This window comes from Mesocricetus auratus, unplaced genomic scaffold (assembly GCF_017639785.1).
Source record: "Mesocricetus auratus isolate SY011 unplaced genomic scaffold, BCM_Maur_2.0 Super-Scaffold_100008, whole genome shotgun sequence".
In the NCBI taxonomy this organism is placed as follows: domain Eukaryota; kingdom Metazoa; phylum Chordata; class Mammalia; order Rodentia; family Cricetidae; genus Mesocricetus; species Mesocricetus auratus.
The window spans coordinates 54,693,809-54,748,119 of record NW_024429192.1 but is presented as its reverse complement, the minus strand read 5'-3'; the positions used below and the strand labels follow the sequence as shown (position 1 = coordinate 54,748,119).

At 43.6% G+C, this 54,311-nt stretch overlaps 1 protein-coding gene across 2 annotated transcripts; it reads left to right on the top strand.

Annotated features, from left to right (window-relative positions):
• Positions 1-19,264: 19,264 nt before the first annotated feature.
• On the top strand, positions 19,265-50,660 carry Ildr1 (immunoglobulin like domain containing receptor 1). Of its 2 annotated transcripts, XM_040750841.1 has the most exons (8): positions 19,265-19,504; positions 33,589-33,759; positions 34,960-35,109; positions 39,389-39,508; positions 40,059-40,205; positions 44,986-45,117; positions 45,307-46,097; positions 49,864-50,660. In XM_040750841.1, exons 1-8 carry the CDS (start codon positions 19,450-19,452, stop codon positions 49,903-49,905), a joined length of 1,608 nt encoding a protein of 535 aa, XP_040606775.1. In that variant the 5' UTR covers positions 19,265-19,449; the 3' UTR covers positions 49,906-50,660. The 2 variants fall into 2 exon arrangements, with proteins under 2 accessions (XP_040606775.1, XP_040606776.1); XM_040750842.1 differs by lacking the exon at positions 40,059-40,205.
• The last annotated feature ends 3,651 nt before the right edge of the window (positions 50,661-54,311 follow it).

Below are 54,311 nucleotides of genomic sequence, written 5' to 3'. Positions count from 1 at the left end.
TCAATTTTAATTCACTTTGTATGGTTCTAGCAATGCAGAAGAGACCAGAAGTAATAGAACTGATGTTATAAAGAAATTAGTAGATTTGTTTGGGAGACACTCAGTCACACAAAGTAGAATTTAGTTTAAGGACCACTGCCTCCAAAATACCCCAAAAGTAAGTGGTGGGCTAACCTGTTAGAGGCAAGTAAAGTTTAGGATTTGAGGATGTAAATGCTTGTTCACCATGATTCACCAGCCTTTAGGATCCATTCCCATAACAAAAGGAGACAGTCCTGGCTTACAAGCTGCCCTTATCCCCATCTTTTGGAGAACAAGCAATAGGCAATTCAACTGAACAGCACAGGGTGACAGTATTAAGTTCTGGCCTGCCATAAAACCCCAGTTCTCTTCTTGAGAAAAATATAATTCTGTCAGGTGGGCAAGATGAGCTTGGGTAACAGCTATTTGAAAAACAGGAACACTGATGTACATAAAATGATTCCAGCAATATTTAATGTTTTTGCTGTGTAATCTCCCATCTGCCCAACTGATCAGGCTTACAGTCTCTTTGATTAGATTGTTCAAAGTATAAACAAGGGGCAGTAGAAGAAAGGGATTTATGGATGACAGCATGAGTGGAATGCATAAGCCTAGGGTGCATAAGTTAGTAAAAACCTATTTTAGGCGGTTCCTCTTTGGGCATTAGTCAGACCCAGAATCATGCTGTCATTAATGATCTTTCTCCTTATTCTTTCTTGAATGTGTGGAGTCAATTCTCACTGTTGGAAGGGGCATATTTTGCTATATTAAATAAATAAATAAGACAGTATGTCAAGTGGCCTGGGGTAGGCCTTGAACTTGCTATGCAGCTGAGGATGACCTTGAACTCCAATCTGTCCAGTCTCTGCTTCCCAAGTGCTGGCATTATAGGAACTCATTCCCTCACTCAGCTTCCCTGAAACATACCCTTTAAAAATGACTTAGGGGTGGCCTGGAGAAATGGCTCAGAGGTTAAGCACATTGACTGCTCTTTCAGAGGATGAGAGTTCAATTCCCAGCACCCATATGGCAGCTCACAACTGTCTGTAATTTCAGGATCCAACACACACACACACATACACACACACACACACACACACACACACACACAATGTATAACTGATGTTATCATGATTTAGGAAGAATACTGACAATAGTATTTTGTATTGTTGCTTTCTTATAAGCTTGGTGATATATTTCTATCAACTTCACATTTGCCTGGCATTTTATCTAGGTAAAGAATCCAAAATTAAGAATTTTTCTGTTTTTTTCTGACAGTTGGGGTTGGATGAAAGGCCCCGTTAGTGTTTGCTTCTCTGAAGTCATCAGGAGGGAAATTGGGCCTGGTACTGGAAACGCAGCCAACTGCATGAGGTTAGTGAGGTCATGGATCTTAGAGGAGAGCCTACTGTTGCCACTTTATTAAACCAGCACAACTTCCAACTGTATTTTAAACACTTACTCTCATACACACAGATAAGTTTAGTTCTCACGTCTCATCAGGGAAACTTCTCTGTCACAAAGACCATTACAGAAAACCACAATGGGTCAGAATATAGAGAACAAGTGAGCATGGGGTGTACAGTCTCAGTTGACACACCTACAGCACAGCTCTTACATCTGCGAACATCACAGAGGGGAGGGCAAAAGACTGCAAGATACAGGGGACTGGGGAAATCTGCTGTGAGAGTGTCTCATAGAAATGACAGGGCAGCTCCTTCCATGCTACCTCAACACTATGGCTTCCTGAACTAGATCTGAGGAAGTATGCCAATAGGCAAACTAACATGGAAGGGAGCAATTTCCCAGAGCTCCAACCATAGACAAAGAACTGTAGGCAACTAAGGGAAGCTAAAAGGAGGAGAAATAGTTTTCCCTAAGGAACTGTTGTCCAGTATTAAATGGTCACCTCCTGGGGGGATACCTATATCTATCTATTAATGGCTATTATTGGCAAAAAGACCATGATTTCAAGAAGGAGCAGGGGAAGAGACAAGGGAGGTATTGGTGAGAAGAAAGTGAGGGGGAGAAATGATGTAATTATATTTTAATTTTTAAATTTGGCTTGATGTGGTAGCATATGACTTTAATCCCAGCACTCAGGAGGCAGAGGCAATTGTATCTCTGTGAGTTTAAGGCCGGCCTGATCTACATATTGAGTTCCAGGATAGCAGTGCCATGTAGACAGACTTTGTCTCAGAAAAGCAAATAAATTTTAAAATAAATGATAAGATAGCAAAATCCATTGCAAAATGACTATATACCTTCTAAATTATTACAGGAGAATAAATGAAATAAATATAGATGTATATAAAACTAAATGACATTGGATATAAAATGAAATAACATAAGAAAACAACCCCCCCAATCCATATAAACTTTATTTAGTATAAATACTAAAGGGGTGGAATACTTTTCAATTTCTTAGCATCAATCTACTTTATTTAAAACTGAATGGACATCATCTCCTACTATTATGAACCTCTTGGTATTTTTGAAATAGTGTATTAATAGTTGTGGTACAACAAAAAATGCCCCCATAAACTCATGTATCTGAATATGTGGTCCCCGGATCAGGAAACAGGTCACTGGGGACCAGTTTTGAGAGTCCATATTCTGGCCCCACTTCTAGTTCTGCTTCATGTTTGGGGTTGAGTCCATGATATCTCAGCTGTCTCCTCCTGTCGCTGGATTTGCCTCTATACCTGTCCTTGCTGCCATGCCTTTTAGCCATGATGGGTTCCTATCCATCTGGAACCGTAGAAAAAACATACATCTTTTCTATAAGTTGCCTTGGTCATGGCGTTTTATCACAGCAACAGAAAAGTAACTAATACAATCATATATCAAATAGAAATATTATAATAAAATTATTCCCCAAATGCCTGGTAGTGCATAGCTTTTAATATTTTCTAAATTAATAATTTTGTATTAAGATATTTGTATATGAACTTATAGTATTTACTTGTAATCCATTGCTACATAAGCAGTTTATCTTAAAACTTAATTGCTCAAAACCAGCAGTGCTTAGGGATCCGAAATAAACTCAGCTTTAAAACAGACACAGAAACAGATGTTTCTCCAAGGAGGTATACAAATAGCCAATAAGTATGTGGAAAATATGTTTCAAAAGTACTAGTCATTAGGGGAATGTAAATCATAACCACAGCGAACGTCAGCAAGATGGCAGGATGGGAAACCTCAGTCCCTCCCTCCGCCCACAAAGAGGTCCATTCAAGACCAGCACACATCATCTGGCTGAGATGGCTCTGAAAATAAAAGTGATTCCATAGGGAAGGAGAGAAGCAACTCATGAAAGTTATCTTCTGACTTCACACTGATGCCAAAGCACATGCATTACACACATACACACACACACACACACACACACACACACACACACACACACACCCTACTGTTTCTACTGCTACTACTAAACTAAAATGTAAAAAATAATGATAAACCCTGGTTCACGGTTCTCTGTGTGAGAAGTCTGGAAGTCAGTTGAGAGGCTCCCTCACACTAGGTGCGCTCTCAAACCCAGCTACATCAAAGCCAGAGGGAACATGTGCACCACTCTGGCTCAGGAACCTGTTCTCTTGGTCCAGCACCACACAGGTGGAAAGAACTCCTAATCCTTGATAGTTCCTGGGGCGAGACAGAGATGGACCAGGTATGCAAAGCTCTAATACGGGAGAAGGGCTGCATGAGGAAGTCCTTCTGTCGTGTCAATCTCAAAGAACTGACAGGGCGAGCATAAAAGAGCAGAGCTGTGCCCCACTGCTCCAGAGTGCCCTCAGTGTACCAGACACACGCAGACATTGCGACAGACTTGACCTCAGCCAGAAGATTAGAGCATGTGTCTGATGTTCCTATTCTGTGGGGGAAGGGTATATATAAGGTTTTGGTTTCTCTCCTGTATGCCTTGGTGCACCGAAGGGACCTAGTGTACTGTAGATACCTGAGGGCTGCTGAGAAGAAATAAATCTGTGGGATGCTGCCCCAGCAGACTTGGAGTGCAGCAGGGGACAGTACAGTTTGGAGGCCCCCTCCCTCCTTTGAGGAAATAAGAGAGAAGTGTGATTCAGTATTCTGACTTTTTACAAGTCTGGCCGAGGAACTCTGCATGAATCGCTTTTCTAATTGTTTTAACCAAAGTGCCATAGGGAAAATCTTCAAGGAAAAATAATTTATTCTTGCTTCAGTCTATTATTCCTTAGCCTTGTGCCCTTGAGCAGAACAGCATCTGGGAGATGCTGGGAGAGCAAGTGGGCAAAGTTGTTCATTTTACAAGGGACAGAAAATGGAGAAAAGGATGATAGAGGATGAGGCCAGGGCAAGATACACACCTAAAACATGTGACCAGTGGCTTACATTCTCCAACTAGGTCACACTTCCTCATTTATACCCCCTCCCAACAATAGCAGCATATTATGAATCCATCAAAACATTAACCCTATTAGGTCATGACTCTCATTTCCTTCCTAGAAATGCCCTTCCAGACATAATCTCAATCAAGTGGATGGTTAATATTAACCATCTGAAATGTGTTTCTGTTTATCTAAGATCAGGCAGTGACTGGGCATAGGAAACTCTAGATGGCCAAAGCCTGCTAGTAGCCAAAATGCTGCACTGTGTGTCATTACTCTACAGTCAATAGACCAAGGGACAGCGTTCTTCAGACCTTTCATCTCTGGAGTGGGCACCTGAAAGGAATAATTTAAAGAGGAACAGATTTATTTGGGTTCACCCTTCCAGAGATATGAGGACATATTGGCTGGACCATATTTGTGTTGTGAAGGACATCACAGCAGCTAGGAAGCACAAGACAGACAGAGGGAAGGGAGGGGACAAGATGCCTTCTTACTAAGAAGGCTTTCTTCCTTCAACTATACTCTAACTCTTACTTTTTCCAACTCCCTGTCATTATATTATGAGTCCAGCAAGTGTTCCTGGCCCTCAGGATCCAATTAGTCACAGTCCAAAGCCTCACCAGCTGGCAACAAGCTCCCAGTACGAGGGTCTGTAGGTGATGTTTAATATTCCATCTCTGACCCAAGAGGCTCATGTTCATCTCATAATACAAACCAAATATTATCCCTTCATATCTCCATAAGCACACAATTAAACATCTTTTCTCAAAATTCCAAGTTCAAAGTCTCCCAAGAGATTCAAAATAACTTCTGGCTGGGATCCTCTGTAAAATACAAAGATTACATACTTCCAACGTGTAGGGAAAGCATGGTCATTTGTAAGGGAAGGATGAGGCGAGAGAAGGGAATGATGAGGTAGGAGTGTGAGCAAGGAGTTGAAGCAGACATCTTGAGGGAAATCCCCTACACAACACATGAGCTGTTTCTTTTACTTCTCAGTTTCTTACTTTTTACTCTTTACTTTCTCTTTTAGTTCCCCCTCCCCCAAAAGCTTGGAGCTGAAACAAAATGACAGGATATTTCAAAAGCGAGTTAGACTTTTCCCTAAAAATGTCCGCCTCCCCTAACAACCAAACAAATTATCAGTCCCCCAACATTTTATTTCTCACCTTGGGGGTGGTTCTGGGATAGAGATCATTTTTCTGAAATTATTTATACCTCTCTGGGGTTGGGGGTAAGTGTGCTGCATCTTCCTCACACAGAAGGAGGGAACTGCTGTGGGGCTAAGGTAAAGGTTGAAGATGGTCTGGAGCAGCACAGCGGGAGTTCCCTTGGCCATTGTTTTTGCTGTAACAACTGTCCTGCTTCTTTGGCCACAGTTTTCTGTGTTAGTTACATTTCTGTATGACACAACAATTTAAGGAGGGGGCTGATTTAAGGTCATGGTTTCTGAGGGCCCAATCCATGTTCTCTTGGTGCCATTGAGCATTGTGGTAGTGAGAACATGTTTTGGGGAGTTTCTTCAAATCATGGCAGCAGGAAACAGGCCCAGCAAGGGAGAGGAACCTGAGAAAAGATACAGTCCTTCAGCATATCTCCCCATGAGCTGCTTTTCCAGCCAGACCCCACCTTCTGACCATCCAGAACTTAAACCGGTGGGCAATACTGTAATACCTTTGTACATCTTTTCCACGCATGTTGACATTAAAGTTCAGACTTTTTTCCCAGTCCCTTTTAGTCAGACACAGTCTTTTTTCTCTAGAAGTGTAACTTTTTATTTCTAGTTTCCGAGATTGCAGTTCAACATGAGGCTTAGCTACTATAACCCTGACTTCACCAACCTGTCTGAGATGAGAACCGGAACAGATAACTAAGTTCTCAGGAAGTCCTTTCAATATCCTCAGTTTACTTCTGGCTTTCTCTTCCACTGATTTAAAATACTTCCAAGTAGTGGAATAAAACCTCTAGTTCAGATGGCAGTAGAGGGGTTTCTGTGAATTCACGCTCACATTGGAGTCTAGATTTGCTGTTGCTGTGGTTAACCCCAGTAAATGATAAGCATCGGATCTTCTGGGGTAGAGGTTACTTCCCAAGCTGTTCTCTGAACGTCTGGCTTTTGGCTGCCCTGCATGTTTTTTGGTTTTGGTTTTGGTTTTTCTTTTTTCTGAGTCCTCACTTTGTAGTGCTCCTTGGAAAGACTCCAAATCCCATGATTCTTCTGGCTGCATCCCCTTTTTTGCTTGGCATATTGGGGTGGTTACATGGCTCAGATGATTTCAAAGAATGAACTTGAAGGTTGGAGGCGCTTCTGCTTGATTTAGGATGTTGTTGAGGTTGCCAGCTATACTTTTATTTTTCAGTGTGATCTGTTAGATTCTTTAGCTCTGAGATTTCAATCTGTTTTTTTTAATGATCTCACCTCTATGCTTAATTTTTCATTCAGATCATGAATTGTTTTCCTGGTGTTGTTGAATTGTCTATTCCTTTGGGTCCTGAAATGTTTCCTCAGACTTCTTGCTTTGATTTTTAGGTATCTATCTTATCAAAGTCCTTTTACTTTTGTCCTTTCCTGGAGTTACTGTGTTCCTTTTGAGGCCTCCTGCTAATTGCTTTTTGATGGCTCTAGGGTCAAATGTATTGCATCTGGACATCCGATCTGTTATCTATATGGGTTTTGTAGGGTGCCCTTCACAGTAAAAGGCTTTCTCCTGAAGATGCATATTAGGGTATCATTTTGTTGGTTACCTTGACATCGGCTTTAACTGGACAAGGTAGTCTCATCTCTCAATAGCTTCTTGCACTGTGGATGCTGGCTTTGGGTGCAGTGCTTGTAGTAATAGGGCAGAGGAGGCCTTGAGTCTCCACAGGTCACACTGGGGCAGGATTACTCCAATAGAGCAGTACATCGTACCAGCAATAGGACATCCACTGACCAGTCACTCCAGGGGGTCCAGACAGGTGAAATGAAGCACTCATAACAGTGAGAACAAATGCTCATTGGCCATGTAGTGTTAGAGGCCACAAAGGGGGAAATTTTTCTGTCCAAAGGCCACTTGAGTGCCTTTGCAAGGCTTTATGGGTGATGATTGCCTGGATACAGGCTTCCCAGCTCCTTCCCTTAGTTGAGATTGGTGAGCAGGGCCACATCACTGCTCCTCAGAGGTTGAGATCCTCAGGATGAGAGGGCTTCCTGGCTGCTCCTCAGAGGCAAGGGTTGGCAGGTTCAGCTTGGTAGTAGAAAGGGCTGATGGAGCCTCTGGGATAGCTCACCCCACCCCCACCCCACCCAATGTGGAAGACCACCATATAGCTCATTCTCCATCCCCAAGCAGCTCACTCTACTTGGCAAGGGGCCTAATGGAGTCAGTGGGCCTCTCCTAAAGCAGTTCCTTTGGATGTTCTATAAGCGAACCCCTTCTGATTAAGACTTGGTCTCTGACTTGGCAGGTGGAACTGTGACTGTCGTACACTTCAGTCCCTTCTCTGTGAGGCCATGGTGCAGCTCCACACTCTGCAGCATCTCTGTCTCATTGTCATGTACTCAGGCACTGGGCTTCAGCCCCTGCAGCAGGGCCAAGTCCCTGCAGCATGACGGGTCATCTTTGTTTTGGTCATTCCTAATAGAGACTGTTATGGTTAGCCTTAATTGCCATGGTTAATCACCTAGCAGGCACACCCCCAGACACACCTGTGGGGGGTTATTTAGGTTAGGTTAGTTTTGGGGTTTGACTGGAAGGGATTATCTTGATCCGTTTAAGTGAGGTGTGTATAACACCTTTCTTTGGGCTGGGGTCCTGGACTAAACAGTAAAGAGAAAAGCAAGCTGGATACTACCATCCATGTCCCTCTGCTTCCTGTCTGCAGATGAATGTGAGCAGCTGCCCAAGCTCCCATCATCATGCCCTCCTCACCTTGATGGACTGTATCTCTTCAAACTGTGAGCTCAGATAGCTTTCCTCCAGTTGCTATTGTGAGGTATTTTGTACCAGAAACAGAAAATGAAGCTAACATAGACAGGACTGCAGCTACCATTTGGAGTCATCTATTCTGCTGCAGCTGTGCCCTGTTGGAGTAGTCACTGTGGCAAGAGGAGGCTCTCTGATATTCTAATTGAGTTTCCATTTTAATCAAACACTGCTTCTTAGAAGCCTCCACTGCTGTTCCCACCCCTACTCCACATTTACTGCTAATTCTAGACTCTGTTCTTGATTTTCTCCCAGGGACAAACACCTTTTCCGTCTTCCTCCTCCAGGTAGCAGTGAGTCTCTGAACTGCCAAAGGATACAATGTTTGTTTCCATTTGCCTTTGCAGTATAAGGACTCTTTCCTAGAAGAATAGATAAGACAGGAGAGACAGAACAGGCGAATTCTTGGCAGAGGACGTGGTTACTATTCTTATTCAGCCAAGGAAATTTTAGTGCCTAATGAGGAAAAACTCCCTCACGATTTCCTAGGATTTTCCTTGTGAGGTCCTACAAGGATTCTTAGTAAAACTCTGCAAGGGGTAAACACCCGCCACACTAAACCTTTAGCAATTTACTATAAAATTTTAGGTGAGGAGCTGGAGAGGTGGCTCAGTGGTTAAGGGCACTCACTGGCTGTTCTTACAGAGGACCCAGGTTCAATACCCAGCACCCATATGTAGGTTCACAAGCATCTGTAACTCAGTTCTAGGGAATGGGATGCTCACTTCTGGTGAAATACCCCCACACATAAAAAACATAAATAAGTAAATCACTAAAAATAAATACATTTCCAGGCAATGATTGTTGGCTTAGATGGCATCTGAAGGAGCCCACTCTGTTTCCGGGATATGAACAAGTGCCTTCCCAGATTTTCTGAATTTTTTTACTCCATGACCTCAGTTCTTGTAAAGGTTCAAAAAGTTTCATTAGCTTACATTTCGTCTGACACTTTTTCTTTTTCATAAGAGCATGAGCAACTCTTTCTAGCTCTCTACACCTTTAAGATAAAGCCAGAATTAATATTCATACTTTTCCATATATATGTTGTCTAAAATCTGACCAGGCATGGTGTATTCCCTTAAATTCCAACAGAGGCAAGTGCATCTCTGTAAGTTCAAAGGCCAACCTGGTCTACATAGTGGTAGGCTAGCCAGTGAGACCATACCAAAAAAATGATGAAAGTATGTTCTGACATGAGTTCTCTGGATACACAAAGCAAGATGTTTGCACACACATGGGAAAAATGTTAAATGTCATTAAAATAAATAAAATGTGTCAGCTAATCAACCAGTATTAGTTAGTGAACAAAAAGGCAAGTCACAAGCCAGAAGATCTTTAAACAAGGTTTATTTTTATGTGTATGGGTGTCCTGAAAACCTTTATAGGAAAATAGGAAACTAAATAGAAAAGACTGAAGCAAAAGATATCAAACTGTGCAAAAATCTCAAAAAAAAAACGATACCTAAAAGTTCAAAAGTCCAGTTACTACAAAAAAACTATTCAATTTCCCTAGTCATCAGGGAAATACAAATTAAACCACAGTGCAAGTAACTCACCCACTCAATAGAGCTAAAATTGAAAACCCTCTTGATTCTAAATGCTACCCAAGTATTTGGAACAAATAAAAATCTCAGACACACTGGTATGTCCACTGAGACCAAACATGTGCATAGTAAACATATGGGTAACGAACTATTCCACAACTTAGTGATTGGAAACAATACACACACATATATTCTTGTCATTTCTTTGTGTCAGGACTGTGAAACACTCCCAGATGCATGATTTGGGGCTGAGGGTCTCTAGTGAACTTCAATTGATATCAGCTCTTCTGCAGACTTGACTGTAGTTGGAGACTTTGCTTTCACGACGACTCAGTCACATGACTATCCACAGAAGACCTTAGCTTCTTGTCACATAATTCTCTCTACAGAACAGCTCAAATGCTCTCCTGAAATTACAGCTGTGTTCTCACAGATACAATGCCTATTTGAGCTACTCTTGGACACAACACACCCGACTTCTCCTATTCTGTTCACTAGAAGTGAGTCACTGCTCACATGTGAGGGTCATGGATTTATCCTCTTTCTTCAGAAGGGGGAAGACTGAAGAATTTATGGAGTGATTTTAAAATTGGGACACAAACCCAATAACCCAATTTTTAACCTTTAGCTTCAGAAGCAAAAATAGCTAGAAAGATGTACAAAATGTTATGCCATCACTCACAATAGCCAAAAAGTAGAAACACCAATGTCTGTCAATAATAGCATGGCTAAATTTTTTAGCGTATTCTAATATAATGTATCGCTATTCAGAAATGAAAATAAACTATAAGTACATCTTAAATGTAGATGGATCTCACAAATACATTATTAAGAAAAAGAGTCACACCCAGAATATGAATTAGATTATTTTTATATAAACATCTTATATAGACATTTATTTAAAAGGAGGCAAAACTAATCTGTAATGTAAAAAATCAAGATGACATTTGCCTTCAGGATAGGAAGGAGGAACTGGTTTTTACATCATGGCAGTCCATTGAGCCATGCATCTCTGATTTATGTATATCACAGATTTATTATATATTCCAATTTACAAAAAAATCTTTAAAAGATACCAAAAAATAGTCATTAGGTAAGAAAATACACATGCTGAATTTGGCTTCTGAATAACCAGTTTGTAATATCTGCTTTTGACCAGGGGTCATGTATGCTTGTGTTGTTACAAAAACCTGTTGTGGGTTTGGTGATATGGTTTGGTAGATAAAGGTGCTTGCCATTGAACCTGAGCCTGATGGTATGATGCCAATGCTGTGACCCACATGGCACAAGAGAACAGATTCCCTTAAGTTGTCCTCTGCATGTGTACCCCCACATCAGTAAATAAATAAATGTTGAAAATATTTTTAAATCTATTATAGAGCAGGTAGTTTATAAACACCAAAAATTTATTCCCTCAAATTTTGAGGGCTAGGAAATCTGAGGTCCAGGACCTGCAGATCTGGCATCTTGTAAAGGTTTGAGTGCTGGTATGTGGGTACCCATCTTTCTGATGACTCTTCACATGACAGAAAATTTAAAGGAGCTCTCCGAGGTGTCTCTTAAAAAGGTACTAATCTCATTGGTGAGGGTATCATGTAATGATCTAATCAGATCCCCACAAACTCATCTTCACGACCTCATTTCCAAGGACTGCCTTGTTAGGGAATGTGTTCCAATATAAAAAAATTTGTGGAAACATAAACACCCTTGTAATGGCAGTAAGTAAATAGCCATTAGTAGGCATAGAAGCATACGGCTTACAGCAATCTCTGGTGGAATTAATCTGTTCCCCTAGAATTTAGAACTATAGTATGCTGGTTCCAGAAAAGACCATTGAATCATTAGGTCCAGTGATTTTTTCATAACAATCTTTCTGAAAGAATTTAGAAGTGCCTGGAACATAGTGAAAACCCCTGATGTGCCTAACCACCAATGTTACAAACAGAGGAACAGGGGTTTGAGAGACTGTTAGTTGTGTTGGATTGGACAAATATTTGATGAAAACATCTTGAGGTTCACTTCCATTTGAATGTATGAGGAGTGTGTCACGTCCTGATAGAGCAGCAATAAAGGGGAGAAAGTTACATATCATAAGTCTTGATCTTACGAGTAGAAATTCTCCCATTCTGTCAGCATAGAAGTTGGCAATGTGGCTACTAGTGAGAACTGATCCAAAACATGTTGGGAAGTGCTCCATCTTGGGACTGTCCTGGGGAATGCCCCATTTGTATGCAGTTATGTGGTACATTCTGTCATTCAGTTCACCCTTCACTTAGTTTCTCAACTCTGACTGCACATTGGAACACTTGCCTCGGCCTTCCTGTAGACTGAATGAACCATATGTTCTGAAGCTGGCTGGAGGATCCCATTCTGACTCTCTCTACACCTTACATAAAATGTGCATACAGTGGTTGCTTCCTATCAAAATGGCTGAAGAGCAAACTGGGCCCTTTCAAAGAAGCACTGGGGTGGTGGTGGTGGTGGTGGTGGTGATGATGGATCTCCCCTCACCCCTCTTGATCCTTTGTTACAGGGTTGAGTTCACAGACACTGGAAAGGCAACCATTAGAATGCTCATAGTTGGCTGCAGTGAGTAGTGGCAAGATTGAATAGGAGGAATTCACATCTACTAACCACATCTTCCATTTTTGTTCAGAAGAGGATAGACAGACACCAGCAGGGGATCAGAGAACCACTTGAGTGGTTCTCTATTCTCTCTCTCTCTCTCTCTCTCTCTCTCTCTCTCTCTCTCTCTCTCTCTCTCTCTCTCACACACATACACACACTCACAGAGAGAGAGAGAGAGAGAGAGAAGAGAGAGAGAGAGAGAGAAGAAGAAGAGAGAGATCTGTCTTTGTTGCTGTAACTGAGAACCCCACACTTTAACTCAGCCTCAGTGTTGTGCAGGTTTCCATTACTGTAATTGAGATACATCAACCATTTAAAATGGAAATGCTTGCTTTGACTCAGGGTTTTGGATGTTTCAGTCCATGGCTGATTGCTCCATCATTTGAGGCTTCTGGTGGAACAGCACATTATGGAAAGAGCACATGGTGGCACAAATGACTGAACTCGTGGCAGAAAAGCCAAAGTGAAAACACAACCAGGGTCCTCCTACCTGTCTCCTTTGGGCACAGCTACTCTGCTTCCGGTACCTTTCTTTGGCAGACAGTCCATGTTCCTGGCATTTTCAACTTTCTGGGGTCTCCATTGCATTGAGGCTTTGCTCTCACAGCTTCCTACCTTACCCTTTCAAAGGTCTTTTGCAGGTACATTGACCTTACTACACAGTGCTTAGTTCCCACAATTCCTTTTGGGATCTAAGTGGAAGCCATGAGGACACCGCAATTCTTCCTTGTGCATTCCCGTAAAGCCATCATCACATGATTCCAGCTCTAGCAAAAGCCAGATCTTCTTGGATCATGGCTGTAGTGGGCTGTGAGTATCTGAAGAGCTGGACAAGAGAAAAGAATCATGGACGATAATCTTCTAGGTGTTATCACCCAGACACATCTGGCCCTGCCCCTTGGGGACCAGGTAGAGTGCTCACATGACAAGTAGTACCTTGGCTCTGTAAGCAGACACAAAAAGGTCCCTTTAAGAGACAAGCTCTGCCCTCCTTTCCAGCTGTTTCTCTGAAGAAGCAGGCTAGTCTTTGCTGCCCCACCCCCTCTCTCTCCTGTCTCCCTTCCCTTCCTTACTCCCTCCCTGCCCCCACATTCCCTTCTCCCAATAAAACTTTCCATGTAAGCTCTGTCTGCTTAGTGAAGTTTGTCCCTCTCCTGCCTGGGGTTCCCACCAAGGTCCCTCTTGTGCTGTATCTTAACACTAGGCATTCCTGGACCAACAGAGTGCCCGAGAGGTGCTGTCTCCTAAAGAAAACTTTACTCTTTACCCTTGAGCCTGGGATAGTTGGGGTTTTGCAGATCTCTCAAAGTGTTCTTCTTATCATCCCAGGAAGCACTTGGCTCCTTCTTTTAATGAAGCATGTTATTCTCTTTAACACCCATGCCCTTTCTAGAAAAAAACCTGAGGTTTTCAAAACTTTCTGCTCTGCTTTTTGCTTCTGCCTCTCACTGCAAATTTGCTAAAAGTGGCCACTAAAACCCATGCTACAGCCTGTATGCTTCACTGCCTTGAAATGTCCTTTACCAGATTAATAAATTAGTCCATCACCCTTCACAAGTCTCAGGGCATGGGCAAGATGGATACAAGTTCTTTTCCAGAATGTATCACTCATGGCCTCTGCTCAGTAGAGTCCTTTATTTTGTCTGAAACTTCATGGAAGTCTTTATTGGTTACATTCCCTAGTTAGCAAATTGGTCTTCTGTGCTCACACCAGAGTTACTCTGTAAGCTCTGCCAATAGGATTCTAAGCTTTTTTCTTGCTGACTTCTCTAAAGGTTTCCAGTTTCTTCTGGAAACTGATTCCAAAGGTTTCTGGTGGTCAAGAATGTTCATAGCAACAACTCAGTTCCTGGCACTGGTTTCCCATGGTTAGGTTCATTCTTTTCTTCCTTCCTTCCTTTCTCCTTCCTTCCTTCCTTCCTTCCTTCCTTCCTTTCTTCCTTCTTCCTTCCCTCCCTCCCTGTCTCCGTTCTTTCCTCCCTTCCTCTTTTTTCTTTTGTTCTTTTTCCTTCCCTCCCTTCCTTCTCCTTTTCCTTCCTTCTTTCCAAGCTTCACTTTCCATTTTCACTAACATCAGTTATGCTACAGGTAGAAGAGGACAGGGCAGAAGAATGGCATTTATAATCTGCTATGCTCATGTTGTTTCTTTTATTTAAGAACTGATTAGATTTCTGCCTCTGCAGGAATGCAGAGAGCCTGGTCTCAGGCAGACATTTAAGGAACACGTGGTTATATGCTGCTCTCAGTCCTTGTTTCTTCCTTGCTGCTTTGCTTATGTTCAGTACCAGATGATACAGTAGCACAGTTGATAAGCTAACGTAACCATGACAGCGCCCTACCTTCCCTTCCCTTCCCTTCCCTTCCCTTCCCTTCCCTTCCCTTCCCTTCCTTTCCCTTCCCTTCCCTTCCCTTCTTTCCCTTTCTCTCCTATTCCCTCCTTTTCCCTCCCTCTCCACCCTCCCTTCATATTTTTCCTGTGGCAAATACTGAGACAAACGATTTACGAGGGAAGACTCATTGGGGTCCCAGCTTCAGTTTATGATCTGTGGGCTCCACATTTTGAACTTGTGAAGCAAGCTATCATGGTGACTGGAGAATGACAGATGAGGATGTTTTTCTGGCAGTCATGTAGTAGACAGAGAGAAAGATTCCAGGGACAAGACCTATCTTTTCAAACATAGTATTTGGGGACCTACTTCTTCCAATAAGTCATTGAATTCATCAGCCGATTAGGACATTGATGAAGTTAGCCCCATTATAATCCAATCATATCCCACTACCACCAGAAGCTGGGTACTAAGCCTGCAACATATGTGCTTTTTAGGCATACGCTTGGCATTCTTAACATAATGCTTCCTTTGGGGGTCCTATATTTTATCATAGTTTATTCTTAAAACTTGAACTGTTTTATTTTAGCCTTTAGATATTAATCAGTAGGGAACTGATTTTGCATACAGTTTTTTTAACACATGAAAAGCTATTTGTCCATATTATTGAACAAATTATAGTGTTCTGACTGAATTATAATATTACCATATATGTGTGTTATATGTATAACATATATGCTTGTGTGTAACATGTATGTATGTATGTGTGTGTGTGCTATTTTTCTGTTGTAGTGATAAAATAACATGACCAAGGCAACTTATGGAAGGAAAGCTTATTAGGCTTATGGTTCCAGAAGAATAAGAGTCTGCAGTGATAGGATTCTTGGGATGGCAGCAAGCAGGCATGACAAGAGCTCCAGGAAGGCCAAACCTCCCCCCATATTCTCCCCAAACAGTGGCACTAACGAGGGACCAAGAGTTCAAATGTCTGAGTATCTATCTCAAGTATGAATCACATGGTTGTATACTTCTGGGATCTTTTATGTCTCCTTAGTCTGTTTATCCAGCATAACACTGTTTTCATTGGTCAGATTTTCTACCTTTGATGTCTGGTAGAGAAAATTCCCCTAGTTCCTTCTTCTTAAAATAAGTGTTGGCTAATTAACCACCTCTAATTTCTATTCAGTTTTGGGAACAATTTGTAAATTCTTAAAATTGTTTTCAGATTTTTACTAGAAAGATATTGAACTTACTAATTTAGTTAGAATAATCCTTGGTCATACTGAGTGTTCTTCTCTAAGAACAAGACATGTTTTTGGAATTTTTTTCTCTTTAAAAAATTTATTTCACTACTGCTTAAAATTTTAATTAAGATAATGCACATATTTGTTAATTGTTTTCTAGTTACCTCTAGGTTGTTTTCCTAGGTTGTATATTTTAAAGTAGTATCTTCCAGTAATACTTTGCTGACATATATAAACTTCAGTCACATTACTATATTGACCTTGTTCTAGTAATCTCTCTTGCCAGGTTTATAGCAAATGCAGATTCATTTTGTTCATCTATATAGATAATCATGAAACTGCAGTTAGCACTTCCATTCTTCACTTTCAGGGTTTTTACTATTTCTCATTGTGCTGCTATTCAGTATGATGCTAAACAGGAGTGAAAGCAGTACACTTACTTATTCTAAAGTGTCTTTCACTGGAGTACACCATGTTATGACTTTGTTACATCCAGCAATTAGGTTCCCAAACCCCTACTGACTCAGACCTTCCTGGTCCATACAAAACTCATTCCAGCCTCATTCAGACAATTCCACTTAATGGAGGTGTTCAACCCGTAGGACTTTTATTTTGATGATCCACTGTGTGTCTGAGTAGTTCACACATTGTTGTTTTTTCTGTGAGTATGTAGTCTTTAAGTATGCCACTACCTACTCAGAATCAATAGGCAGAACCTATACTCCTTTCTTGGTATCCATACTTATTGATCTTATCAATCTACCTTCTATTATCTGTTGAAGTATTCTCTCACCTTCATCTTAAAGAGCAAGGGTTGGTTTAGAGCCTTGGTGTTTTCATTAGTATCGCCTATCTTAATGACAGCAACAGTTTCCTGATTAGTCTCCTTATTTTAGGTGGCAGTTCTCACCTGCCTATCCACCATTCTTCTCATTGCTGCCAAGTTTCTCTTTCTAAAATATGCTTCTGACCATGCCTCGCCCAACGTAAAACACTGTGCTCATTGTCTAAGATATAAAGCCATGGTTCTTTAGCTGCCCAAACAAGGCCCTTTATGCAATGTGACTGGTTTTCTAACATGGTAGCCTAGCAAAACCGATGTGCTCATAGTTCAGCTCTGCTGTTTCCTCATGCCATGAATTCTGTACATTCTGGTGTCTCTGGTTGTGTGACTTTGGCAATGTTTTATTCATTTAATCCCAGGTCAGATGTCACTTCCTCTAGGACCTTCAGATAGAACTAAGCAAATATTTGTTAAGTACTATGTTTCTGGCAGGTACTGTTCTTGGTCTAGCTATATAAAAATGCAGAAGGCACAGCCTGTCTGCTAGTATTTGATTAACTTCTTTATTTCCTTTAGCTCTAAGTATCTGGTACATGGTTTTACTTGCATGATTTTTTTATGTGGACTAGACAGTTTTCATTCTTGATAAATAAATTAAAAAATAAATGCCTCATTGTTCTAAATATGGAGGTATTTGTACAGAGTTCAGGAAAACACATGGGATTCAGAAAGATTTATGGACAAAGTTTTTGAAGAAAGATGATTACAAATGATGAGATCACAACTCAGAACTTGGTAGTTAGACTGTGACTCTATCTGCCCCCTCCCATTTATTATGTATCTATTAAAATCCTGTGGGACAAGTATGGAGAAATGACTACTTAGGTGAAAACTAAAGTGATCTTTCTCCCAAAGCAGGGCCAGAGGGGTTTAGGAAGTAAGTGAGAGACAATGAGGTCTCATGTGCTTTAGACTAGGGTTGAAAATTTGCTGAGGACAATGTCAAACCCCAGAAGCAAATCCCTCTGTGCCATAGACATCTGGCATGACCAGTGTTCCTAGGAACATATGGAGGGTCTCTGGAGAGGATGGAGCCCTCACACTACTGCCTTCTTCCTGCTGCCTTGATGCTGTCCACCCTGAAAGACCTAAGGGCTTCTGCCTATACTTCATCATCTGCCTTTGGCCACACACTTCCTGAATTTACTTCCCATTTTCTGGAAGTGAAAAGACTATCAGAAAAACATTTACAGTGAAGAGGTCCCCCCAGGGGACCAGAGGACTAGCCCAGGAGTGTGGGGGTGGGGTGGGGGTGGGGATGGGTTTTGACCTGAATTAGACCTAGGACAAGTGTGCTTCTTTGGGTGAGGCTAGACGAAGGTCACTACTAGAACCAGTGAAGAGACTGCCCTTGCAAGCAAAGCAGGACAGGAGAGGTGCTTATGAAAAATAATAGTCGCTTCTAGTTCAGTGACCAGGGTGGGAGCCATTAAAATGGCACTTTATAAAGCTATTGTTGAAGAAGATGATGGGGGATGGGGAGGCTGAAAGTGGGAGGAAGGACAATAGTCTTACAGGAGGAAAGCAAACCCAAGGAAAATTCCTGATAAGGGAAGCCATGTAAAATGCCTTGCTGTCATTTACATTGCCCCGATTACATGTGAGGTTCCAAGTTAACATCTTGGTTGGTTCCAGAAGGCCAGCGTGCCTCCCCCTCCCTTCCTTTAGTAGTTCCAGATTCCCAGGTCCCCACTCACACCTAGTAGACATTACAAGGTCAAAGGTCTAAACCTTGGTCTTGAGCTGGCTGAGATCTGTGCGTGCGTGGCTGCTGAGCGACACGGAAATATGAGTGGGAAACCTAAGAAGAAATGCACCAACATTAACTGCATCAATATACAGTGAGAGAGGGATTTTCTTTTTCCATTATGCTTTTCCTATTTTTCTATGAGCACCTGCTAGCTTTTTAAGTGTGGAAAAATAAATTTATGGTCTGGTTTATACTCTACCTTTTAGACTCTTTAGTTTGCAAACAAAACAAAACACAAACAACAAACCTGAGCAGACATTATGTGTAGACATCAGAAGTCTAGTATGTGTGTGTCGGAGGCAGGGTGGAGAGGGGGGAGATATAGCACGGAAAATACTCCATAAGAAGTTATATACACATAGTTCTAGAGCCAGGGAGGAAGACTTGCAAGGAGTGAGAGTGACTTCGAACTTCGCGAAGATGGTGACAAGTTTCTCAGTGCACAGGCGGGCCCGTGGGCTAGAGGCTCTCTTTCCTGCGGAGATGGATCACCTGGCAGCCTGCGACAGGTAGGGCGGAGGCTTGAGGTCCCAAAGCCTGGGCGGAGCAGGAAATGCGACCGCCCAGGGCTGGGGCAGAGCCCCGAGAGCCTCAGGTGCCGGTGGGCTGAGCCGTACCTGTGGGGACCCGAGGGACCCGCTGCGCTGCAAGACCTGCGGGCTCCTCGGAGAAACGTATCCCGTGCTGGCAGCTGAAGAAGAAAGACGCGGCTGCCCGGGGCCCTTGAGCCTCAGCCGCTAGAGTGGGGCCAGCATGGGCCGCGGGCTGCACACACCTTGCCTGCTCCTCTTCACCTGGCTCCCAGCAGGTGAGCCCTGAAAAAATAAATAAATAAATACAGGGTCCCTTCCTGGGCCGCGCGAGGCTGGAAGCCATTATTGCCTGGCTAGCAAAGCTGGTCACCCGCAGGGCCGTGGAAGCCTGGGGCCCGCTCAGGTAGCTCTTGGCACAGTTACCAGGAGGTGCAGGGGCTGGATTGAGTATCTGCCGGTGGGAACCTGTTGTTTTCCTCCTTTATTAGCTAGCCCAGGGCCTTCTGAGACGGATGCAACTGAAAAATCAGAAACCTCAGCCTTTGGATTTCCCCTCCAAACGGTGTTAGACACTTGATGGCTAAAAAGGAATCGATAGAGGCGAAGTCACCATTCTTAAACTTCCTAACACTCCACTCCCCACTACCCGCCGCCGTCCCCCCGCCCCCCCCCGCGCGCCCGCCGCCTCCGTGTCGCACTTGCTTTCAGGGTGTAGATACAGGGACAACCATATTGGCCCAAAGTAATTCACTTTTTTTCCCCTGGACAAGTTAGATTGTTTCGTTAGTGTGTGAAGGAGTGTTGGGCATAATTTCGAGTTTCTTTTACATGCTCCCCCGCCACTAGCGCCTGCCATTTTTTCTACGTTCGTGTCCACTTTTCTTATTATCTCCTCATTTCAGGTGCCTCATCACCTGCTGTCCCAGCATCATCCTTTTGACTTCCACACTAAACCCCTCACTTGGAATCTGTGTCTCTTAAGGTATCTCTTGGAAATAGGGCAGCGGTCCTATCTGTGAGTGAAAGAGCTAAAGGGAAGGCCCGATCAGTCCTGTTCACTTTAGCGTGTAGCTGTGACTCTGTACACAAGAATTTTAATTTCCTTTGGAGGTCCCACCCAGTTTTATGTGGGCTTACTTCCCACTTGGTCCCCTTTGGGAATAGCTGTCCTCTTCCCCGGGTTGCCTGTGGAAGGCCTGCTCATTTTGCTCACAGACCAATCAGAAACTTGGGTAGCTTTTGAACGAACAGATGTGCTATGGAGGCATAATTTCCTTTCTATGAGCTAATTAGAGAGCTGCTCAGTTGTAACGAAATGTAGAGTCCACGAGAACGGCTTACTGCCGTGTATAAAAGGAGGGAGGGTTGCAAACAGTAAGGAACGGAGGGGGGAAAAATCAGCATTCCGGAGGCTCTTGCAACATTTTCGGCCAGGTGCAGGTTTTATAAATCGTCTGCCGCTAACCAGATGCCATGCACACAAAAGCGTATGAGGTCTCACCTGAATTTAGGTGCTCCAAATGCCACCAGAACAGTTAACCAGCTTAGACCCTAAATGCAAATTTGAAAGATTCCTGGAGTCATCTATGGTCTTTTCTCCTGTGTGTCCATTTTTCTTCTCCAAGTCTGTGGTAGCTGGGGACAGAATTCCTCTTTGAGCTGTCTTAGGAAAATAGAGGTCTGCTTCCATCAGCCCCTGACCATCCTGTTTCCCAGCCTGCGACTTCTGACCTAGAAGTCTTCTGCATAGAAGAACACTTGCAGATGAAGAAACCATCTGTGTATACACCCTGGTCCTTAATGCCTTAAACCACCAGCATGTTGTTTTAAATGGTCCAGTTTTTTTTTTTAATTATAAATGACAACAGAAAATTTCAAATATGGCCACTATAGCCAAATCTATCTAGAGTCCACAACTTGCTAACTATATACAGAATTCAGAAATCATGGCCCCATATCTGTGAGCCAGCCACACAATGTTAGTTGCTAGGACCCCAAGACAGGATATTGCAGGGTGTGGTGCTTGTACTTAAGTAGAAGTTGGCCCATGTTTTACGAGAGTATGGAAAGTGAAGCCTTCAGTGATTATCTAGATTCACTTTCATTTCATGCATGAGAAACGGAGACCCCAGCGCTTGGAAGGGAAATGGCTACTTCCACACATATTGCCCCTGCATATGTGGAGGGCTATCGATAATACTGCAGTTGCTGTTTACCGTGGGTTTGTGTAGGTGATGTTTGTTGGCTTTGGGTAACCGATGTCTGTGTAACTCTGGCAATTTACTGAAGTAAGGCCTGAAGTAAGCAGGGATAATAATGTACATTTCATAAGGTTGTTGTAAGGATTAATTAAAATGAAGGTTTTAAAGTGCATTATATATTGCTTGTACAAAGTGAAGGGAGGGCTTAATAAATATTAGTTATGATGATAGTGCTAGCTATGATTTGGACCCAAGTAGAGCTAAGCTTAAAGAAAGTAACTAGTCCTTCCCTTGTGACTGAGAACCTGAAGGTTACTGTAACAAAATAACCGAGGTAGTCAAGTTGAAAAGAGGCTAATTTTGGCTTACAGTCTTGGACTTTTCAGTCCATGGTTCAATGGACTTATTACTTTGTGCCTTAATGTGGGAACATATGGTGGAAGAAACTGCCTGACTCAAGGTGTTTAAGAGCAGAGGCAGAGAAACGGGATAGGGCCAGGCTCCCAGTATTGGCTTCTGGGGGCACTTTTCCAGTAACCTTCCCCTAAGCTCCAGACTGCAATCGGGTCTTTAACCTGTGGGCCTTTGGGAGGCACTATTAGCCCAAACTATAGCAGACTGTGAAGTTAGAATTCAGACTCGGCCTCTTAATTTTGGGTGAATTACTTCAATTCTTTTCATCAAGAAAACAGGTGAATTAAATCCTTCCCACTTCTGCTGCCCACACACCCAGCCAAACCATCTCTTTTTGGGTGTTTTACATTCAAGCACAGTGGCTGTGGCATTGTATTTACTCAAGCAATTCTGGAAATGAGCCCATCTCCGAGCCTTTTCCTTTTCCCTTATTTTTAAACAAAGCATCACAAAACATCTCTTCAGATAAAACTGTAGAGACATTCCTTGTTTGCAGTATCTCGCAAAACAATGCTCATCAAAAATCCTCCCACAACTTGTAGTCACAGGATGTATGTGTGTTACACATGAAGTAACAGTACGGCAATGTGTGGACATATGCAAGACTTATAACATAGAGATGAAGGAGTCACAAAAATCTGTTACTGCATCAGATAAAATAATTAGCATGACATGTTATTGCTATTAAAACTCAGAGACCATAATCCCCACATTCACTCTATTAAATAGAAAACTCTGTTAAGTCAGTTTTTCTGAAGACCCATTCCAAATTGCAATGCATTTATTGGAAATCCCTGCATCTGAGTGTGCTCCTTTGTGGTTTATCAACTTGTTCCATTTTGGTTGTTAAGAGTCAACCCAACTCCCTGATTAGCATCTGACTTTCCACAGTTGAGAAACATAGGCCAGTGATAGAATTGTGAAGTCCCAGAGGAAGGCGCTGAGGTCAGGGAGTGGTGTGAGGTTCCCATCACCAGGCTCTGAGCTCCGTGAAGGTCTTTTGCCAGCCGTGTGCCCCTTTGTTATTCTTTGAAGTCTTTCTATTTTGTAGGGGAGGGGGGAGAAATTTTCATCACATAAATGATATCTGAATTCTTGTTCCTTAACACAAAATATTAAATAAGGCTAAAATAAGCACTTCGGCATTTGGCATTATTGGCTACAAGTTTTGCTTGCTTTTGTCATACTCAGAGTTGAGTTTTGGAATGAAAGTTTAGCTACCCTCCAATTCTAAAAGGATGAGAGGAGTTTGTGCTTTCGTAAAAGCTTCATTGTTATTGTCATTTTGAGACAGGGTCTCTCTGTGTAGCCCTAGCTGTCCTGAAACTCGACATACACTAGGCTGCCCTCAGGTTCACAGAGCTCCACCTGCCTCAGCCTCCAGAGTGCTGGGATTAAAGGCTACCACCACTAGCCCCACCTGTGGAAGAATCGTATTACTTCACAGCAACCAGCCCCTATCCAGCCATATTCTCACACTTTGGGAAATCCGACAGCTGACACATAAGGGACATGTTCCTTAGACAAAGCAGCAGTGATTTCCCTGAGATGCTGGAGGTGGAGAGATAGATAGGTCATACTTAGAACTGGTGAAATCTTATAAAATCCCCCAATATGGTATACAGTGATGCGAACCTCTCAGGGTGAGATAGGTATGTGTGGTGGTTAACTGCCCACTTGGAACCCCCCTGTCCCCTTGAGGGCTCCTAAAATTCCTTACAGAATTCCATGCCCTGTTACACACAAAAAGAAACCATTCCATCCTGTCTTACCTGCCCCCTTTAGTACAGATAAGAAAGTCTGGGTCTAGGGAAGCCCTGTGTGTTACAGTGAGACACCAGGCTTGAAAGCTGGCACCGCTGCTCCCTTCCCCATTTCCAGCAGTGGTTTGAATCCTGATACACAGAACAAGAGCCGATGATTAGCCCTCAGTGTCAGAACAGATGCCAAACATCTGGTCCCAAATGCAATTCGATGGAGGGAAATGTTGGACAATTGGTGTACCTTCTTCCTGAATTCATTTTAGCCTAACGGTTTGTTTTGTTTATGAAGACCTTGGGAGAAATACAATTGTGCATTTTCAGATTCTCTCATTTCTAATTACTTGTGGACTTTTTTTTTTCAGTTTTCAAATGTTGGTGGGTAAGGCAGGGTTGAAGGATGGTAGTTTTGCTGTTTTATTCATTTCTCATTTTTAATCACCGGGTTCTGTTGCTTAGTTCCAGGCTTGGCTTGGCTTTGATTCTGGGTGCCAATACTCTCTCTAGCCCACATTGTCAGCACCATCTCCTTGCCTCTAGGCCTCTTGTCTCTTTACTATCAGTTGTCCTCTACACACAGAATGGCAGGCTAGGTTAATCTTTGTCACCTTCACTCTATCTCTCCACTCAAGAAGCTTTCCATAGCATAGAAATTGTGGAATTCAAGACTCTAATGCCAGGGCTGCCCACTGATAACGGTATGGCTTAACATACCCCATTACAGGCCATTCTTTTCTTTTGTAATGGTTAACTCTGACTTTATTTTATGAACTGTGTAGAACTAAAAATTTAATTCTAAACTTAAAATTTATTCTGAGTAATTTAGCTTACATTGAGTTATTTTTTTTTCTTTTTTACCAGAACACACATAACACATCATTTAACACTAGGCTCCTGTACCCAAAAACAAAAGCAGCCATGGGCCTGGTCCTCAAGATTCTTGTGCTCTAAGGAAAATACATACCACTGCAGAGACAGAAGTGTGACTAAGGCTATAAAGTCAGGGTTAAGGCACCAGGAGAGCACATAATGGTTGGATTCTCTCCAACCCGGAGGCACTCTCCAAAGGCACTTGTGAGTTGAGGAATGATCATCTGAAACCAAAGGAATAGCATGTGCCAGATCACCAGATAGGAGCTCAGGGGAAGGCAGAAAAAAAAGCCAGTGAGGAAGAGTGGAGAAAGCTACAGAGTGTGATGAGGACAGAGAAGGGTGGAGGGTTTGATATGAGTGGCTTCATGGGTTATGGAGGGAAGGTGTGTGTGTGTGTACATGCGTGTGTGTGTGTGTGTGTGTGTGTGTGTGTGCGCGTGTGTGCGTGTGTTAAGAGCAATGGAAAGATGTTGGAGGAACTTAAGGAGTCTGAGGTGGGAGATGAACAGCACTGTGGGATCCATACATTGGGCAGCCATAGAGGCTTACTGTAACAGCTAAGCTAAGGCAATGTGCAGGCTGGAGCTGATGTCAGTTTGTACTGAGAGGACTGTGAAGATGAACAGAGATCCCAGAGGTATTTAAGAGATAAGTAAACCCAATGTGGCGAGGTTGTCTATAAATAAGAAGGTAGAAAGAGACACTAAGGGTGGCTCCTGAGTTTTGGACTTGCTCATCTGCTAAAATGGAAACATGAAAGAGGCCTAAATTTGTACAGAAGGATGTTGATTTAGGAGTTGGGCTTGATTTAGAGTTTGAAACACCAAAGAAGAGCTGCCGGGAGCATTTGGATCCATGTATCTGCCAGTTCCTTGGTATAAAGTGGTAGAAGTTGTGGTTTCTGAGGACCCTGACAGACTGGCTCATGACAGATTGCTTTGTCTCCATGTTTTATTGTTTATTATTGAGTTCCCCCAAGAGGACGAGTTCCAAGATGACAGACCCTATCTTCTGGAACTGTATCTAGCTCAGAATATTCACTCAAAAATAAATGTATGTGTCCTTTCTGGTGAGATCCAAATTTGCATGTGCTCTGAGATTAGCATGTGGGGTCATGAATCACCAACCAGGGCAGATGACTTTGGGAAACCCCTGTTTGCCCCTCAAACAAGTCTTGTCCTTTCTCACTATTAACCAAAGGGATGTCAAGTTCAAGTTACCTGAATGGGTACCTTTTAAATATTTTTTTCACCTAGTAGTTTTTCACTCCCCCCTCCAAAATTTTTTTTAAGATTCCAAGTTTCCCCTTTTGGAAAGATTGTGGTAAAGCACAGTAATGTCGTTTACTATATATGGGAATATAAATTTAATTTCTGAAATAGCTATTAAAACATAAAAGGGTTATTCCCTTTGACTGGGCAAACACTATGGAATAAAAAGTGTATAGATAAACAGATAATCACATTAAAATATCCATTTCAGCAATTCACACCATTATTGCTTCTGACAGTGAAAAAAATAAAAAAACCCAAACTCCCATTATTATGAAAATTTGTAATAAATGCTATTTCACAAAGTGATTTTTCATGCAGTCACTGGAAACAAATAGATCTGTAGATACTTGTATAAAATATGTCAGTCAAAGTTGCTAACCTGTCATGGTCTGGTCTGTATTAGCCCCATGCTTCAGGAGCCATCTATTCAGGACTGATATCTTCGGGGCTGAGATCAGAACCAGCTGAACAGTCCCCGGTCTGACCCTAAATGGGGGTATGTGGACGCAGGGAAACTAATTACCCAAAGGCATTAAAGAAGAGACAGAGGCATCTGGTCATAACAGGAGGGCTCCTAGTAAATACTGAAGGCCATGGTTTATTAAAACATCATCTTAAGTAACCATCCAAAGGTGGGAACAATGGCAGAAGACATCCATTATCATGTATAAAAGGCTGATAGCAAATATTTCCTTTAATCCTAGAGACACTCCTCAGTAGCATTTACTCAAGCCCTCAGGTACCCCACACCAGCAGTCTCACTACCCTCAGGGAGGTGTAGACTCACCCTGACCCACGTCTTTTGTTATTAAGAATAGGAGCCATTCCCCACCAAGGCCAGGCCTTCCAGGGGAAATCAGCTGACATCTAAAAGACAATGGAGGAAGTTCTGAGCTCTCAGAACTTGTGGCTGGGTGGAACATATTTCCAAAATATTACACAGGCCCCGACACTAACCAAAGTACATATAGTTTCTTTCAGAAAGTGAAGGAAAGATATGGAAGGATGTACGGCAGATGATCAGCAGTGACAACTCCAGGGAGTGAGATTAATGGCAAGCCAGGAGGGACATCTTTTGCTTTTACTTATTGTGTTGTTTGGCACTTCGTGTTTATTTCATATTAATAAACAAAAAAGGAAAAGAATTTCTATGCACAATGGTTAGAATAAATTTGTGAACGTCTTTTAAAATTTGAGATTATCTTTTCTTTAATTTTTTACTTTTATTTGTGTCTGTATGTGTATGCTCCTATGTGTCTGAGTACCAGTGGAGGCCAGAAAAGGGTATCAGATTCCCCTGGATCTAGATTTACAGGTGTTATGAGTCGCCCAAAGTGGATGCTGAGAACTAAACTCTGGGCTTCTGGGCAAGCAGCCAGTGCTCTTGCGCACTGAGCCACCTCTCTATCCCGAGAGTATTCCTTCAACCCTTTGAAGACTTTTCTGGAAAATGGGGTGGTATGCAGAGCTTGAGATTTTACGCGATTTCATTTTAAATGTACCTTTGTGATTTACTGGCTGTGTGCCAGTTTAGGCCATCCCTTTGAGAATTTTCTCCAATGATAAACAAGACAAATACATTTAAAAAGGACATCCATTTGTCTTTTGTTTTTTCTTCAAAGGTAGGATGAGATAACGTGTGATGAAACAGTCAGTACCGTGTATGACAATGCAAGGATGCTCAGGCTCTTTCAGTGTTCTTATAGAAGCCAGGGGCTTGGCTCCCCTCCTGCAGCCCAGCTCTGCATGCCTGGACATAATTGCTGCCCCACCCATTTTCTGATCATCCACACTTCTCTCCCAGTGTTCTCTGTTCCTTCTTGTCCATTGCCCCTTGTTGGTCCTTTTAACTTCTCCCTTATTTGTTCTGTTATCTAAGAGAATGTAGCAAGTGCCCATGGCAAATACACTCAAGGAGATAGCTTGCTTGGACATAAACTCTGAAACTCTGATAGGATTGAACCTGAGTGCTTTTCGTTAACCTGCTGAGTGGAGCTGAAGTGCCTGTGTATTTGCAAATGCTCAACAGACCAAATTCCCATCAATAGGGGACCATATGCCCCATATACCCCTAATTGGGCTCTGTGTCTCCGTCTACTATCTTGTGTGGGTTAACTTTGTGTTGCTCTAACAAGAGAAAGTCATCTTAGAAAGGGAAAAGGTTTGCTTGGCTCACAGTCTTGGAGATTTAAGCTCATGGCTGCTTTGGGGCCTGTGGTGAGTCTGTGGTGGAGCCGAGTAACTCACCTCATGGCAGTCAGATGGTTCAGAAGAGAGGAAGGCCAGCACCCCACAGTCAGTCCTTTTTGATAACATTGCACAACAGTAGAAAATTGTATTTAGTTTCCACTCTCAGAGGTTTCACCATCTTGGGACCCAACCTTTAAGCCATGGGTCCTTTGGGACATCCCAAGTACAAACTATAGCTTATGTCTTCCAAGCAGAACTTTATTATGTGGTAGAAGGGGAAATGCCATCTAGCTCTCTCCCCTGCCCCCTCAAAAGTCAATTCAAAGAAAAAACTGTCACCTACATTTCTATTCTGTATGGATGGCATCATCTAGAAACTGTAATGTCTTTTCCCATCAGATACTACACTAAAGTAAGAAATGTACTAGGTTTTGCATGCACTTGGGAATCTATGCCATTTGTCTGGTGAGATATTGTGCCTTCCTTTATCTGCTTTCCTTCTATTTTACTGTATGGTGCCAATCCTCACTTGGCACAGCAAAGTGCTCATGGAAAGTACCTGGTGTCAGGAAACAAAGAATCCCCTCTCTCTTCCCTCCTTCCCATGCGTTCTCATAGCTCAGCTGAAGTTTCCACTCTGCCCTTAAATGACAGGTCTCTGCTCCCTTCCTCTTTCACAGAAGAGGCAAACTATGAATGGGTTTGCTGTACTGTGGAGCTGGAAATCACTCAGTCTATTAACTGCTTTTGGAAAGCAGAGGCTATCATGATAGCTTACATTTGTGTAATTTCAGTTCTTTAGAGATAATTTCCTCTAACATTCTGGATGATCTTAACCTCTTAATTTAGGTGAAATAAATGCTGAGGACACAGAGAGTGGACAATGCTTATGGAATGTCTACTATGTGCCAGACTCCTTGCTTATTGGGGACAGTTATTCTCTGGACTATGAGACAGGTCTTTGGGATGGGGCCAGGGTATTAGGTTTAGAATGTAGGCAACCAGGCCCTATATTCTAAACTTTAAAGTTTTCAAGAGAAAATGATAGAGACAGCTAGGACATTAGGTGACAGTCAGACTGGGTGTAAGAAGAGTCACAAGATGGAAGGGAAATCAAGAATTTGAAAACTTTTAGTGCTAAGTTTGAAAAAGCAAACAGGTACCCAGGTCATCTATAATAAGTGCATTTCTCATTTGAATTTGAACTTTTTCTGCCCGGATTCTGCTGGCTCTTCAAATATCTTCCTAAAAACCCATGGTCTGACTACCATGGAAGTCCAGTGTGGTTTGTTGTATAGAGTAAACCTTATGTGTTGATTACCTATGATGTCCAGTGTGGTTTTTTTGTACAGAGTAAAGGTTAGAGGCCAGAGAAAAAGGAAGATGGGACAATTTTGCTTTTGAGATGGACTAATTGCTACTTCCCTTTTCTCTCTCCCAACCTGAAAAATCCTGCTGCTTCTGTGAGTCCAGTGCCAGAAGTCCATCTGTTTAAGAAACATTGTAGTTTTGAGTTTGATTCCAACACTAACTTAGATTTGCACCGCTAGGCGCATAGAGCTTGGTTTATACCCACTGAGCGTTTGTCTGCATGAATGAACAGAACTTATCCCTATCATGGAGGGGGTGTGTTAGGGACAAAGACTATCCATTCATCCCTCGATTTTGAGGAGCAGCCACAAGCACACAAAGGTGGAGAAGTGTTCAGGCACCTCCTCTCCCTGAACTTCCACCACCAACCCTTGGGCGAGGGTGGCAGAGCAGAGGTGAAGGTGTGTGACCCATACAGGGTGCTGTGGGGTTGGTAGATCTCAGGAGGAAGCACAAATGAGATTAACACTCAGAACCCACAAAGGCTTGCAATGTTTTAAGCAGTGAGATTCATGTTAGGGATGGAATGACAGAGGCTGAGTTCCCAGACGGCGAAGCCGGCCCTGACTGTAAAGGTGACTTGGTCACTCCAGCTATGACTTGCCCATAAAAAGGGCATTCTGTAAGAGGAGATAGATGTGTATTTGGTAATCAAGGCCATCACCCCAGATCCCATTCTCTTCCCTTTGAGGGGTTGGAGTCGGCAGGCTTCAAAGCTCCCAGAGAACCAAATTCCCTTTCCTGATCCCCAGCAAACACATTATCCCCTCCCAAGTGCTCCATCTTTGCACAAAAGCTGACTGGAATTTGAGTAAGCTGCCCATACCAAATTACCCATCAGCCACATAGAGAGCACATGAGTTAGGCATTGCTCGGCCTCTTCCTCTAACTAAAGGAGAGCCCAGGGAACAGCAAGAAGGCAGCACAGGGAAGAATCCTGACCCTGAGTCCCTTAGGGGACTAATTATATACCAGCCTCTTCTTTATAAACTACAGTTTCTAAGTGGACATTGTAGCTGCTGCATGCACCCAGGAAGTTGCATCTTGGGAAACTGTACATCACTTTGTTATCATGATAAAATATGTCAGTTTTCTAAAATGTGACTATACACATGCCACTGGAAATGTGTAAGATGCCATTACATGGCACAAAGCAGGGTACAATGTAGAATTGAATAAAACAGTGATGGACTTAAGGCCCATCTAGGAGCCAGAGGGGATGGTTCAGTGGGCACAGGCTTGTAGGCTGACAGTGCTGATGACTGAATTCGATCTTTGGAACCCACATAAAGGTGGAAGGAGAAAGCAAATTCCACAGAGTATTAATCTGATCTCCACACACTTGCCTCCCACAATGATGATGATGATGATGATGATGATAAGAGATAGGTTCAGTTAGCTGCCTCTAAAGCAGTGGTTCTCAACCTGTGGGTCATGACCTCAGTGGGAGGTGGTTGCGTATCAGATATTTATATTATGCTTCATAACAGTAGCGAAATTACAGTTATGAAATAGCAACAAATAATTTTAGAGTGGGAGGGGTCACCAAACATGAGGAACTATATTAAAGGGCTGAAGCATTATGAAGGTTGAGAACTGCTGCTCTAAAGGGATGGCTCAGTCAAAAAGGAGGGTGGTTCTACTGAAGAGCTCCGCTAGGGAGAGCAAGAGGGGAGCATGAGCAGTGGACTCCTTGATTGCTCTTTTGCAAAGACATGGTAAAGTCAGTGCAGGTTAAGTATCTCTTATCCAAAGTGCTTGGGACAAGAAGTGTTCCAGATTGAGGCCTTTAAATTTGGGAGTATTTGCATAGTCTTTATTGGCTGAGCATCCTTAATCTGAAAATATGATCTGAGATGATCTAAAATCAGACATGTTTTGGGTATCTTGTCGGTACTCAGAAAGTTTTGGGGGTACTGAGGAGATAGCTCAGTGGGTAAGAGAGCTTATTGTATAAGCATGAGGGCCTAAATTCATATCCCCAGCATGAATGTAAAAACTAGACCATGCACTTGTAACTCCACCACTTAGGAGGGTGGAGAAGTGCACTGGGGTTTGAGTACCCAAAAATGCAGATTTCCAGGGATATCATGTAGCTGGAAGTTTCTCTCCTGCCCATCAGTTCCAGAATAACCACTCTGAGGCTTAATATTAATTATAACTGTCTGGCTAGTGGCTCAGACATATTACTAACTAGCTCTCACAATTAAATTAACCCATTTCTAGTAACCTGTGTATCGCCACATGACCTTGACTCACCAGTAATGCTCTGGCATCTTACTCCTTTGGCAGCTACATAGTGTCTCCCTGACTCCACCTTCTTTCTCTCTGTGTCTGTTTGAATTTCCTGCCTAGCTCTATTCTGACTAGCTAATGGCCAAATCAGCTTCTTTATTATCCAATGGTAATAAAGCATAATTACAGCATACGGAGGGGCATCCCACATCACAGTGAAAGACTCTGTTTCAAGCGAATGAGGTGGAGAGCAATAGACAAGACATCCTTCCTCTGTTCTCTGTATGAATCCCACAGATATGTACACCACATGCATACATAGCAAAAAAGAAAAGTGAACTTAGGATTTCAGAACATGTCAGATTTGAGTTTTCAGATGAAGGACACCCAACCTGTAATGCTACCCTTATCCTCACTCAATAGCTGAGGCTAGAGAAGCAAGAAGTTCTTCTATTGTCCAAGTCAATAACAGAGTATGATTTGTGTCTGAATTCGAAGCCTGGAGAGTGAGCTTTTAACACGTAGTCTCTTCCGGCTGTTTTCCAAGTTCTCTCAGTTCCAATATATACTGGACGTAGTATTTCTTATTTTCTCCTGGAAATCTGTTAGAAATGTAAATTATCCAAATCCTGCAGAACCAGAAACTTCTGGCGTAGGGCCAAACAACTTGGACTATCACACTCTTCATAGTGATATAAACTCAACCTTGAGTATCATTGCTCTATACTAGCCCCCTGACCCTCCTGGAGAAGTGCCCCTTGTAATGCAACCTAGAACCCATGGAAGCATCCCAATAGGCTGGTTAGGGATAGATATCTGACCATGCCTCCATTCCAGTTGGAGCTTGAGGTAGGCCTGATGGCTTCAGGGCTGTAGAAACAAAGAAAGAAAGAAGACTCCTAATTCTCTCAAGGCTTTCTTGATATTTTTTTTGTTTTATTTTTTGTTTGTTTGTTGTGACCCCTGCTATTTCACTTGAGGTCGCCTGTCTGTACAGCTCATTGTCTATCCAAATACCATCTGTGTGATGGGCATAGTAGCTGGGGTTTGTATTTGAAGAGTGAGAGACAAACCCAGGTGTTCTCTCAGAGCCTTCAAATCCAGCAAGCGGGGAGGTACTCTCTGCCCATGGTCAGGGCGCTTTGAGGAAGGTCTGGGGAGGCCCTTCTCTCAGCCCTGCTGCCTGTAGGACCTTCAAGGGGGGTTAAGAGAATGGACAGTAGGCAACCCAAGGATAACGGTGGAGTGGGGACAGGAGATACAGAGAGCAATCCAGCCTGAGAGCACCTCAGCATGAAGATCTGGAGGAGGGAGTGGTCCCAGTCCTGAGGAGTTAGGTTCAGAGTGGCTGAGGCCTGTGTGAAGTGGGACATGAAGAGGCAGCTGGGAATGGCAGGTTGACCAACTCACCCTTTGGGTCAGAGGATGGAGCTTGAATTTTAGGGAAATGAGAAATCACTTTTTTCTCTTTTCTCTTCCTCCCTCCCTCCTTCTCATCCCTCCCTCTCTCCTTCCCTCCCTCCCTCCCTCCCTCCCTCCTACCTTCCTTCCTTCTTTTTCTAAGACGGAGTATCACTATGTAGACTAGGCTGACCTCAAACTCAGAAAGATCCACCTGCCTCTGCTGGGATGAAAAGGTCATGTTGCTTGAGCCTGGCTATAATGGGAAACCTCTTTTAGAAGAGAACGAACAGGGGAAAACTGGTTTTAGCAGGATCACTCCACCATAACCATGGCCTTATTTAAATACAGCTCTTTTATTGTTGTGGGTGTGTGGTTGTTATTGTTGGATTCATGTTGGGAGTGTTCACAGACTGACTTCTGGGAGTTTTTCTTCACTCCTTTCCACTTTCCTTCCCCCGGGGTGGGAGGTGTTGGGTGGGGGGTGGGTGGGGTTCAGCAGGTGCCTGTGTATTTGAGCACCCAGCCAGAGGTAGGCAGGAGGGCAGGGGCTGTGCTGCTTCTGTTCATTTGCATGGCTTTTATTACTCAGGAACAGAAGTAGGTCACCTGTATCATTGTCTCCTGCTCTTGCCTTCAGGATGTCTGTCCTTGCTGGTCACAGTTCAGCACACAGAACGCTATGTCACACTGTTTGCCTCCATCACCCTCAAATGTGACTACACCACCTCTGCTCAGCTCCAGGACGTGGTAGTGACATGGCGCTTTAAATCTTTCTGCAAGGACCCCATCTTTGACTACTTCTCTGCCTGTGAGTACCCTGATTCTTGTTCTGTCCATGGTTCCCAGGCATCTGTCTGTAAGCTATCACCAGGGTCTAGGAGTTGTTACAGATCACACGTTGTCATTGTGAGAAGAAACTGCAACGACACCGTCCCTTCATTTTTCAGATAAACTGAACCCAAGTTACATAAGAAGTTGTTCAAGGGCAAATAAATGTTAGTTTGTTTGCACCATGTTCTAAAAATATTTCAGACAGCTCAGACATAAAACACCTAGCACATCCTTCCTCCTGGGCCCTCCTCATTCAAACCAGCCCTGAGCCATGTGGGACCTCAAGTCAGTGGCCATTGTGGGAGATCCCTGCCCGCTGCCTCACTTTGAGTGATGTAGAGCTCTCTGCCTCCACATAGTCTATTTGCCCTGGGCGTCTCAGACCATTGCCATGTGCTCCTTCTTCGCATTGGCCAAGTCCTCTTGGCACCTCTTCTGTCAGGAGCTCCTTCCCAGATGCCCACTTCTAACCTTTCTCCAGCACCAGAGGAAGCTGGAGCCCCACACAGCCTGAGGTGATTAGACCCATAGGGAGTTTGAGGAGAGTACACGGAGGTACCCTATTTGGGGGAAGGAAGTGGAGATGAAGCAAAGGGAGGAAGGCTGTGTGCCTCCTGTAGCTCTGGGGCCTATGCTTTACAGTAGGACAGGGCAGAGCCTCAAAATCTCACTGAGTCTCCCCGTTTAGTCTGCATTGTTTCCTTATGGGTTATTCTTTTTTTTTTTTTTTTTTTTTTTTTTGGTTTTTATGAGACAGGGTTTCTCTGTATTGTTTTGGAGGCTGTCGGTCCAGCCAGGCCTTGAACTCACAGAGATCCGCCTGCCTCTGCCTCCCGAGTGCTGGGATTAAAGGCGAGCTGCCACCACCCCCCGGCTGGGTTATTCTTAATAACACTTGGGTTAAGTGACAAAGGAGGAGACTAGAGTGGGAAGCAGTGGTCATCTGGAAGATTAGCAGCTTTTGAGTTCTCTACTGTGAAGGCTGGGTGAGTGAGCCTGATACAAGGGAAATTGGGAAGAGAAATGGAGATGCAGACAGGCTTTGGAAGTGATGGCCTTCAAGGGGTTTGGAGTCTTACTGATGAGAGTGGAGTTCCTGGCATCAGCGGGGACCTGTTAGCTTACTCCAGACCTGCAGAATCTGAATGCTTTGAGTGACTTGGTCCTGTCTTCTCAGCATACCAGGCCACTTTATCCCTGGGTCAGGACCCTTCCAATGACTGTAGCGACAATCAGAGGGAAGTTCGCATCGTGGCCCAGCGGCGGGGGCAGAGTGAGCCAGTGCTGGGGGTGGATTACCGGCAACGCAAGATCACCATCCAGAACCGTGAGTATGAGGGAGGTGGCAGGGGAACTCAGGCTTGAAGAGGAGGCAGACACAGTCCTGTTAGGCTGAGTCAGCACGGGATTCCCCAAGACCTCTGGGGCCTGATGACTGACTTGGTCATTGGGTTGTTTGAAGCAAGTGCCAGATTCTTAGAATGTGTTCCACCATCTGAAGCCACTTCCCTGGAACTTGGTCTGTGGATGAGAGGATGGTCCTCAGCCTTGGCTAAAGGTCAGGTGTCACTGGTTCTTTTGCTTCCTGAGACTCAAATGTTACCTGGCAACCTTGATGCTTTTTACAAACCGTGCTCAGGGCAAGCACACCAGGGCCCTGAGGTCAAAACAGGAGCTTGAGGGCAAGTGGATTCTTTGAGATTACTGCCATCCCTGGGCAGAGGAAGCAGCAGGGGCTTGGACACAAGCCTGGGTAAGAGTCACAGTGGTTTTCCTCACAAGCTCTGGTACCAGCAACAGGTTGGCCATTTTCTCTGCCTCTTCCCTCTCACTTTATGGCATCTGTCCTCACACTGCAGTCATCAAATGGATGGTCTGGGAGCTAGGTCCTGGCACAAGAAGCAGACCCCATGGTCCTGGACCTACAGCAGGACTCAGGCATAGAGACTGTTCTGCACTCGAACATGAAATTGAGCAAGCCGCTTGAGGTTTTTGTTTGTTTTGCCTCTATTAAGTGGGACTGTCTATCTCACAGAAGATTGTGACATAGTGTCTAAAATCACTTACCCAACAGTTAATTTGGAATGAATCTAAGTCATTTAGTCGGGATGTTTTTATATACAAAGGATTGGCTAGTGCCCCACATTCCTAGCCTGTCATCCTGGATTACTATGAAGTTATAGTGACAGAACTCAAGGACTATTGCTGTGAGTCTTATATGCTGTGTTAAAAAATTATTCGTGGGAATGGAGAAGGGACTCAGCAATTAAGAATACCATCCATTCTTCCAGAGGACCCAGGTTCGATTTCCAGCACTTGCATGGTGTCTTACAACAGTCTGTAACTCTACTTCTAGGGAATCTGACACCCACTTCTGGCTTACTGAGCACCAGGCATGCAAGTAGCACACAGACATATATAGCAAAACACACGTAAATACATAAGAATATATAAATAGACATACAAATAAACAAACAAACGTTTAAAAGAAGAAAGTATTTGTGGGGATGGAGAGCTCAGTGGTTAACAGAACTTGTTGCTCTTCCAGAGAACCCAAATTCTGTTCCCAATACTCACTTCAGGCAGCTTGCTCACAGCTGCCTATAACTCCAGTACCATGGGGTTTAATGCTCTCTTCTGGTCTCTGCAGTATTGCACTGACATGCATACAACCATGCTCTTGAGTGAGCATGCGCATGCGCACACATGCACGCGGGCACACACAGACACACAAATAAAAATAATTAAAGTGTATCTTTAAAAAAATGCTGGCTATAAGGGAGAAAACACATAGTAGACTACTTGTGGTGCCCAAACATTGCAGAGAATTAGTGAATGTTTTATGATCATTTAACCATTGCTTCTGTTTTTGTAATGCTTGAATATGATCTTTTCATACTCATTCTCTAATTTCCCCAAGGCAAGCCCTTGGTTCTTAGCCTATGGACCATCTGCATTTGTCTTGCTTAGTCTTCTTGTGCGTCCTTAGAGGCTTAGATGGCTCTACTTCCTCAGAGTTGGCTCTGATCTGACCCCTGGGCTCACATCTTTAATTAGCCTGTCTCCCTTAGAGTTTCTGAAGTATGAGAAGTCCCCGTGGAGAATCTGAAGCCATCTCTGCTCTTCTGTGTGTCTAGTTTTGAGTAGCTCCTTTCACTACCTCTCCTTCTGACCACTTTCTGGTCATACCCCATCTTGTTCTCACTCCTAAGGAAAAGCAGAAGTTTCCTTAGGGGTTTATTTCTACCTCCAGGCTCATCCTGGCTTCCCAGAATCCTTGTTTTCTGGCACTTTCTTGTCTGAGTTTCAATCATTTGAGAGGATCCTGCCAAAGAAGGTTATGTGTTGTCTAAAATACTAACATATCTGAATATCCTCCGCGTGCTGACACTCCTCAGAGACTCTAGATGACTCCAAGGAAAGTTGGGTCAGGTTTACATTGCTCACTGGGCACTTTCATCATTCCTCTGGCTCTGGGGGTGGGGGAAAAGTGGTAGGCTTAGGAAACCATAAGGAAAAAAAGCTTCGCAAGGATTGACGTAAAAGAGAAGGAAACAGAAGTCAACGTTTGCTCCAGTCTTGCATGACCTCACGTTTTTGTTTCAGTTCCTCTGGAGATATTTCTTGACAAAGAGACAATAAAGAATTGCAGATATAACCACCCACTGTGCAACAGCATGCTGAGGCCTGATCTCTCTAGTTTCTGAGATAGGCCACGACTTTGGGGTGCTGCTCTGGGGCTCCAATTTGCTTTTAAACCTGCCAGAACAAAGAGGGACTGACTCCTCTTGAATTATCCCACAGGTTGTAACTGAATAACTTGAGTCATTGGGTTTTAGTGAACATTGGTCAAGTTTGCTTAACTTGAAAGTACATGTTAACCATTGGTTACTTTTAATTGAGTTGCAGAGTATCAGGTACTTACAGAGCATAGATTCTTTTTGGGGTAATACTCTGAAAATGTCCTGCTATTTTCTCCAAAATGTCCAGCAATGACCCAGAAAAGCTGGGCTTGCTTTGATCTTATGTCTAAGATCAGAAACATACAGTCCAGAACCAGGGTGGTGGCTACATTCTATTAAATCCTTGGGAGCCCTAAGTTCACTTCGACATACCCAGATTGTCATCTTTATCTAGATGTATAGGTCCACTTTTTGTTTCTAAAATGAAAGGTCGGTGGCCGTGTAATTTACAAAAAAAAAGAGGTTTATTTAGCTCATTACTCTGGATGCTTAAAGTCCAAGAGTAGATGGTGTCATTGGTTTGGCCTCATGGAGGCTTGTGGCCGTGTCACCATGGAAACAGTATTATTGTAGAAGTACTTACAAGAAGCAGATCTCACAGAGGGATACAGGAGACCAAAGAGCAGAAAGGACTATTCTTGTTTTTCTGTAACAACCCATTCTATTGTGAACCAGCTGGGGAGACAGAAGAATGACTTTAATCTCCTCTCAGGATAGCTCATTCAAGTGACCTAATTACTGTTCTGATCTCCATCCCTTAACGATTCCACTGCCTTCCAACAAGGCTACACTGAGACTAAGCTTCTGACATATGACACTTCAGGACATACTCAAATTGTATCCAATACGTAGCACCCAGGGAAGAAAGCAGAAGAGATGACAAAGGGAAAACTGTTCACATGCAATCTTAAAGAAAGTTCCTGCAACACTCTTGCATACATTCTGTCAATCAGAACTGAGTCACTTGGAAGAGAGGATGGAAAACACTGACTTTATTCTAGGTGGTCCCTGACTTAATCTATTTTATTCTGCTATAATTATGCTCTGTTCTATTTTGTTCCATTCTATTATGCTCTTAGTCTATTTTATAATAAAGTACCTGAGATGAGGTAATTATAGTCAGTGGAAACGCATTGGCTTATGTTTATAGAGGCCAAGAAATCTGGTGAGGGTTTTATAGCTACACCATCACACAGAAATAGAAAAGAGAGCAGGAGGGAACCAAACTCACCTGTTTGTTTGTTTGTTTTTGTTTTTGTTTTATTGAGACAGGGTTTCACTATGTAGCTCTGGCTGTCCTGGAAATTGCTATGCAGACCTATAGACCAGGCTGGCTCCAACCTATCTACCCATAAAAATAGAGCCCTTAAGCCTCATTCTGCTTTTAAAAACTCACTCTCTCTCTCTCTCTCTCTCTCTCTCTCTCTCTCTCTCTTCCCATCTCTCTCTCTCTCAGAAAGTGTTTGATTAAACTTCCAGCACACAGTCCATCACAGTCCTAATCTCTTAATACTAATATAATCACAATTTTATTTCAGTATGACAAACATACATTTACTTAAATTATAGCAGCTGCATGTATACTCGTCTCTCAATGGGAGACAACAAGGACTTTCCTGCACTTACATATAGGGATATATAGTGGGAATTAAATGAAAAGATGTATGCAGATCCTTATAAACTACTATCGGGGTTCAATGGGGAGTTCTCCCATCGTTCCCATCTTTGGGAGCAAAGGAAGGTCTGAGGAAAGGTCTGGGACCTCGTTCTCATTAACCACAGGCCTTCGTAGGATGGACAGTTCTGAGGTCCCAAAGCTACCATGCCTCAATAACTGGCACTTTTCCCTTCCTTCCTACACAGGAGCAGATCTTGTGATTAATGAAGTGATGTGGTGGGATCATGGCGTATACTACTGCACCATTGAGGCTCCAGGAGACACATCAGGAGACCCAGATAAGGAGGTGAAGCTCATTGTCCTGCGTAAGTCCTGCTGCCGCCCTCTGGGGCCACCCATCAGTGTACATGTATTTTTCATGTAAAAACATCCACCGATAGCAGCAAAGCCAGAAACAAGCAGGTCTGTGTTATTGTCGTTGGACTGGGAGCCTCTACTGGTCTCTTAACTAGAGCTAAACTTTTTCTTTCCTTCCTTCCTTCCTTCCTTCCTTCCTTCCTTCCTTCCTTCCTTCCTTTATTTCTTTCTTTCTTACCAGCATATCGCCCGACCTTAGCCTCTAGGTCAATGGCTGTATTTGCTAAGGTCTAGAACATTGGTTCTCAACATGCTGGTCTTGACCCCTCCGGGGATGAAAGACCCTTTCACAGGGGTTGCCTAAGAGTATCAGAAAACACAGATTAGTATTCATAACAGTAGTAAAATTACAGTTATAAAGTAGCAGCCAAAATATTTTATGGTTTGGGGGTCACGCACAGCTTTGGGAAGGTTGAGAAGCACTGGTCTAGAATGTTGGAGTAGAGGCATCCCTCTGAAGATTTAGTCCTCCCCTCTTTTGGCTTCTCTCCACTGTAGATTGGCTGACAGTGATCTTCATTATCCTTGGAGCCCTGCTTCTCCTGATGCTGATTGGCGTGTGCTGGTGTCAGTGCTGTCCACAGTGTTGTTGCTGCTACATCCGCTGTCCCTGCTGTCCTACCCGCTGTTGCTGCCCCGAGGAAGGTGAGAGAGTGGCAGTGGGTTGAGCATGATGATACAAGTGCCTGATGCCCCAGACAGGTTTACCTTGCTCAGCTCAAAGTTCCTGGTGGCTCCAGATTTCCTTCGTGCCTTCTTCCTTCGCAGGTTCAGAAGACATGAGCTTCAGCCCAGAGACATGCTCAGAGTGCTCTAAAGTCACAGGGAAGGATTTCCACCTATGAAATTCTTTTCTTAGGATACAGATGGAAGCTTTTCTTTTCATGTATTTGAGCAAGTCAAATGGTCAGAAGTGGAATAGAAAGTTCCAGCACTCTAGCCGTGCCTTGGTTTTTTTGGCAACCTGTCCCAATCCTAAAGCTCCCCAGAGACTCCAGTCACCACTCATCTAATTAGTACATGGAAGATACTCATCATTTTGGAGAGCCCAAGCATTTTAGGTGTTGTATTTCAGTAACTAGGGACAGAGACCAAATATGTTTCTTATTCTATTATAATTTCACAACACTACTTAGTGATGAGATGAAAACAATAGGGAGGGCAATAGAGAAAGGTATTGAAAGCATTAGTTCTTAAACTAAAGCTCATACTGAATCATGTAGAAGACTTGGTCAAAATTAATTGTAGCTCCCCCTTCTGCTTCTAACCCAATGAGTGTGGGGAGAATAGGGCCCTAGAATGTATTTCTCAGACATTCCCAGGTGATTTGAAGCTTGTGCTGGGGAAGCGGAGAAGGAACAGAAGCTCTTAGAATAAGCTTTCCTTGGACTGAAATTTCATCCTTTAAAGAGAAAATTTGGACTAGCAAAATAGCTTAGTGTGTAGGGGGCTTGCCACCAAGCCTGATCCATTGAGTCCCATCCTGGAGACCCACATGGTGGAAAGACAGAACGCGCTCTGTTGATTTCCACATGTGCGCCATGTCACATGCATACCTGCACACACACACACACACACACACACACACACACACACACACACACACACACAGACTATAACATGCCCTAAAATTTAATAGGCGATAAAGGCAAAAGAATTGAAAGAATGCTCTATAAAGTTCTTTCTGTAGTAAGAAGTTGAATCAATTGTTTTAACTGGAAGTTTTTCTTTTCATGTGTTTGTTTTAAGTAGCATTTCCTTTGCCTGTAAAGTACCACATGGTAGAAAATCTGAGAAATTAAAAGAAAAAAAGTAGCCTAAGCCAAGTCCCCAGAGACAACCACCCTTGTCATCATGGTCCATGGGGAAGAAGAAAGTTTGAAAGGAAAACATGATTAATTACTCATGATGACAGACACCCAGTTTAATCCGTGATGTCAAGGTCAGTGGTCTGAGTCTGGTTTCAGGACTCTGTTCAGAGGTTGCCTGGTGTCTTACAGGAAAAGAGAAATAGCTTTCATTAGATGTCTGCTCTATGGGTGCCCTCTGGATCTACTTCCTCACAGAATCCTCACCACAGCCCACCAAAGGCACATGTCATCACCATTTAACAGGCAAGGTCAGAGAAGTCTCACAGCTAGGAAGTAGCAGTCACTCGCACAGCATTAGGCCTCTGACTTGTGTCTGTGTGTCTCGTGTAGGGCCTGCCACAGCCTCTGTGGACTAGAGATGTTGCATAAATTCTTTGAAGAGGAGGAAATAGCAGAGGACTGAGCATGAGTCTGTGGGGCTTCCTACCTTTCAGCCTTTGGGACAGAAGCCATGGAGAAGTCACTGTCATGGGAGTAGTCACATGTGAGATGAGATAGGTCTTCACAGGATGACTCCTTAGACCACAGGGCATTAAAAGCAGGACTAGGGGCAAAGCTGGCTTGGATGGTGGGTACATGTAATCGGTGAGCAAAGGTTTGGTTTCTCTTCAGTGGCTGGAGTTTGCTTGTTTAAAAGAACTGGTGAAATAAAGAACTGCAGGCCATAAGTTAAGCTCCTTGTTTTTAACTTTCCTAACAAGTTTGGTAACAAGACGAATGGCAGAGGAGGGCAGGAATCGTTAAGGAAAGCTCTCTGAACAAGGGTGAGATTCTAATGCTATTTTGTTTTTTTAGTAGATCCAGATAATACAACTAGTATTGGTAAATAACCCTCATAGGACTTAGAGATGGACGTTTTTGAAATTAAGCTTTATTTCTGAGTTACTGGCCTCCCCTCTGCAGAGAATCAATCTCTCTCTCTGTCTCTCTCTCTCTCCACCTCTCTCTCTCTCTCTCTCTCTCTCTCTCTCTCTCTCTCTCTCTCTCTCTCTCTCTCTCTCTCTCTCTCTCTCTCTCTCTCTCTCTCTCTCTCTCTCTCTCTCTCCCTTTCTCTCTCTGTCAGGCTAGAGTGAGGCCTGGAGAAATTTATCCAGCTACATAGGCCTTAGCGATCTAGACCCATCACTGTTGGCTCTCTGTGAAGGCTAGTTCCTGCCCTTAGCAAAGAAGATGCAAACTGCTGGAAATTCATGGGGACCCAAGAGGGAAGGCATGAACAAGCTATTTAAAATAATAATAATAATAATAATAATAATAATAATAATAATTATTTCCCAATTTCCCAATGGTGCCCATCCTGAGGGGGCTGTTTGAGTCCCATTGCTTGTCTGGGGTAAGGAAGCCTCTGCTGATAGTTCCCTGAATATGAGAAAGAATGTGGCATTCCAGAAGCTGTTGAGGGTGTTGATGAGATGACTGGCCAGTTAGAAAAAGCAAAGGACTAGGTGGCTGTGGGGTAAAAGGAAGGCTTCTGTAAAAGTGGAGGGGAGGTGGTAAGAATGGTGATCAGTCATGGGCAAGAGAAGTTGTAAGGTCTCCGGGGACGTGGGGGTGGGGAGAGGGGGAGTGGAGTAGTGGTTTCAGAGCAGGGTGAAAGGTTGTCACTTCTGTCCCTAGTAGATGCCTTAAACATTACGCCCTGGCTCTTGTCTCAAAGATAAGTGCTGCTTAGACTCCTTATGTGTGTGTTTGTTTCTCCTATAGCTAAGGCAAACGAAGCCATTTGTTATGATAACAATGATAGTCTCTACTGGCTGATCTTTTAGACATTCCATGTTTTGTCTCATTTAATGGCAGCAACTCTGTGGAATGGTGGAGATTCCTCCACCATTGCTAGGAATCTTAGCCTGGGTCATCCTTGTGAATTCCTGGGAGATTCCCTGGCTCCAGGTTTCTCCTTAACCACAAAAGCCTGCCTGGGACTGATCTAGGCCCTCTGCATATATGTGACAGTTGTGTAGCTTGGTCTGTTTGTAAGGCTCCTAGCAGTGAGACCAGTACCCGTCCCTGGCACTTAGGGGCCTTTTGGGAACCTGTTCTCCATGCTGGATTACCTTGCCCAGCCTTTATGCAAGGGAAGGAGCTCAGTCCTACCTCAACTTGATATGCCATACTTTGTTCAAGCCCATGGGAAGCCTGTCTCTTTCTGAATGGAGACAAAGGAGAAGTGGATGGGGAAGGAGGTAGATTGGAGTCTGGGGAAGAAATCAGGAGGAGAGGAGGGAGGGGAAACTGTGGTTAATATGTAAAATAAAATTAATTTAAAAGACGTTGGTGAAGGAAAAAAAAACGGCCTAGGAGGGGAGAGAAGGGTTAGCTTACATGAAGTATTTGGTGTGCTGAGGGGGCCAGTACAGGGGACTTCTAAGCTCTTGTGCCTGTCTCCTTTGAGGCTGGAGAACCGTGGGTTAGTATTAAGGCGTGGCAACTCTAGGAGCTGTTTGGAGTTTGCATTTGATTTCCTTCTGGCTGGGCTGTGACTCGCCAATGGTCTAGAGCTCTGAACCCTTTTGGGGACTCTGTGGCAACCACTTCCTGTTGTGTTTGAAAATGGCCTCTCAAGGGCCTCAGCAGATCTCCTACCCTGTGTAGATGGGTACAGAATACCTGCCTTCTGCATTGTTCTCCTGTGTTGGAGGGAGACTGAGGCAGAGCTGGTCTGGTTTACAGCTAACTCTGAAGTTGGTGAGGCTACCAGGGTGGAGGCCTGTCAGTTTGTAGCAGCATGCATCTGCTCCATGCTTGGATAGGCAGAGTCTTAGGGAGTCGAGTGGTACCTGGCCACAATTACCTCAAAATGGAAACAGAAACAAATAAGTGTTTGTATTTTTAATTGCACTTGCTTCAGATTGTGCGCTTCAGACCAGCCACACCTAGGGGACCAAAGTGACATTTCATAGACCATCGGGTTGCTTTTCTAAACAGTTCCCCCAATAAGGGCATATTTCCCTTCCATTTGCCTGTCCCATCCCTAATTGGGGGAAACCCCATCAGCTAGTAACGAAGAATAGAAAGGCTTGGCTACAACTCAATCCAGTTTTATGATACCCTGGCCTTCCTGCCACACATTTTCTCTAACCCAGGGCTGGTGTACCAGCTGCAAACATGCTTTAGCATCTTGTTCTTCCCTTCAGAACAGATGGCCCTGAGCTTGCTCTGCAGGCTCAAGAGCCCTGATTCATAGCCTCCTCTAAGCCTCTAGTCTGTGGAACTTCTCTGTGTGGCCTGATGTGATTGACTGCTTAGTACCTGTGTACCTGCCAATGCACCTTCGGTGACCTGGAGAGCAAGTAATGGGAGGGTATGTTTTGAGGCTAGGAAGTTGAATTTTTAAAATCAGACCTTCCTAGGGTGCGAGAGATGGAGAGATGTAGTCTTTAATATAGGAAATTCATTCCCACTCCCTTGCTAAAGACCTGAGTTCCCTTAACTCTTGTTTCCAAGCAAGACAGGTAAGAACGGGTTCCAAGGCAAGAAGCTGGAAGCACAGACCGAGTGAGGTGGGAGGCGTGGGACTCCGGCTAAGGTCTGTGTTTCTCCTTCTTCCCCTGCAGCCCTGGCTCGCCACCGCTACATGAAGCAGGTTCAGGCCCTAGGTCCTCAGATGATGGAAAAACCCCTGTACTGGGGGGCGGACAGGAGCTCCCAAGTTTCATCTTATGCAATGAACCCCCTGCTGCAGCGAGGTAAACTGCCAGAAAGCCATGGGAGGAAGAGGGCAGAGGGAAGTGTGGCCCACAGAAGAACTGCATGACCACTGGGGTGGGAGGGAGCAGAACCCTGCTAAGGAGGATGATGCTTTAATGAGCTGGTTCGCAGGAGGATGTCTGGGTTCGGCAGTTCAGTGTGTCCTGTCTGTCCTTGTTTCCATTCAGATCTGTCCTTACGGTCCAGCTTTCCACAGATGCCAATGACCCAGACGGCTGCTCATCCTCCGGTGGCCAATGGTGTTCTGGAATATTTGGAGAAAGAATTGCGGAACCTCAACCCAGCCCAGCCTCCTGATTTCAGAACCAAGTCTGGCTACCCTTGCAGCATGCTATCCTCCCTGGGCTCTGCAGAGGTTGTGGAACGCAGAGTCATCCACCTGCCCCCGCTGATCAGAGACCCACTGTCCTCCAGGACCAGCAACTCTTCACACCAGCAGCGACTCAATCCTGTTTCTTCTAGAAACTGGGATCTGAGTGAAGGAAGGAGGCAGCGCTATCATTCGGATTTCCTCCAAGAGCTCCAGGACCGGGGACTCAGACCCTGGGCCCCAGGGAGAAGGGAGCTGGACCCCCATTGGAGTGGGAGGCACCACCGCTCTAGGCCCAAAGAGTCCTCCATGCCCTGGTCAGACTGGGACAGTTTGAGTGAAGGTCCCTCGTCCAATGAGGGCCCATGGCCCCCCAGACGCCCAGAGCCCAGGGAAGGTGCCCAAAGGCATGGGAGACGCAGGCACCGCAGCTACTCGCCTCCCTTGCCCTCGGGCCCCAGTTCTTGGAGCTCTGAAGAGGAGAAAGAGTCACTGCCCAGGAATTGGGATGCCCAGCACCACCACCGCAGCCGGCGCCGCCGTTCACAGTCCCCAAACTGGCCTGAGGAGAAGCCACCCAGCTACCGTTCACTGGATGTCACTCCAGGCAAGAACAACAGGAAAAAAGGGAGTGTGGAGCGGAGCTTGGTGAGCCTGGGGCATCCTGTGGAGGGTGGGGCATGGGCAGTGGCCCCTCAGCCAGCGGTCTCGGCCACAGCTGACCCAGGACCAGCAGAGCTCTAGTTAGGTATAACGGTCCGGGCAGACTGGGGCACTGTCTTTTCTTGGAAGGAAAGGGTCGAGACAGTTCAGGGTGCAAAAGAGGCCCAGGGCTTGCAAAGGGCCTTTTCTGCCTCAGTGTCCATTCAGCCATCCTCTCTGCCCCTGGAGGCAGGTCAGCCGGCTCTGCTGGCATGCAGGTGAGGAACTGAGGTCCAGAATGACTAAGCACCCCAGCTGCCCCCTTGACCCCATTTCCACAGTCAGATTAGAAATGGGCAGGACTGTGAGTGTTTAAGGGAGCAGTAACTGCACTGTGTATGTGAGGATGAGATCTTCCCTGACATCCCTGGGAAGGACCACCAGACTGCTGAAAACCATCCCTGGCATCCCACTCGGGAGGAAAACTTCAGGATGCTGTGAACACTGAAGGTGCCAGTCATTGTTTAGTGGCCTAAGGAGAAAACCCAGGATACACCATATCCTGGCCTCTGGCTTTTCTTATTTCTTTGTTTTTTGTTTTTAAGAGGCATGATTTTAAAGCCAGGTGTGATAGTGTGCACCTTTAGTCCCAGCACTCAGGAGGCTGAGGCAGGAAAACTCCCACAAGTTCAAGGCCAACTGGATCTACCATATGAGATCCTGTCTCAGAAGCACCATGACATTAAGAAGCCATTTTACAATTAACCCATCCAAGTCCTAGCTGATACTTTATGAAAATATCCTGCCACTGCTCAAATGTAAATGAATTACTTACTTGGAGGCAACCCATGAATAGCTCTTCTCAGACCAAAACCTTTTCTTCATTTCTTCTGCTGAGACAGGCAGGTCTCAGGAAACTCTGAGGGGGAAGTCCCAGAGGAAGGGCATAATCTAAGAACAGCAGTCTCTTATGGTCTTTGAAGGACCTATCATTACACAAACACACACACACACACACACACACACACACACACACACACACGCCTTTAATCAAACACATGTGTGTCAAGGTGTAAGCCCCTCAGGGGAGAGGCAGGGTGTTTCTCTAGGGCCAGCTGAGGCAGGAGATGGCACGTGGAAGGCAGTGAAGCCCAGCAGGTGTATCTGAAATCACAGTGTGACACAATGGCAGCTGTGTCATCTCTCCGGTGTCCCTTGGGCACTGAGATTTGCAGTAGTGAGAGCAACTACTACCAGCCCTAGGCACTGAGCTGGGTAAATTTTGCATGTGTTATATGCTCCATGCAGCAGCTCTGTGCTGTGAGGCCCTTTGAGTTAAAGATTTGTGTGCCAACGGCCCTCTGCCCTGGGCTGGTCCCTCACACATCTCTTTGGCTGTCTCAGCAGAAGCTTAAGGAGTGACCTCCTCTACGTAGGATATAGTTGCTTCTCTGTGATACGGTCAATAGAATGGCTAATGGAAGGAAGTACAGAACCAGCTAAAGCTGGAATGTCTAGAACCACATGGTGCTCTTTCACATATAGTACCTAAATATGCCTCTTCCTTTTAGTAGAAAAATGTCATTTTCAAGTTTTGGCTCCAAGATCTGAGCCTTATTTTCTTCTAAGTTACTTTTTTCCTTTCTTTATTTTTCTCCAGATAAATTATATGTCAGGGAAGGGCACAATACGTTATGCTCTAGACATTAAAGTTTGTCCTGATTAATTTACCCTCACAAGGCTCAGAAAGGCAGAGTAGCAAGGGCAAACCACATAGTGCATGGAGAATGAAGCCTGAGTTTGACCATAGCTCTGGGTTCTCAAGTTTTTTAATGACCCACACTGGTTTGTCAGACAGAAGGTGAGTATTGAGATCCACAATGCTTTCTAGCAACTATGACTCTCAGCTTTCTCCAAGTACCAGTACTTCTTTTTTAAAAATCATCAAGATGTTTATAAGAAGTAATTCTACCACAATTTTCATTTATAAAGTTATTTTTGAAAAACATAGATTTTTGCCCAAATTAATTTTAAAAGCCCCCATTGTTTGGAGTCTGAGATTGTTTTCTAGAAATATCACTTAATTGCATTCAACCTTCTAGTTATATTCTGACAATGACCAGAGGTATAGGATCAAAGCTTGACTCTACAGATTAGTTCATTTAAAGGGTGCAGTTTGTTGTCATTATAGCTATATGGGGAAGGAGACTCTGTGCTGGCACTCCATGCTTCCTACACAGGTTTCTGAAGGCGCTGGAGCTTGCTACTTTCAATATTGTGCACAGTTAGGCCACTAGATGGTGACTTTTGATTGAGTGTCACTCGAAGTTTCTCTATTCCTTGCATTAAAAGTACGTTATCACCATTAAGTCAGGCTTTATCACTGACAGGCTTACCATAACTCTTAATAATACTTTATCAAATACTCAGAGAAACAGGAAATAAATATTTTAGGCTCATGCGGTACCTTTTTATTCTCCAGAGTAATGTTTAATAAATATACATACACAAGCAAGAGTTTCTGTTCATGTAACATCCTGGCAATCTAAATGGGCGAGAAGTACTGTCTGCTTAGTGTCCAGGAAAACACGAACCTTCTGCTGTGGGAACACCCGCTGAACGTGACTCCAGCTGAGCTCTCACTCACTGGTGGCTTTTTCACTCAGTCAAAATGAAGCAGGAACTTTAAGCTTTCCACTTCAGTGGCTTCAGACTGAATGAGCCCTGTGTTCTTAGCTTCCTTCAGACTCTTTCTTTCCAATCTTGACCTAATAGAATGAGTTCCAAGACCCTCTGGCATCTTCAAAACTTGGCCCACATACATCTGTTTTAGTGAAGAGAAAGCCATAGTGTTTGTTTCTGGCTAACCTGTAATGCTCTGTAGTGAATACCAGAAATTATATTTTTGCCTTAAATTCTTTATTAGAAAAAATGTTATATTGGCATCTGCAATCATCTATGCTGAGTATCCTTGATCATGCCAGGTCTTCCTGGACAAAGTTCTGTTGGTCCTTTTTAGTGTTGTCTTCTGTGTCAGAGGACACTCACTGCAGAGTATTCACATTGGAAACCTTAGTCCTTACAACTCACTTTCCCAATAATGAGAAACTGATTTTTGAAGCAATATGATGCACATACCTATGTAGTGTCTCTAGGACTGTTCATTACAGGACAGGTATCTTCCCTTTACAAATGAGATGAAGATGGTCTCATTGCTGAACTCCAGTTGTAGATTTTCAAAAATGTAATTAAATGATTCCCCCTCCCCAAAATTCATGGAGAGGTTTGAGAAACATAAACCATAATTTTTGCCTCATCAAGTGAAGAAAACAAACAAAACAAAAACAAACCCACAAATAACTAGAGGTCTTTGAAGAAAAGCTATTGAGTTTGTTCAGGAAAAGTCTGAAAAATTACTTAAGAGGAATGCTAAAGTATGAAGCTGAATGAAATGGTTGAGAGTACAAACAGGGAGCAGAGCTGTCTTCATGCTGAGAAATGAGCTAGTAAGTGGAAAGCAGGCCTTTTCTTACGTCTACTGAAGACTGGAAGATATTACAGAACAGCAGTGAGGGGCAGAGTAAATAAGATTAGACATTTCCAGAAATTGATATCATCCCAAGAAAGGCCACTGAGAGGAAAAAGAATGGCTCTAATGAAATATTACAACATACATCAGCCACCATTTAGCAGGTTGACCAGTTCACCTTGGGCATTACATGCATGGGCTGTAGATTAGGCTGACTGTAGTTTTTGTGTTCTTATTCCTCAGGAGAGAGAGAACTCCCATAGTGGACGGAGTGTGGTCATTTAGTCTCCAGGCACAATGCTGTTTCTTGGATCCCACGTGTCCTCAGCATTACCAAGATTTCCAGCTGCCTTGGGAAGGACATTGCACATCTGTGTCTCACAGTTTGAGCATAGATTCTAAGACTCGAATAGAAGAGTTTTCAAAACAGGAGTTTATGGGATTAATAGCAAGCTCTTCCCTTGTTCATGTTCTCTGCATATTAACATGATCTCTGACTTGTAAGGACCCCTAGCTAGGATGTGATCCCTTGGGAGCATAGTGTCCCAAATGTTCGAGTAGGTCATGATGCTCAGGACCAAGGCACTCTCATAGTAACAACTCAGGAATCTTTAAGAAGAAATCAAACGTGTTTCAGGAACAGGAAACCTGTGGAATATTATGGGTAAATACCCATGGGAACTTCCTGTCCTCTCGTGAACTTCTTGGGGTTTTTCCACATTATGTGTCCCCACCTGAGGTCCTGAGCATTCCTGAGTTTCCAGTCCTAGTGCAGAAGTTCCATAGCTCTGTACCTTTCACAGACTGTTAATTGCAACTCTGGACAATCACAGGGAGGTAGTTTTGCACCAACCATATTCTTGTTTCTTTTTTTTCCCCTTCTTGCTCTTTTCACCTACACTTAATTTATTTTCTTATATATAATAGTATAATAATACTAAAATCATTTTAAATACTTCTAAACACCACACACAGTTACAAACAAAAATAAATGTAATGGGCTGAAGATTCCATCCCAAGTAAATTATCTGCTTTTCTAATTTGTGTCTCTGCTTTTCCTCATTTATTTAAGCCTCTCCCCCAGTAAATCTCAGAGAAGAATCAGGCCACTGTGAGTAGTTCTGAAACCACCATTCTCCTGGGACTACTGAACGTATCAGGGTTGTGAATTCCCAAGCATTAGCATGTAGGCAGGTGTTGATACTCCAAGTTGCAGGAGGAAAGAACTGAGTCCTTCCTGTAATAGGGCCCATCACTACTTCCCATTTCCATATGGTTGTGTCACAGATATATTTATGATTTACATGTAGGCTTTCTCTCAGTAGATTGGAAGGAGCTGACTCCAACATTGATAGTGTACAAAATCAGCAATTCCTCTCTGTACAACTATAGCTCAATTTAGAACTAATTGTATCGACCCATTCATTTTTCTTCAGTGTGTGTGTGTGTGTGTGTGTGTGTGTGTGTGTGTGTGTGTGTGTGTATTGGGGGCTAGCTAAATTCCTGTGTTTGGAAGAGTTTGTTTTCAGGATTTTTGAAATCTGAACTTAAATTAGGAAATAGAAAAAATTAATAGCTAATGGAGACATGAAATTCAGTAAGTTGTACTATTCTGGTATGAAGAGTTGATATAGATCCACTTTTTACCTTATTTCCTTGTGAAGTATAATTTTGTAAATCAAAATTATGGAGGATAGATTATCTCATACAGTACATAACAACCAGTTTCCCCTCCTTCCACTCCTTCAAGCTCCCTCCCAGCTCCCCTCTTCCCTGGATCCACCCCTCCTTCATCTCCCAACAGAAAAGAGCAGGCCTACAAGAGAAAACAACCAAACATGACCAGACAAAGAACAGTAAAGGCAAACAAGATTCCACACACTGAAGCTGAACAAGGCAACCTCAGAGAAGGAAGAGTCCCAAGAGCAGACAAAGGAGTCAAAGCCACATCTGCTCCCACTCAGGTCAGGAGTCCTACAAAATTACCAAGCTAATAGGTACAACATATATGCAGAGGACCTGATTCAGACCCACGCAGGCCTTGTGCTTGCTGCTTCAGTCTTGGTGAGCTTCTATGAGGTCTGCTTAGTTGATTCAGTGGGTTACATTCTCCTGGTGTCCTCATGCCCTCTGACTCCCAGAATCCTTCAGTCCTGTTTTCTGCAGGATTCCCCAAGCCCCAAAGAGAGGGACCTGATGGAGATATCTGATTTATGCTTTCTCTACATGGCCATCCAAATAGTGTAGGACATGGGATCCCTCTCATGGAATGGGCCCCAAGTTAAATCAGACATTGGTTGGCCACTCCTGCAAGTTCTGCACTACTGTTGTCCCAGTACATCTTACAGGCAGGACAGATTGCTGGTCAAAGGTTTTGTGGCTGGGTTGGTGTCCATGTTTCTCTTTCCATAGCCTGCAAGTACCTTCTGGTGCCAAAGAGATCAGAAAGCAGGGGTGAAGGCTCCACGAAGGCACCATCTCAACCTCTCCATGTTCAATGAGCTGAGTAGATGGTTGTACTTGGCAGTGGAGCCCTGCTGTCAGCTTTTGGAAAGAAACCCTCTGTCCTAGCATCAGCCTGGGTTGTTTGGGGATCTCCATGGGACCCCTTTGGCAAACAAATCAACTGGATGCAACCTGTCCCACCCCTGGAAGCCTTGCCTTGCTACAAGAGATGGCCAGTTGAGACTTTGAATCACCATTACCAGGAGTCCTCACTAGGATCACCCTCATATATTCCAGGAAGTTCCACTGCACTAGGGTTCCTTGCCACACCCAAAATGCCCCTTCAAGTCCATCTGTTTCTCCCAGTATTCTCTCCCACCTGAGTCTTCCTGATTCTGTCTCTATCTGTCCCCATTGTACCCATAAAATTTATTCTATTTCCCCTTTTCAGGGAGGTCCATGTATCCTCCGCTTCACCTAACCTCTCTGGTCTATGGATTATAGTTTGGTTATCACTTACTTAACAGCTAATATCCACTTACAAGTGAAAAATACCATATTTGTCTTTATGGATTACCTCACTCAGGATGATTTTGTTTTCTTGTTGCATACATTTGCCTGCAAATGCCACCATTATCAAGCAGGCTTTATCCCAGAGATGCAGAGGTTGCTCAATATACAAAAATCAGTAAATATAATCCACCTTACAAACAATTCAAAGGGGAACCACCCACATGATTATCTTATTAGATACAGAAAAGGTCTTTGAAAATCCAACACTCCTTTGTGATAAATGTCCTGGAGAGAGTAAAGATTCAAGGGACATACCTAAACATAATAAAGACAATTTACAGCAGTCTTATAGCCAACATCAAATTTATCAGAGAGAAATGCAAAGCAATTCCACTAAAATCAGGAACAAGCAAGGCTGTCCACTCTCCATATCTATTCAATATAGTACTTAAGTTTTAGCTAGATCAATAAATAATACAACTAAAAGAGATCAAGCTAAAGCAGTAAGACAACTGAAGGAGATCAAAGGGATACAAATTGTAAAGGAAAAAGGCAAAGTATTGTTGTTTGCAGATGATGTGATAGAATGCTTAAGTGACCTGAAAAATTCCACCAGGGAACTCCTACAGCTGATAAACACTTTCAGCAAAATGGTTGGATACAAGATTGACTGGGACAAATCACTATCCCTCCTATATACAAAGAAATTAGAGAAACAACAACTTTCATGAAAGTTTCAAATAATATAAAATATCTTGGGGCAAGTAAAAGTCTTCTAAAAAATTTCAAATCTTTGAAGAAGGAATTTAAGAAGATATCAGAAGATGGAAAGATCTCCCATGTTCATGGATCAGTAGGATTAACATAATAAAAATGATCATTCTACAAGAAGCACTCTACAGACTCAATGAAATTCCCATCAAAATTCCAACACAATTATTTACATACCTTGAATGGAAAAATCTCAACTTCATATAGAAAAACAAAAACACAGGATAGCTAAAACAACCCTAAACAATAAAACAACTCCTGGAGGTATCACCATCTCTGATTTTCAAATTTTGGAAATCTAGAAATGCCATGAGACAACCTAAAACTCTGAAGGATACTAGGATGGGTCAGGGTCAGGGCACATCTGAGAACATAGGGCTGGAAGACTATCATAGAATCAGTACATTTTAATCTCCCAGTCAACAAAAGGTAACCACAGTCATTGGTTCCTCATCCTGGGTCTGGTGGAGTTTCTCTGACAATCTCAAACAAGAGAGTCAGTGGGGAGCCCTATTGAAGAAAAGAAACCAAGAGGAGGTCTTCTTCTCTGCCCCATTTTCTGAGGAGAGACATTAGACAGAGTAAGTCAGAAAAGCCTATGAAAATGTAAAGCTGGAAGCTCAATCAGGAAAGCCTCATTCATTGCCCAGAGACACCAAGGCTTGACTCGTTAGAACCAGTAAAGCTGACCTTGCAGCCTGCTCTTAGAGGCCATTTTGAGGAACCAAGATTGCCTTCCCATTCACTGGGCCAGACAAACCTGAGCAGCAGGGGACACCACCAAGAGAATTCTCTCACATCTATCCCTCTTAAGAGATATGCAACTTGGGGCCAGAGAAAATCCTTCCAGTCCCCTGAGACAGCACCAGCAGAAGCCAGATGGAGACAAAGTAGCAAGCACAGATAAATTAAACTGACCCAAACAACTCTACAGGAGTTTTGAAATACCTGTTGGATAGCAG

Bases quoted from the DNA above. Each gene is read 5' to 3' on its own strand.
- Ildr1 (XM_040750841.1), top strand. From the start codon at position 19,450: ATGGGCCGCGGGCTGCACACACCTTGCCTGCTCCTCTTCACCTGGCTC. The intron at 39,509-40,058 runs GTAAGTCCTGCT...TCTCCACTGTAG, and splicing joins GGTGAAGCTCATTGTCCTGC to ATTGGCTGACAGTGATCTTC. The intron at 40,206-44,985 runs GTGAGAGAGTGG...CTTCCCCTGCAG, and splicing joins CTGTTGCTGCCCCGAGGAAG to CCCTGGCTCGCCACCGCTAC.